General features: G+C 43.5%; 1 protein-coding gene and 1 long non-coding RNA gene across 2 annotated transcripts; one reads left to right on the top strand and one right to left on the bottom strand.

Moving 5' to 3' along the window:
• Window positions 1–16,341: 16,341 nt before the first annotated feature.
• Window positions 16,342–19,858, bottom strand: LOC118222458 (POU domain, class 3, transcription factor 3-B-like). Its single transcript, XM_035408071.1, is given in 3 exon segments — window positions 16,342–17,437; window positions 17,771–18,384; window positions 18,387–19,858. Coding segments are annotated over 3 exon segments (1,332 nt in total). The 5' UTR covers window positions 18,991–19,858; the 3' UTR covers window positions 16,342–17,323.
• Window positions 19,859–21,255: 1,397 nt separating this feature from the next.
• On the top strand, window positions 21,256–32,719 carry LOC118222718. The gene is made up of 2 exons (XR_004764312.1): window positions 21,256–21,933; window positions 32,205–32,719. It is a non-coding gene; the product is annotated as an uncharacterized LOC118222718 (long non-coding RNA).
• Window positions 32,720–71,800: the final 39,081 nt, after the last annotated feature.

Raw genomic sequence — 71,800 nt, 5'->3', positions numbered from 1 at the left:
GCCAAGCGTAGCCGCGTCACCGCACGCCGAGGAACCGGGACGGCAATTACAGGAAGTTCTGTTAATCAGTATTTGTTTCCTTTGTTATAAAAGGTATAAAACTGCATCATTAACACGTACGGAGAGGATGGGTTATCGCCGGAGGACAAGTGCACAAAAACATGTTACATTCGGCGGGGTGGGGGCTGGCTGGGGGGGGCGGGTATATATGCTTGTGTGTGAGCCCGCTTTCTCCCGATATACTGCTGCATTTATTCCACTGCTTTGATATGCAGGCCCTAATGACTGAGAATCAAACGTGGGATTAGTACACAATGCATAATAACTGTCTAGTGTACAACACTTCTGAACAAGGTTTGGAGAACAATTACCAGTAATTAAATATGTGCCAGTTTCCCAAAAGATAATTATGTCCTTTGTGTATTACACCAATTAATTACTTTTATTTCAGCGAGAAAACGCTCTTAAATGACTCAGGCTGCTATTTATAATGCAGCACATTTTACAAATCTGCACACAACATGTACAGTTCAGCTTGTGCTTAGTTCTCTCTTTCTCCCTCTCTCCCTCTCTTTCTCTCTTTCTTTCTCTCTCTCTCTCTTTCCCCGTGCCTCTCTCTGTTGTACAGTCCTTACTAGGTGTAATTACAGAGCTCACTGTAGTCTGTGGAGGGTTCTATTGTGCTACTAGTTTTCAGTACTCTACATTAAATTCAATGATCCCCACTAATATTGCCATATCTTGGAAAAGTCTCAAGATTTCACAAATGAAATGAGTATTTTTTGTCAGACATTTATAAGGGGTACAGCTTACTTTCTGCATGTTATCTTTGTGTTTCAGAATTTGGATGAAACCATTTGATCATACAAATATCATGCTATGTTTCATTGCTCGGTGAATTAAAATAGATAAATAATAAATAAATTTTAAAAATGTATTAATATCTGCATGTGAACATTGGTAGGTTGCTGTACAACTCTGCAGATCTGAAGACTCCCCCTCCCCCACACCCCAGATTCAGGAGCCCGCCGTCTGAGAGGATACTACGCGTCTTACGATGGAAACTTTAAATGCCTTCTATCTAGTCATTTACGGTTAACCTCCCTTATTTACAGTGCTAAGACCCAGGAAGGGTCTCGCTGTAATCTGCGGGGCTTCTCTTTCTCATTTTGCGATAAACAGAGGCGGCTTTGAAGGGGAACTAAACCGGGAGACCGCGATGATTAGAGATGGTGTACTTGACCTGGAACTCGGCAATCACCTGAGGTAAGAAGGCCGTGATTGCCAGGTGAGATTCATTCAGAAATGACCGGCTGTGGAGACGGGAGAGCCCCATCAAGGCCTATAATCAAACGGTCTGAAAAAGGCCGCTCCGCTTCCAACCTGATTTGATTGGCATTCGGGGGATGTTTACTGCGGGCACGCGCGAGACAGCCGACTGTATTTAACCTGCCCCGCGACGGGCGCCGGCCAAGCCCGCGCGAGGGGAAAAGCAAATGCAGCAAAGCATTTAAACTGGTGTTTTCCATAACAAGTACAGCAATGGCACAATGCAGCACACGCGATGGAAAAAAAAAAAAAAACCTTGTCTTTCGATGACACTCTTCAAAATAAATAAAAAAATGAATATGAGAAGGGCTGATATAGGACACTCAGAGTATGGAATGAGTCATTCAAATGGTTCACAAATTAGTGGATCTACGCAAACGCGACAGAAATAAGGGTTTGTGTTCATGATGCACCTCACAGTAGGGGTGCTGCTCTGGGACCAGGTTTTCCATTTCAATATGCAGACCTGAAACATTATGTGAAAGAGGACAAAGCTGATCCGAGATCAGCACTCCTCCTCGTTTTTAAATATGGGCCCAGATCTAAAAGCCTGCAGTCAATGTTCATGTCTAAAACAAATAGGTGTCCTCTTACAGAGAAGGATGTCTTGCCACTGAAATGTATGGTAGAATTTATAAGATACACTGTGGTAGTAGTAATAAAATATGAATTAAATCATTCATATAGCATTTCTTACAATGAAGACAATGATGGTTTTGTTACATGTTTACCAAATCAAATGTTTCAATACATCAATCCGTTCTCATATGACCAGACTTAGTTTCCCTAATTTTGCACTTCTGCAAAGTAGCCTTCTGCATAATTATTGACAACTGCCGAGACAAACAGAGAGTAGTTATTGCACCTGTTAATGTTTAAGGGTAATGGCCATCTAATATAACCAGAATGTTTATCATGTCTCACACATACACACACACACACACACACACGCACACACACAAACAACCACTTTAACTCCAAAACGGAAACACAATGAGTCAGAAAACATACAGGGTGAAGAGTGAACTGGAGGCCAGCGCCCTAGAATTCATGCATTTCTCACAATCACAGACTCCATCTAAAGACAGATGGAATTAGAGGAAGGGGAGAGGGAGCAAGTGGCTGTGTTTGTACGTGTCAAGGGATGGCTATTTGAATTCCAACAGTTTAAGAGGCATGCTGCTAGCAATTCGCAATGATCCATCCGTCTCTGGGCTTAAGGGATAATACCTAACTTCAGATGTGTCCAATTCTAAGTAATGTATTAAACCAAGTGAAAAAACATAAATGGTTAAACTGCAACCCTCTTTCCCCTCTCAGCGAACGGTAGTGATTTTCACTCCGCTTCAAATCCTTCTCTGTTTAATGAGATTCTAAGCCAGGGAGCCCAACCTTTTTCTCTTCTCTCTCTCCTCTCTCTCTCTCTCTCTCTCTCTTCTCTCTCTCTCTCTCTTCTCCTTCTCTGTCTGTCTGTCTGTCTGTTTCTTTCTTACTTCCTATCCTTTATGCTGTTTTGCAGGTAGTCTTCCCCTGTTGTGTTTTTACGCTTTCGGCTTAAAGTGTACAGTAATTCCGCCTGCCTGTGTGTGCGCTACCCTGCGGTTACCGCTGCTTAATCCACGCGTGTATGCAGACACACACGTCTCCTTAAACAATGAGATTAGCCTTCCAGCGTTTAGCTTGTGTGCGTGTGTGTGTGTGTGTGTGCGTGTGTGTGCGCATGTGTGTGTGTGTGTGTGTGGCTGTGTGCCTGTGCGTGAGCCCTGCTCCTCCCAGACTAAGTATTATTGACAAATCCATCAGAGGCAGTGATGCCTCGGCTTCCAAAGCTCCCTCCAGGACACGGGGGCCGCTCTGACATGCTGTCACCTTGGTAACTGCCGCTGAAGTGAATGGCCTGCTGGGATAGCTGACCTCTTGGCGGAGCGCCGCGGAGCTGCGGCGGGCGCGTGGCAGGAGATGTCACGGGGCCCCCCCGAGGACGGGCCCCAGGACAGCTTCGTCATTGATCCGTCAGCGTTCCCACCGGCCATCGATCGCCTCGGTCTGGGGGAATTTATTCTATGATATGGGAGGGGGTCCTTTTACATTTTGTGCCAGACGGGTAGGGTGGCAATGGGGGGGGCGGGGGGTGGGGGGGGGGTTGGGTCACAGATTGTAGTGATTAATTGAGCTTGGAGTTGACTCCCCTGGATTCAGAGGAACAGAGAAGCAACTCACGCCACCTTCTGCGAAATCGCCATAGTGATACTGGGTTGAAAACAGCGCTTACTTTTGCTTCCTGGAATTTTGGGGGGTGGGGGGTGTTGTGTTAGGCCTCCAACAAGACCCGTAACCCGAATGTGACCAAAAAGCACAATGGCTGCATGTCTGCCACTGATCTATACCACAGCATCTAAACTCACATCACAAAACCTCATGCCCAGACGACTGCACATGGTTTCCAGGCTTTTAGGAGCATGCATCATCCCTCTCAGGCATGTAGCAGGACAGTCAGGTACGTGCCAATGCTGAATCTGGCCAGTCGTTCACAAGGCAACTGACTCCCAGCGGTAGACTTGCAAGGACTTGCAATCACCGGATCCGTGTGGATCCATGTCAGTGCGGGGCAGCCACCAGAGCTGTTCTGAAGCAGTTACCCACATGAGCACTGAGCAGTCCATAATTGCAGCTTATAGTAATGCTAATGCACGGGCGACACGTCGCACGCCTGCTTAAATCTGTTTCCTCATCGCTGAGAGTCACAGGACACAAGGGACCAGAGAACAGGCCTAATAAAATGTAACTAATCTGCAACAGGGATCGTTTCCATTTGAAACTGACTTGGTTTTTGTCAGGAAATGTATTTTTTTTAAAAATGTATTATAGTCCACCAAATTAAAAAAAGAAATAGTAGAAATATAATGGTCTATTTGCTGTGCTGGGTCAGGTGGGCGGGGAAAGCGGGGGGGGGGGGGGGGGGTGGTATGTGTGCAGAGGTTTTAAAGAGGTTTGTTTGGGAGGATATTTACGTTTGCACGTCTGCTCTCCTCTCTCCTCTGTGAATTGTGAGTCGGATGATTGATCATTCGTGGATTAGGTTAAAGAGCAAACGTGTCAGGGACCCTTGTTACATTCGGGGCGGTGGTGGGGGGGGTTTCGCTCCCTCAGTGGAATGCTTATTCCTGTGATACCTGTCATCCTTCGGCTGAGGGCTAATGCGTTTGCCTGGCTTAGTGTCTGGCCTACACCGAGTCAGGGCTGCGTGCGGTCACAGGCGCCCGTCCAGGTAGCAGTGGTCTTACAGAGGAATCAGAGGTAGGGAAAAGGAGCTCACTTCAGGGCTAAAGGATGTGAAACTGAGGACAAAGCCACAGACAATTATTATTTTTTTATTTTTTTATTTTTTTATTAATAATAATAATAATAATAATAATAATAATAATAATAATAATAATAAGAAAAAGAAGAAGAAGAAGGAGAAGAAAAAGACTAAGAACAACAACAAAACTATTTCAACAACAACAACAACAACAACTTGTCTGGAGGTCATTTCTGCATATCAAGAGGTATCAAGGTGTTGTGGTAGCATTGCTGTCTCCATGGTAACTTATGAGCAGTCGTGAGCTTCCTGATGTTAGAGTTTCCACCTTCCTCAAGCAGGTGTAATCATACAGCACAGTAGTGAGAAGGCGACGCAGAACACTGAGACTGGGAGGCAGTGTCGAAACTGACAAGCACACAGACATCTGCGTAGCCGTACTCACAGGCAAATAGCATAGCACATGAGGCAAACGCGAACTAACTGCAGCACGCTCGGACAGAAGCTGAGGGCGAACAAAGTGTGCAATGCAAGTGTACCGGAAAAAAAAAGAAAACAAGGAAGCCATGCAGCACATGCAAACAGTAGCAAGCGAGTTGTACGGCGATGAGAATCGAGAGAGCGCATGCCTCACCCTGCATGAACAACGGAGATCTCTGACAGGAGCACAATTTATGCTGTAAGACCATCCAAGAGAACAGTATGCAGTATAACGCACATCCACACGACACAGGGGGGAATCTCTTTGCCTTCAGTCCTCATTAGATTTGATGCTGTGTGCATGTGGCTCTCATCCAATCAGCTGCTTGCGCTTAAAAGTCTGTTGCATGGGCCTTGCGGTATAGCTATGCACTTTGAAAATTGCATACATTTGTGTGGATTTGTGTCAGCAGTTTACAGACTCAGTAAAAATGAGCACTGATACGATTGAAAATAATAATTACCAGAAATAATTACTTTGGTATCTAGAGTATGTGGAACTGTTTTAAAAGTATTATGCAGTTTTCAGCATTGTCACATGAAATAATGTATTTTTAATGCCCAAAAGCTCCTACTGAAAGGTGAACGAAATGGAAATGTTTTTTTTTTTTTTTTTTTACAATGTTTTACAATATCCTTTTTTTTTAAAATCACAATGTTGCATCTATAAAAGGTTCATTATTATACAAAAAATGCTCAAATATACTCAAGCTAATGTAGCTTAAATAAGTATTGTATTCCAAAGGAAGTAATGTGTTTCCCAAAAAGTAATCTTTTTTGTTATTAATTTGAGAGACACGTCAATGGTTGTGTTTAAAGCTAGAATATAAGGGAATAGATTCGGACATGTCTTGATTGTGTTCAACAATAAAATGTAATATTAAGGATTCAACTCATAAGGTTGTAAAATATGTACCTAAACACCCCATTACGCACATTGGGCTGCGCCGGCATGAGGAAGGGTATCATGAAAACTTTAACACGCAACTTTTGTTTCAAGCGTCATGTTTTTTTTTTTTTTCCGCAAACAGGTAGTCGTTCTTTTAGCAGCTGAATAATTATGACGTATCGATCACGCGAACTTATCAGAATTATCAGAACATGCGAACATCAGTTAGAAATTATCTCACCGTACATTGTACTCCACTGTATGACTTCGTGGAAATTCAATAGTTGGTTTCCAAGTGTAAGTACGCCGGTACTAAAACGGCGGGCTGCTGTTTAAATCATTGTTTCCCACAATAATTTATTATTATTATTATTATTAGTAATAATAATAATAATAATAATAATAACAATAACAATGTCTAATTATTGGCCTAGTAGTAGGCTATTATTAATAGTTGGCCAATAACGACCAATTTAAGTTGCCCAGAATAATAAATCATTGCTGTGGAATCTAGGTCTTGAAAACTCAGTTATACAATGAAAATGTGGCCTCGATCGTGGATTCCACTAAGAGTTAATACTTTACGCGTCAGTGTTCCAACTTACCAATACTCTTCACCATCAAACAGACTTAGGCTTTTTGATCAAAGGTATCTAGCATCCCATGTGAAATGTGGTATTTTCATATGAACCCCTATAAAAGGAATGCGTTACACTGGTCCGTTTCATTGGGGCACCATGCATTTTCGCGCCAAAAAGAAAAGGATAAAAACAGAACCTACACGTTCCTAATATCATCGCTGCCAAAAAAATAAAAATAACAATAAATAAGTAAATAAATAAATAAATAAATAATTGCAGTTGCTCTGGATACAGACGTCTTGTGAAATTAAATAGAATAGGTCGCCAAAACTATTTAAATTATTCAATAATAATTTCAAAGATTAAGATTATATATCATATGGGATACAGCATACAGAAATCAGACAGACACGACGATATTTAGTTCTACTGGTGATTAAGTGGCTGAAATACACATACAGAGAGAGAGAGAGAGAGAGAGAGAGAGAGAGAGAGAGAGAGAAGAGAGTGTGTGTGTGTGTGTGTGTGTGCGTGCGCGCGCGCACTCACAATTTCAGATTTATATCATGACTGACAGACCGGGCCGTAATTGACATAACATAGACTGGTAGAAATACAGCCAAATGGATACTCATTTGACAAAAATGGAAGTTTCAGACAAAAAAAGTATGCTTCTTTCCAAAGCGCCAAATCCACTGGAACCAAACAATATGAAAGTAGCGTGGCGATAAATCAGCAGGTGAAATATAAAATACCGCAATGACTCTTGAACAAGCGGCGTTGTTGCACATTGTAAAATACTATTTTCTATTAAATAGAAGCAAGCGAGCTGGAAAATTAGGAGCCCACGACTTGTGGTCATCACCGTTCCTTCACAGACCTTCCCGATTCAACCCTGAGGAATTTTGAACGAATTGTAAAAAATATATAGGCTACATTTAATTTATTTTAGTCACGTAGAATAAAGTTTACTTCTTGTCCATTCATACGCAAGTGACCAAAAAAATGCAATTGTTAATGACGTGAATAGCTGTTAATTCGAGTTAATTATGTTACTTTTAGATATTAGGCTATTATTATTATTATTATTATTATTATTATTTATTATTATTGTTGTTGTTGTTGTTGTTGTTATAATTACTGCTATTGTTTTTATTACAACTGGTAGTACAGTATTAGTGGAGTGTGATGTAAATATGTTTGTGGAAATTAACGCTTGAGTCTTGCTTCTTACAGGAACTACAAAGCAAGAAAAACGGTATGTACTCTTTTTCAAATACACGCAATCATAGATTTTTCATCACTTGCTGAACAGTTCAAATTGAACATACCAAAAGAAAAGAATAATAATAAATAATTAAAAAATCATGTCGTGCGTGCTTCGTTATATTTTAGCAAACCAAAATGAATATCAGGTTTGGCCTTTCTTTCAAAAATCCGAAATAAAATAAACATTATAAATATCTTATCAATATGCATTACTCGTACTGTTTGTTTATTTATTTATTTACTTCCTAACTGTTGTTACAATTTTGCTAAGAATTTTCATTCCAGCAGATGGCGGTAAAGTGTCATTTAAATCGTGTACGTATTTGGGTACTTACTAGCCTACACATAAAATTACAATTGAAGTTAAACATTGATGCTTTATCCTTATTTATTCTGTATTTGCATACAATTGTAGATTCATGCTTAGTTGAAACACGGTGATTAATAGAAAATGTGCAGCAGAAGTTTTAAAAAACCCAGAGGGCTGATGCAAGGACCACCCCTATAGAGAACAGCACTAAACCCAATAATTGAAACAGAATTAGCAATAAACAATGCTTTACCAAGATAACATGCATATATATATATATGTGTGTATAAACCCATTGAAAATGATTCAATGCAGTTTATGCGTTTCCAAACAATTATTTTGTACAGCTTTTAAAACTCTCTCTAGTTAGTTCAGTTGTGTACAGATGCCCCACAACTGTATAAGAAGAAAAACTTCCACCCCCCCCCCCCCCCCCCTTCCCGAACCCCCACTACGACGTTTACATATTTTAACTTTTACTGGTGACGAAACAAACAAAAAAATACTTCTAAATAATCACTACTTCTATTACTGTCACTAACGTCCTGCTGTAAGTTTCTTCTTTTACACTTATATTATACTATACTATCACTATCGCCACTACGGCCTGCTGTTGTTGTGTCTGCAGATGATGATGACGATTGTTGAGATGATGATGCTAGACTTACTCCTTACTATTTGTCTCTGAAGTTGTTCAGACTTAATTAAGTAACACAAGTCCCAGAGATGTAAAAAGTAGCCTAACCAAAATTGTGTATGATTCATACATGAGACTCCGTTTTTAACGGCGAGACAGATAAATGTGAATTTTATTTTATCTTTAGTATTAAGCTTATTCTCCAAATTCCAAAAACTACATACCTGGATATGAGAGCGGCGAGTCTCCTTTAAGTAATAATTTCGTTTGAATATTAAGAACCGCATTGCTTCTGTAGCGATGACGTCTTCAGTGTTCACGTACGCCGGGAAGAATCTTCGGTGTAGGAGATAAGGCAGGATACACACGCTTGTAGTTTAACCGCGGTAGCCAAGTCGAGATGGATACCAGCGTAAAGTCAGCTGTGGTGGAGCTTGTATTCGTTGATTTTCGCAATGCAGGGCGCCACCTTGAAAGGGTTAATCACTTTTTTTTTATTTGAAGATTTCTCCAAGGAATAGGAAATCCCCATTCAGTGTTGGAAGCAGACGCTCCTCTGTGAGAGTGAGCCATAGCATCTTGAGTTGTTGCTGCCGGTTCTGCTCTTACAGTAGCAGGCTTTTGCCTCAGGATGGAGGGAAATTGGGAAGAAATTATGCAAGGGTAAACCATATGGAGAGTATCACCTGTCTCATTGAACCATTTATTAAGTTTTTATTTTGTAGGTGTTTACAAATGTACATGTTGCTTTTCTAGGTTTTCATTCATAATCATAATTTGATCAGAGTCGGCCACACACACACACACACACACACACGCACGCACGCACGCACCCTCACAAACACACTCGCACACACACACACACATGCTGCCTTTTCCTTGATTAAATATTATATACACGTATTGGGGCTACTATTCACTGTTTTTGAGCACATCTTCCATGCTTCCACAATATGCTTGCGTTCAAAGGCTGCTAATAGGCTTAATAATTCAATTATATTTGCAGACCCCAAATTACACGAACATACTTAACATCTACTCTTCCGACCGACTAAGGCACGAGACAGACCAGGTGATTAGACGTGCCCTAGAATCCATCCCCTGCTTTGTATAGACCTATCCATGAGAAGTTTGCACTGATACATTTCTTTCACTACAGAGAACGATGAATATGTAGTTTTCCCGTTCGTGATATTAAGTATCCAAATGTTACAGTATACACGGTGTACACGTTTCTATCCATGACATAATCGAACACAACCCCGGCTGAACGCTGTCACTTTACAAAGAAGACACTAGCTCCTGGAGACCAAGTTCTACTTTTTCGAAAGCACGGGGAGTAAACGATTGAGCACAACATACCGAATAATAATAATAATAATAATAATAATAATACATTATTATTATTATTATTATTATTATTATTATTATTATTATTATTATTATTATTATTATTATTATTACGTTGTTGTTGTTGTTGTAGCTGCTACTGCTGCTCCGGCTGCTGCTGCAGTTGCTGCTGCTCGAATTTGTAGGGCTTCTTATCGAATTTGCTTCAAAGGTAAATGTCCTCAAATGCTAGTGGGCTATGCCAGAACAGTGTTTATTCAATCTTACCAGTTGGCCCTCCACAGTTTATGTATAGCCCTTGACACAGGCCTACAGTACTCTATGTGCATTCAATACACATTTCATTGTTTTTCAGATGTTCATAGCTGGAGTGAATTCATCAAGACCCTAAACGCCAGAACAACCAGTCTTCTCATGGAAAACAGGAACACCTACAGGCGGTTAAATCCACAATGGAATTTCAAACCGTTTTAGAAGAACAGAGTTGAAAGTAACGTCTGAAAGTGCGGTTTCACTGAGGAATATTCGCAGAATTCTTGGCGGGGCTACGGTGAAACAACACACCATTCATTATTAATGTGTATTCGCCCACATTTTTGAGGCAAACCAAGACACATACAATATAACTTATTTTGACAGGGAAATGTAAACATAAAAAAGAAAATACAGCAGGACTGTGAACCACTTCTTGAGTTAGACAGTATCGATGAAAAGTGTCAATAATATAATAATAATAATAATAATATAATAATAATAATAATAATATAATAATATATTCAGGGAGACATTCCTTAAGTCGTCGACCGACCCCATCGATACTTTTGAAACGTTCTTGACCAAATGAATCTATTTACGTTCTACTCGTCCAGTACATACACAAATTCATATGAACTGCGGTATATATTATTGCTATAGTAGCCTATTACATCGACTATTTTAAACTAAAAATATCAATTTAACGTTCAGAAGAGAAAAGGAAACTGCATACGTATACATCGTAACCTTACTGAGAAAAACAAATCTGAAATAAAAATGTGAATGTGCATGTGATCTGAAATAACTTCAAAAAACATTAATGTGTATGTGACCACCGACACGCGGGACGTGGGACATCGGTGAACAAATTGATACAAATCAAAGAAGACGAAGAAGAGGAGGAAGAAGAAGTATCTAAAACAGTTGTAGTAACATCAGTAGTAGCAGTAGCTGTCTATCCACCTACAAATATATATGCCTACGTATAAAAATGAACACATCTGCAACAATGCGCTTTGCAGTGTTCATATGTGTGTCAAACGCATCTGCAACTTTTGATTATTAGCCTATCTTTATTTTTTAGTTTTTTTTGCCAGAAACGTACAACAATTCCAGAAAATGTGGATCCATAAAAACGACATACCCTTTTCTATTGTTTCATTATTTAACTAATTGGAGCCAGATCGCTAATGAACAACATATATATTATATTCATAAAACAAAATATGTTCAATACAATAATCCCTTCTAGATAGAATGAGCAAAATGCAGATGTTTTAGCTAACAAAGATATAGCACTACTACAACAACTAATAATAATAATAATAATAATAATCATCATCATCTGGGCACCGAATTTTGACACAAAAATGCACATTCGTTACAAAAATGCACTCTTTTTTTTCATTTTGCGGAAGTACGACTCATTTTCATAAATGGTTGTCAAAGCCTTGATATCCATTTAATAATATAATAATAATAATAATATAATAAAGCTACTGCACTAGTTGCATGGACTTAATAGTGACATTAATTTAACTGCAAACGTCCAAGTTTTTTGTCAACTCACATGAACTAACATCAACTGTCAACTGAAGTTTTTTTTTTTCCATGGAAAAACTGAAAACACACGTAAAAAAATATTTCAATTTTTTAAAAATTATATTCGATCTAACAATACCAAAACCTATAGGGTATCTCCATCTTCATTAATAAGCGTATATTTGCAGAGTTTCAGAGTTTCTCCTTACAATGCACCAAGAAATGTTATGATGCCCCGTGTCGCAAATGAAACAGTCAATACATAATTAACCTTACTCTTAACTGCTACGGCGCTGAATTCATATGTTATTAAGTATTGTTTACAAATAACATACATTCAGTTCAGCACTAAACATGCATCTGCTGTCACTGGGAAACACCTATAAAGGAGTAAACGCAAACACTTACACTTGGAATTGTGAAATATTCACTATAGTTCGTGAAGTGCCCCCAAAACGTTTTAAGTAGCATTCTGCTCACTTCCGTGTAGCGGAATCTCGGAATAAGGGGCATAATCCAAATTGGAATTCTCCCTTCAAAATCATGCTTTATGGAGCAGGGAGATAACGAAGATAAACCACGTAACACTCACTTCCTTCTATCAGGTATTAAAGTCATATTAAGTGGGTATGGCTACAAATCAAAACTTTCATGTTGAGAATAAGACGACGCTCTCTGGTGACAATGACAAGGCTCGTGCTAATGCTGTGGTCTAATTGCCCACGAAAGAGCGCTAAAATAGTCACAGCATAATGATGTAGCCTACAAAGGTAGGCTATGCACAATTTCGCTTACAATCAACGTGAAAGCCTACGTGGGGAAGAAAAAAAAACTTTTGTGAAAAAAGCCATTTTATCATTTAAAATAAAACAATTCGCACCTTAAAACATAAACCATTTACAAAATGTAGGACTTTGAGGTCGATGGAGAAAAATCACCAACAGACGCATTTCCTTTAAAAGTCGCATTGATGAGTTTACTTAATCTTTTCTCTAATTTTTCGAAGGCCGCGATTTGAAGTAGGCTACAGGCTACAATATTCTGAACTAGCGCCTGAAATGTGGGCTGGGCTACCTTTAATAGGGGGGGGGGGGGGGGGGGGGGGGGGGGGGGGGGGGGGGCACAACTGCATGTGTCTGTGTTTATGCTTCACGGTAGGGTCCACTGCTTTAGATTTATTAACAAGAATAAATCACCGACTTAAATACCTTGTCTTTCTGGGTACCACGTGAGTTAGTTAACAGGCCTATAGCTACAACTGAGAGGACAATGTGTTATTTGTGATTAAATATAGCAAAATATTATATTTTATTCTGGAATAGCATGCTATTTCGTTCATATTTCTAAATCTTTCACAATTAAGCACAGATCTTTCTATACTTTGCTATCATTATGCTTTGGCACTCGTTATACTCAATTGTTTTTCATAGAAGATATCTTTCATTCATGCAAGTTCATTCTGTTTGTTCAGAAGAATACGACTGGCCTTATAGAAAAGGCACAATAGCCTACACGCTTTATAGCAAAATGTTGGTAGAAGTAGGACTTTAATTTTAACATAGATGAATTGACATACTTTTGTTTTCCACCTGGAGTTTAGAGTAATACAAAACGTACTATATTTGGGTTGGAATTCCACTAATCAGAATGATTAAAAATGTGTGTGTGTGTGTGTGTGTGTGTGTGTGTGTGTGACCAGCATCTTTTATAATGAGAACCTAGAAACGCGATGCATATTCTTATAGAGCTGGTTGAATTCAGTTGCTTAGCAACCAGTGTATGGTAAATCATCCGCGAAATTTAAATCTTCGAGAAAAGGATTGTGCATTTTGCTGAATAGTCACCACTAGAGAAAGCGATTGGGTAAGCAACAACTCGCAAAAACCATGCGACCAGGGTATATCTTGACCCCCTAAAACGAAAAACAGAAAACAAAAACGAAAAATGTATGTATAGTCAACGAAAAATATTTACGCACGGCATGTACACTGCAGAACACAGAAGGAATACAAAATCACTTATGAATAGGCTACATCCCGCACGCGCCTCAGTATTGCACAAAAATCAAATAAAACAATAGTATTGACATCTGATCAATAATACATTAAAATAACATTATAAAGTAGCCTAGGTATTCCAGTGTGTTTAATGGTTATTGGCTAGACAGAAGCCTAGCTAGGTGACTTTCACAATGGAAATGTCAATGCCTAGGGTAGGTCTACAACGCTTTTATTGTGTTTTCTGATTTTTCCAGGTTTTATATAATATATATAATTAATGATTTATGTATCAATTCATCCCGATTGTAAACATACTCTAGAATCTTCTACGTATAAATTATTTAAACTTATATCGTGATTGCTCGTGGTCCAGCTCACGCATTGCCAGTGTCGACCAAATGCCTCAAGACAACCCTCCCTCTGACGTCACCCGTTTCTGTGAGGCATTCTGCGCTCAAACGCAGAATTGTCGATACAACGCAAGATCAATTTTATAAAATAAAAAATATATAGGCCTTTTTTTAAAGCTATTTCTCTATTTGGTATTTGGTTATTGATACAATAAAGAAGAAGACTATACTCTGAGCGTTAGTGCACACGAATGTGCATGATTAATGTAGCCAATGAACTTCCCAGACGCGGGCTAGGGTATGTTATATTAAGGAAAAAGCACGCACAGTAAAATGTCCAGCGTGAATTAAACTCTTAACAGAGTACATATGAGTCCAATAGGTTCCTTACACATGTATACTGTAAGAGTTCATTTAACACTTAGCATTTTACCGAGTGTATTTATTTCACAGCCAGAATGGAATAATAATAATAATAATAATAATAATAATAATAATAATAATAATAACAACAACAACAACAACAACAACAGCAGCAACAACAGCAACAACAATCCGAGTCTCATAATATTCCAGCAAAACCAAACAAATCGCTCTCTGCAGTTTTGCCCATGAGACGTCAGCTTGCCACGCCATAAACCGTGGCGCGCAGGTGTTTACAATAACAATGGCAGACCCGATCACAGCGTGAAGGTACCTAACACAGTAGGCTTACAGTCTAGTGCAAGAAAAGACAGAAAAAGAATTGAAGTCATAGATGATTTAAGTTTTGGAAAAAAATAATACTGACCGCGAAGGGGACAACGAATATTTAAACAGGTGAACGGAACAGTAGTAGGCTACAAATAACAATGGATAAAGAAAATAAGCCGGGGAGTAGGTAGACCAAGCTAGGGATTCTGTGTTGAAATAAAGCTATTGGGGTTCACATTATACGACGATTATCCGACAGAATATGTGGAAAGCTTTTCACAATAGCGGAGTTTTAGGAGGTGCGGAACTTTCATATAAAAACCTTTTGGAAAGGCTATCGTAGCCTATCCTGTAGCGCAACAAAATCATCACTAGTCTGTATAATCAGACAATAGTTCTGTTTCGTTGGTACACACATTAATGGTAACAGGCAAACAGTATATTAATACGTAAGAACTGGTAGATCAACACCTGGAGAAACATAATTTGTACTTTTTTTACCGCGCGCGCGCACACACACACGCGCGCGCACACACACAAACACAAAGAAAAAGTTTAAAGCAGACGAGACCATGATGGCAGCGATATAGTCCACTCTTAATGACACAGCGCAGTAATTTGATGCAAAACTCTCCTTCTTAGGACAACTCATACTTTATAGAAAGCAACACAACACTGGTTGTACTTTGTATGTAGGCTTAAGAAAACACTACGTGAAATAATTACCAGACTAACATCAAACAAAGGATGAACGGATGTGCAACCGAGGTAGGTATACGCTTATATTTGTTTAAAAATATATAGCGGCATTAGGCCTGTATCACTGTACTACAGACAAATAAATTAACAACAGCGAGAGTAGCCTTGTTTATGAAGAGAGAAAAAACTCACACAATTACGAAATTGGTCCAAACTAATAATGCAAATGTTTTCGAGTACATTACAGTTTTAGATCCTACATTACCATTTTTGATAGGCAACACTGGGCAGATGCTTCCAGACTATGAATATATATATGATCTTCTGCATACTATACTAAGCATAACATTATGGGGGAAAACAACCCGTTTATTGGTTGATTATTTTCCAGTGTATATTTAAACCATGTATTTCTACTAAAAAAAGGAAAAGAATCAAGTTCAATGAACAAAAAAAGAAAAAGAACATAAAGGTCACGAGGTCAAGATGAAAATCTTTAGCATATAACCGAGTCCAACTTCAAATGAAAACACTTGATAACATACGATGCGGTAGCCATTTAATAGAAATGGCATTAAACATATTCTTTGTGTAATTATGTCTTGAAAATATTAGATATAAATTTCAGCTACCACATGCAACACACGACCACGTTATTTCATTCTAACAAATTTATTGTTCTCAATCATCTCTGACGGAATCACTACTGAAATTAAATTACAATCAAATTATCACATCAAAATATACCCTTATTACCTAACAACTGTCCATGTCAGTTTCTGTTGATTTTGTGCTCCTTTTTAAAATAATAATAATACAAAATGAAACAAAACGAATAAGAACAACAACAAAAAACAGGAAAGAAAAAAAAAACAGCATACAAGGTCTTGGGAAAAATAAATTACCGTTCGCAACAGTCCAGAGTTATCCCCAATAAAATATTAAAACAAGTCATTTTGATGAAAAATATAAAGTAAATAATTCAGATCAGTATCTGATCTAAGGAATCTATATTGCCGACTTTACAGAGTCTGATTATTAAAACCTACCAAAGAACACTGCTTGGAAATGGCAGCGTTATCATAGTTACATCCAGAGCACCCATTCAGTCACGCTTGGCAACGGATTTCGAAGAGAATATTTCAGATAAGTGCAGTAGCAGATATTCAGTCATTTTTTGTTGTTTTTTTCTCACTTTTTTGTTGTCTTTAAAAAAATCCATTTTAGGGGGTCGGTCCACAAAATAAAAAATAAAAGACACTTTTCAAAAGATGCGATCTTTCAGATCAGACAGAGCAAAGAGTCATACGGAGATTTTTTTTCTTTTTTTTTCTTTTTTGAGGAGGGGGGGGGTCTCCAATTCCTTTTTGTTTGGAATATTAAACCATGCGGTCCTCTTGGTACAATATGTGCGAAGCTTCGTGGATTCCACTTTTCTTCGTTCTGTAGTCATAGCGTAGGCTACAATTTTGTCTTTGTATCGGCTTGGATTATAAGTCCCTTCTTGCCTTTTTAATGCGTAAATGTCTGCTTCTGTTGTCTCAAAACACATCAATTACACGGTAAATAGAAGGTGAATTTGAAATATAGTCATTTCTTACACTTGGTTGTGTTTTTTCTTTTTTTTTCGTGTTCATGTTAGTGCGCCAAAATTACCTGATGGAACGAACTTGTTGTTGTCACCCTCTGGTCGCATGGTTCGCTCGGCCCAGTTACACTCGCATCTTTTAAGTAATCTACTAAAAAGTGACCCTGAAAGAAAGAGCAGACAGAGTCTTTTAGTTAAGACATTTGAGGGCCTGGGGTGCAGGTTATCGCAGCGTTTCTGGGGTGGGGTTGGGGAGGGGTGTTCTTGATTTTCTGGTAAAAAATATAAAACAAATCTGCAGTCTTATTTATATTCCCTCACAATCACAGTATCAAAAAATTTTGTTTTGTTTTTTCTTTTCTTTTTTCTATCTTGGTGACAGTCTGGGTCCTATCAGATAATTCACATATAAAACATTTTTAGGCTTGTCTACTGTCCTATGTCTCACTGAACATTCGTTTGCAGTCCATGGCGGGGGGCGGCGTATCTGCACTCACATTGCCGACCTGAGAGTACACATCCTCCGGCGTCTGCGGCACTCCCGGGGGCGTCATCCTTTTCTCTTTCTGCCTCCGATTGCAAAACCAGACTCTGACAACTTCTTTCTCCAACTGCAAGCTGTCAGCCAGAGAAGTTATCTCCTGGGCAGAGGGTTTTGGACATTTCAAGAAGTGACTTTCCAAAGCCCCCTTCACACTCACTTCGATCGAGGTGCGCTTCTTTCGTTTCCTGCCTTGCGCCGCTATCTTGTCGATGCTAGTGGGACTCCCGGTGGACGAATCAGCTTCCTCCAGCCATTTATTCAATAACGGCTTCAGCTTGCACATGTTTTTGAAGCTCAATTGGAGCGCTTCGAACCTGCAGATTGTGGTCTGAGAGAAGACATTTCCGTACAGGGTCCCCAAAGCCAAGCCGACGTCCGCCTGGGTGAAGCCCAGTTTGATCCGGCGCTGTTTGAACTGCTTGGCGAACTGCTCCAGGTCGTCGGAAGTCGGCGTGTCCTCGTCTGAATGCGGGTCGTGGCTGCTAACTCCGCCGTGGTGCGGCTGCTGATGGTGCTGATGCTGGTGGTGGTGATGGTGGTGATGGCTTCCGTGGTCGAGCTCCGGGTGTCTCCTCGCACCAAACTCGGGTGCACCAAGCTCTGACTCCCCGGCGGACTCAGCATCCCGTTCACGGTGAAACCACCAGGCTGGGAATAAATCAGCGACTGTTGCTGCTGCTGTCCACCCGCTATCGAAGGGATGTGAGCCGCAGTGGTACCACCCCAAGCTCCTGGGTGTGTCTGGTGGGAACCAAGATGAGGGGGCCTGTGATGTAGCGCGGTGCCTGTGTGTAGATCGTCCCTGCCCGAATTATTTTTGACGTCCTGCTGCTGAGGGCTGCCCGTCATTCCAACGGGACTAGACGACCAAGGGGACCCGGCTTCTGCTGCTGCCACGGCGGCCGCAGCTGCAGCGGCGGCGGCGTGAGGCAGGGATGTCACCCACTGATGGGCATGGCTCAGCATATGACCCCCGTTGCTCGCCGCCATGGCACCCTGCATGAAGTCGCTCTGCACCATCTTTACTGTGGGATCTCCCCTGTACCCGCCGGACACCGAGGTTACGGCAGCGCTGCCCGGCTGCATACCACCTCCAGAGTCAGAATGGACGATCGAGCCTGACGATAGAATACTATTGCTGGGCAGATAGGGGTTGGAAGCCGCAGTGGCCATTCCGTTAACCCTTATGAATATGTCTCTTTATTATCCCCCCTCCCTCGTTTTATCTAACTTTCTTTTTTCAAGCAGGCAAATTCTAATCCATGAATTATTCACACTTTAAAAGTCTGGGTAGTATTCTGGCTCATACCATTGACTTGTTGTTGAAGACCAAAACGGAGGAGGACAGAAAACAAAGAATTTTGAGTTTCGTCAAATCCGCCCGGTTTTCTTTTCACAAAAATCATGTATTTAACAAACAATATGAATATGCATAAAATGGAAAGAAGAACTAGGATCCACGTTGATAAACGTTCAAGAAAGTCAGCACTTAGAAGCCCTTTGATACCCAGAACAGTCTTCAGAAAAGTTTGTTTTCAAATGTTAAATTAAAATAGATTTTTTTGTTGTTGTTTTGCCTGCAAACTTTTTGTGCCTGTGCAGCTTTTTGCACTCTCCACCCGAAAAAACTGAATCCTTTTTGAAGTTCCTCCTTGTTCAATGAAAAAAAATTTTTATATATATATATATAGAGATATATATATATATATATATCGACGAAGGATCCTTTGCTCTTTTGCGATTTTGCCGCCAAGATTTTTCCTTTTTGTTTCCCCCCTTTCTTTAGCGTGTTCTTTTATTGTGCCGCAGACGCGTTCTCTTTGTTCTGTTTTGATGTATTTAAAGCTGCAAACCCCACTAACTCCAGCTGAAGTACAATCCGGTATTGCAGTGCACGGTGATGGTTGCAAGCTTTCTCTCTCATTCGCTCGCTCGTTCTCCCCCTCTTCCTCTCTGACAGTTCTCTCCGTTCCCTCCCTCAAAGCTCAGGGACACACGAATGTTTACCCTTTGCCAAGCGTGCGCACACCGTCCACATCTTTCCCCCAAATAGGAGGAAGTCGAGTCCAAGACTCCCGTTGATTGGTTACCAGCCGCGCGATTGACAAGCCTAGAAAGCCCAGCTTCAGGCGCACAGACCCCCCCTTCCGGCCGTTCCAATTGGTTGGTTTTTAATTTAGTCATAAATAAATAAATATATAAAAGTGGAAAAATAAATAAATAAAAAAGAAGAAAAAAAATCAGTAGAGCAGGGGCAATATGTCCCGGATCCTTTAACTCTTCATGAACTGCGAGGGAAAGTCTGAGTAAACAACGGGATCATTAAAAGAATGCAACATATATGATTAACCAAAATCATTATATTTGTAATGTTTGAAGGAAATTATTTATTCACAAGTAAACATAACCTTGCCACTACCTCGCTAAATCACCAGAGACATAATATATAAATAACTACTTGTTATGGCATGATGACAAACGTGTTTGTAGTAGAAAGATAATGCACAAAGGGTAGTCTCCAAGCTTACTGGAAGAGGATAGAATGAGTGTCAATAAAGTGTGACTCTATTTAGTAAATTTTGACTAGCCCATGGATTTCACCTGTCTATACCTTAGGATTATATTATTTATTATTATTATTATTATTATTATTATTATTAGTTCATAAATCGTTCAATGAATGAATGAATTCACATTTATTGCAATTTCAAAGACAACTACGATGGCATTAATGGTGCATAATAAGACAAAGGTAAAATATGCAGACGTCCCCATTCACCGTATATAACGTTAATGCTCTGCATAAAAGCTCGGCTTCTGAGGAGTTAACAGAAAGCGAGGAGTTTGAGAGATGCTTCCAAGCGGAAACGCAGCACACAGGCAACATCGCTGAACCACGGAAAAAGAGAAAGTGGCAACCAAAACAAGGGCAAATTGAGCAGTCCTTTGGGGATTTACAAGGAAAAAGCCCCACTTTTATCTCCGAGTAACTGAACCTATGACTGTCACGCCAAAACCATGAAGTGAAACTTTTCTCTCTGTCTCTCTCAAATGTATCACTGGGAAGGAAAAAGTCCTGTCAGTATACCCCCGCAACTTATGGATTGATCCAAAGCTGTAAATGAACGCCAAATACGTTACGGGCTAGAACCATTCTTAGTTGAAGCACGCTGCATTTGCGTGATACACAGGCGAGCGAGAGGGTGCACAGAATTTACACTGGATGCAAGGATGGTATTTTTTGTGCGTCAGGGGACCATTCGCACTCTGTGTGTACAGAGTAAAATGACAGTAAACCAAAGCTTTAAGGCTTTAGGATGGATAATGGCATGGTTATCCTGAGACATTTTTATTCCAGAATGTCCATGCTTGTCTAATGAGGATGAAACACACAGTTAACTGAATAAAACGTGTATTAATAAAGGCAAAATCGTATTTCAGTACTCGCTGTAATCTCATGATTTCATTTCCAGCATATTTTATTTGAATCAGTCTGTAAAACGGAGTGAGTCTCGTATGCATAAAATACAGAGGATAGGGCCGGTGCCACTGGGCCATCTTTTCATTAATATCGAGTGAGGGTTTTGTCTAAATTACCGCTATGCATTTCACAGTGCGCCCTTTCAAAGGACGTCTCAAGCGGTCCCCTGAAACGTGAGCGAGACTGTGAAAAAGAAGTCACTTTTCTTCCAAAACAGTGAAGAGAGGGAGAAAAAATATATATTTTTCAGATCTTCCGTTTCGAGTTCTGCCTTTCAGATTTTTCTTCATTAAAGTGATGCAATACTACTTATTTATTTGTTTATTTTGTGAGGTCTCCGCGTTCCCTGCTGTGGGGTTCATTTGTTTTGTCTGCAGAAACGAAAGGGGAAAAAATCTCCAAGTATAACAAGAGACGAACAGTTAGTGCTGATTTTCATTTGCATAAATTTTCATATATTTTAGTGAAAATAATAGCGGAGCCAAGGAGAGCTCCGCTCAGTTGTGTCAGAGGATAGGAAAATCTTAGGACGGACCGTTTCGAAGGAGGGCAGGCACAGGACTCCAGTCGTTAATTAAAGCTAAATAGAAAATGAATACTTGCCGTTTTCCTGAGCATTCGTGGATTTACAGATGGTAAGTACGCACATTACTTTGGTTTTGATGTATTGTCCTTAAAGGCTATGGGCTGTAGCCTACGTTGTAAAACATGAACACAGAAACGTTTTGAGCAAGGATATTTTGTTGGTAACAACATTTAATATAAAATTGTCATACGTACCATAGTTATATTGAGCAATACTCAAACATTTGTAAACAGTGATACTCATCAACTATGTATGTGTGTATGTATGTAAGTATGTAGCTATGTATGAGTGCGTATGTGTGCATGTGTGCGCGCACACACACACACACACACACACACACACATACATGCTTACACACACACACACATACATACATACATACATACACACACAAACTAAAAATCAATATGTAGGCATATAGGCTACTTTATGCTGGCTTTCGCATGGAGCCTCCGGTATATAAATAGCGAACAGACGGTTGAGCAGCGCAGTTTTGTAGTGAATGTCCACTGGAGAAAGCGCAATCAATCACGTCTTCGCAGGGCACCCTTCGTTTGAATTCTCCGGAGGAGTCGCTTACAAGTGGATTTCAAGTTGTTAACATATATCGATCCCTAACTGCTGTTCTTCGACTTTGTTAATGAAGTTTCATAACTAAATCAACCAAAAAAAAAAAAAAAAAAAAAAAAAACATTTTCGTGCCAAAACTACCAAACTATATGCTTTCTAATACTGGCCAGCAGGCCTCATTAAAATGGGCGCTACACTAATTTATCACGTGCAGGATTTATACTCTCAGTATGTGCATTCAGTAGCCTAAATACATTAATGCATGGAATATTATAAATGATCTACATATAGTATAACCTCACTACATTGTATAATCGTTATAAGCTTTTGTATATTAGCTACAGAGTTACAGGACACTAACAGAGCCACGAGGGACTTACCTACACTACAAGAGATAAGGAGGGCGTTCGCTCTGATTGTGCTTCTTTCTCGGTGAACAAAATTTAAACGATGAATAATCATCTCTACCAAAGAAGCCCATTCTGTGTAGCCTACCTAGCGACACTACACTTACAGACGATGATCCCAGAAGGTGTCATATTTTAGCTTGCATGCGTGTGAGCCGAGCGGACACTTTGTAGTTGATTTTAAGTTTGTTCACTTTCTCGGTTTTTTTCTCACGGGTTAACTTTGTGTGCCCTCTTTGGCGCAGATGCCACCTCGCGCAGCCCCGCGAAGATCGTTTGTTTCATTGATGAGGAAACATTTCTGAACCCAGCATTACGGTTGCCATGGTGAGCCGAATAAAAGAGGGAACACTAGTCGCATTAAGCTATATGTTTGTGCACTGGAGTCGAGATGAAAGAACTCCCGGAGAAGCCAAGATGATCTTGCAGACATCCAAACTATCAAACCAAACTCGTTGCTATCTATTAGAAGTGCATTTATCCAAAATGTCTTGGCCTATTTCAGCTAGAAATCAATTATTATTGATGCAGGTGTAATAATGACACATTTCAGCAAACTTTAAAAAAAGGGAGAAAAAAGAGAAAACCTTATATTCATTGTTGTTAGAGTAGAGCATGGGAATATGACCAGCAGGGGTCGCGCTTTGTTGTGATCCCAACAGTGGTAAGTAGTAATGGTAGTATTGTGCAGTTTATGACATTTTTTTATTTGCTTTTTGAAAGAGACAACTTGGTAAACATGAGAGAGAAAAATGAAGGGAATATAAACCATCTACAGTAATATTAGATATTTATCAAATAAATCCAAATTATAGCAATGTGATTTGCCCTTCCCAGTATAATATAGGAGCACCAAATGAGAATGTTTACAGAGACCTAGTTAACATAATCAAATGCTTTAAACGTACGTTCACTTCGGTAAATTATTATTTCGAAGTTAAATACTATTTTAAATCAATATAGTTTTTAAAATGCATTTGGCAAGGCCAACAGCATGAAGGATAGCCAACATTGATGTGCAAATGTAGTTATAATAAATTATAATAAAGCTAGGATAAAGCAAACTATCAAATTATTTTACCGAAATTAAAATAAATAAAAAACACACGAGAAAAGAAAAGTTGGTTTAATTAGGCCAAGTTTTCATGAAGGCTATTTGTGCACAACGGACTCCGAGGTTGGTCTTGCATCTGAGCTAAATTAGGAATAATACAAATAGATAGTATGCACAAAAAGCTAGGCATATCTCGAAAAAGAGCAAAGATTAAATCATCATGGAAATAAACACTTAAACATGTCTGCAGGTTCATTCATTTCCAACCACCACAATGTATCATATGAAAATGTAGGATACCTAACAATGTAATAATTATGAAATGTAAGAAAATTAATGCTAATAATTTATGTTTTCCGTGAAAGTGCCTTAGCTGAGAAGTCGTGCAGTGCTGTACCACATTTTAGATAGGCTAACGTTATTCGGCTATTAACAGACGTGCATTGATTTTATATCATACATGCAGTGGCTTTTTATGTTTAATAGAAAGCATTTGAATGAAAGTCATTATTAGTGATGAATGTTCTGTTCAATTTTCTTCTTGAAGTTGCAATGTTAACCGTATCAAAACCAAGTGTGAACTCCCTAAGAAATGCTAATCTCACGCGGATAGTAGACTATTCACTATCCACGCTCGAGCAGTTATTTAAATTATTTACAGAAAATGCGCTGCAGCCTACTCTTCCAATAATGCAAATAAAACCGTCGCTCCAAATGCTGTTGGCCACTGCCAGTTAGGCCGACTCCTAGATAGGCCTGTTTGCCACGGCTAGTTGCCGCTGCTAGTAGTAACCGTGGTAGTTGTAGAATTAGTGATAGCTTCGTAGCTAATAGCTAACTATACCAATAACGATAGCACAAACAGCAACGTCAACAATGAAGAATGATGATGGTGGTGACAGGAAATATTTTAGCAGTTATAATTGTATGCATTTTATTATTTATTTTAGCCGTAATTAAACGCACCTTGTGCATAGTAATGCTCCCCCTTAGTTCATAACCGCAATGAATGATGCCCCACATCTTTCATTCAGTGTTTTTTTAAATGTATTATTATTATTATTATTATTATTATTATTATTATTATTATTATTGTTGTTGTTGTTGTTGTTGTTGTTGTTGTTGTTGTTTGCATTTAAAAAATGTCTCTATACACGGAATAATTGAAATACTGTGGTCTACTAATGGAAGTCAGTGTTTACAGTTATCTCACGCAACTTCACTTACTACTTTTTTCACATTTTGGTAGCCCCTTCAATCTAGAATCCAACAATCCAAATCCACGTCAAAGTTCTTACGCGGAGGCCTACAATCTACTGTATAATATCGGCGTTACTAATCACAATCAGTGCTTCCACAATTATAAAAGGAACATGTTATAAATACTAATTTTAGAATAGATATTGGTATTTTTATATGTCAGATAATTACTAACGATAACTCACTTGCACAAAGGGCGATTAGTAGAAGAGGATCAAAGAGAAGAGTAATGACAATTGAAGCAGGACTTGCCTCGTGTCTTGCCGTCAGGGCATCATTGTTGAGCAGGAATGTCGGGACACAATTCTCGCCTGCACTTCCTCCATAACCTCGCATTAAATTAAAATGCATTGTATACAATATATACGCAAGGCGCAATTGTTTCCATTTTTCTTAGTTGTTCCGCATGCGTTGTCGTGTATTATTATGATTGAAGCCTGCCGTTGAGATTACGTGACTATGGCCTACCTAGGTAAAATAAAATTAATTAAGCGGAATCTCTGATAAAGTTAGCCTGTTATTACATTTTTTTTAAATTTAATTACTCGCACACAAGTTTTAATTACACTTACAGAACGTGTAATTCATCCTGTTCACTTGCTCCACATATATGCTAATCAGAAAGCACGTTAATAACATGTGTTCTGTGTTCACGGCTGGCCTAATGAAATTGATTTAGATTATAACTTCGAACGTTTTAAGGGTAATGTACTCTATTAATGAAATGACATATAAGGAATATTGCATGCATAATCAGGAATCTCAATTTTGACAATGCGTATAGCATATCAACACATCGTAATTCAAACCAGTGCACAACACAGTAGTAGCACACACGTTTACGTGTGTGAGAGAGAGAGAGAGAGAGAGAGAGAGAGATCACTTGCAGAGTCTTTGAGTCTGAATTTAAAGTTAAAGCCTCTCATTTTTGACAGTGTGCATCTCCTGGCCCATCCTTCTCTCTGAACAGAGAGGTTCAAAGCAGGATGTGAAGTACAGCACATCATTTACTTAGAAAAATGCCTGTGTGTGAGATCTGCTATGGCATGAAGTTAAATCCTCCATTATTCATAAACATATGAGCTGCCGCATATTGATTGCTTTTCTTTCTTGTTTTATTCTTCTTCTTTCTATTGGAAATCAATGTAAATATCATAATTTGCTTTTAATGGATGTCCAGATAGGTGGGGAAAGATAAAAGTGTCTCTGTGAAGGATGCAGCTTGCACTGCAGAGGTGGACATTTCACAGATATTTTGGTTTCTAGAGAATGTGACAGCCTAGCGACGCTGTAACGAATGGCAGCGGTGCAGATGTGGTAAAGTTCTCAAATAATGTGGGACAGGTATGTAGGGGCTGCTTCATCTTCCAAACCGACCTGTCACAGCAGAGAGACCTGCTGTAGACTGTCCTCTCTGCGTAGCCCCGAAACCCTCACAGTCATACTCTCGATGACTGCTCGTTTCGGGGATCCTCACAGCAAAACAAGTTCATTCCACTCCAATAGTTTACACGAGTCCAGAAAGTGAAACACTCTATCAGAATACAATGTGCTGTATCAGAGGTGGTTAGTTTCATGCGTGGAAATATACTAGATGAATGGATACATGTTGGTTTTCAGCACCTAATGTGTACGCTATACATTGGGAATGAGCAGAACTTAAAAAACATAATTTTTTGAATATACATATATATATATGTTTATTTATTTTATTTGTAAAATAATAATTCCTTTCAGTGAATTCACAAAGTTAAGATTCTGCCTTTTGCAGACTTGAACTAGAATGCTGAAATCTGGCGAGGGATAGGAAGGGTCTCTGGGACCCTCTCTTTTCTACAAGATTTAGCCGTGGTGTGGGTGGAGGGGAGGGTGTGCAGATTGCAATAGTCGCTGCTGTGTTTTTGTTTGTCAAACAGGGCCGATTCCCCCAGGAGCACGGCTGCTGGCCCTCCCTGCCCAGGATTACATTAATCAAAGTATTTATTTCCCCCGAGAATCACGGCACAAATCACGCCAAATCCCAATAAAATTGGATCACAGAGGAACCGAACACTTTAAGTAACCCTGCTCCTATTTTTTTAGTTTATTTATTTATTTTTCTTTGATTCCCATGCTAAGAAAGGAGGAGCATCCACACCCTCTACTTCTCGCAACATTGCCACTGTACAGCGTGGCACTCAGAATAGTCTATTCGACACAGAAAGTAAGGATTGGAACAGACAAAGGTGTCCCAGAGAAGCCACTCGACAGTAGGTACTGGGTTCACATTTGAAACACCCACAATCACCTCTGCTGGGTATTTGTTTCAAACAGAGAGAGGTACACACACACACACACACACACACACACACTCGCACACGCACATATAAACCCACACAACACATGCGTGCGTACACACATACGTGCATACACGCACATATACATCAATCCAACACAAATGTACACACGCACACATAGGCGTAGATTTCGGGGGGGACACAGGGGATACGTCCCCCTCAATATTTAGAACACGTGCATTTGTCCCCCCCCCCAATAAAAACATGAAAGAAGCATTTCCACCATAAATTGATGCAGAAAAGGCACAATTTGGTGCATAAAAATTCACCAGAATGCAGGAAATGAAATATTTGAGGCTCAAAATTTCCTGGGGGAGGAACCCCAGACCCCCCGCTTAATGTGTCCCCCCTAATGTTCAAACGAAACCTACGTCACTGCACGCACACATACAGTATACACACTCAACGTACCGTGCACAACACACACACACTCACACACATATACACTCATCCAGCGTACATACACACACGCACACACACACACACACACACATATACACTCATCCAGCGTACATACACACACGCACACACACACACACACACACACACACACACACACATATACACTCATCCAGCATACATACACACACGCACACACACACACACACACAAAAGTACCCTCCAATGTCCATTGGGTTCAGATGGAAAGACAATCACAAGGTGACTCGCTGATATGCACACACAGTCACTCTTCAGACCGAGCTGGATTCAGATGCAAGCTTGTCCTCGTACCTCTCTCTTTCTCTCTCTCGAAACGTGAACAGAAATAATTGGCCGGAATGATTTGTGTCCAATAGTTTTATTTTAAACAAAGGCAAGTCTTGTACCGTGATGAAGTGGGGGAAACAAAACTATATATTTTTTTATAACTTGCGCGGAACAATTGCGCGTGATTTAGTGGGAGTAAAACGCAACGCGAGCGGCCTGCTCCATAAATCAGAGCTATGTTTACAGCGAAGCAGGCTGTGACGCTGCAATAAATACTGCGCGCAATACGCTGCCCATTACAGGTAATGCAAATACAATAATAGAGCTGTAATTTTTCTTATGTGTTTCTTTGGCATAGCGGCCTCTCCTGTTTGATATTCATGAAGGAAATGGGAGGGTGTTACAGTCCTTATAGTGCCGCGTTCGAACACAAATTCCCTCTACCTGCTTTCGTTCCAATCAGGGAGAAATGATGGCCCGGCTGCTCTGTGAGAATGGAGAAAAAAAATATCCTTTATTTCCGGCACGTTGAGGTATCAGAGACAATGCGGAGGGCTGCACCTAGCCACACCATTGTGAGAGGAATCCTATCGCGAGCGCATGTGGTCAAATGTTTCGACACTGCATGCACTACAAACACATACTTTATTATGACCTATACTTCAACTTTTATGTGCCGTGGGATCGCACATTAAAGCAAAAGAACAAGCTCTGAATGTGAGCTCCTCACTGGATCAAACGCGTACAGAACATTGTTGCGCTGCGCTAGGGAGCTTATGTATCTAATATCATTTTCCTGAGTATCGTGCACAAAAAACTCCAGCTTCATATATGGTAATGAAGAGCACAATTACTACCAAGGCTGATTGGATGTTGCAATAAGAAGTCAATACGTGGCAGAGGTTGACAAAATTGATGTCTCCACAGTTGCGTGGGGTACGTGCGGCATTAGAGACGGTGGTATTGCCTTCATGTCTGTGTTTATGTTTTGTGGGGGGGGGGGAGGGCATTAGAGTAATTTGTGGTTTATGTGTGTGGGCAGGCACCTATGATTCTATTAGACGCGGGCTGATTTGCTAGCCGCTAATGCACCGAACGCTTTAGCGCACGTTATTTGTTTTTTTTTCCGTGTTCGCTCGCCCCGGCCGCCGCGTCTCGGGGCTTTTGTGTTTCTCCCTTTCAGGGCCCGCCCCCGGCCCCCGTCCCCGTCCCCTTGCCAACGGACGGTGGCGTTACCGCGCCTCCGGAGCGGGGTCCGTGCGTTTCGGACCCCCGAGCTCCCTCTCGCCCAATCTCACGCTCCTCTCCCCGGTGACAGGAAGCGGCCTTTTTTCACCTTCCAACCCCCCCCCCCCCATCCCTCGGCGACAAGTAGCGCCCTTTTTCCATCTATACCAACCCAATCCACAGAGAATGTGTGAGAAAGAGAGAGAGAGAGAGAGAGGATGTGCAGCGGTTTGATTTGCATGATGGCAGCGTGTGAGGTCACCCGACGTGCGTGTGCGCGGGGCCGTGCTTTAGACTTTAATGCCGCGCCGCGTCGCCGAGCGCGGACAGCAGTGAAGGTCACGCAGGAAGCGGGTTTTTTAACGAAGGAAAAAACGCTCACCGTATTCGTCGGGTATAAACTCAAACACACGCATAACAGTCTACTTGGATCTCTAAGCAGAGACACCAGAGGAGAGCATTGAATAACCTCATGCATTTGTATTCATATCAAATTAAGGGTTCCTCCCTCATTGTAGAAATGCTCCCCGGCTTGAGATCCAGAGCGTGGATCCTATTTTAGAGGTTTTCGGTAGAAGCGCTGAGAGTTGACCATCACCGAAACTCTGTTCCTGCTGCTCTGAATGAGTCTTTTTTGATCGGAGAAGAAGCAGGGGGAAGACTTCATGAGATGAACACCTCGCACACGCACATTCATACACAGCAGCCAACGTACGCATTACAAGTGTGCACCGGTGACCTACCCCACAGGCCCAGAGAGTGTACCATATTCTGGCCATTTTGCTTCAAATTAAACCACGCAGAGTATATTTCCATAGAGAAATGGGAAGTTCACTACCTTTTCAGATTTTTAAACTCCTACCATCGCAAAATCCAATGCATTTTTTTTTTGTTTTTACTGATTGCATCTATCATACGCCACAGCAAAAGGTATTATACAAGCAGAATGCAACAGATCCAGTGTGCTTGAACAGAACCAAGGTTATTTGCTCTGTTTCCAGAGGACAAATCCAAAATGACACAGCCTTTCACGATGACAGGAGCCATTTTACTGCACATTAGGCAAACAACACCTCCGATAACTGATAAGAACACACACAAGTTGATACATTATTCATTTGTTTAGCAGATTCTAGGGTGACTTGCGTAGCTTCTGTTTTACATATTATTTATTTCTACACCTGCATATTTACAGTTCAGGAGCCTCAATGGAAAACAATATAGCTGGGATTTGAACCCAAGACCTGTGGTACAGAAGTTTGCATCCCATCCCGTAACATAACTAGCGCTGAAATGTTAGCTTTTGCCGGTGCGTGTGAAACAGGCTTTGCTGCGTGGGTCATGCAGTGGTGGGAGGGGGCGCGGCTTGGCTTCCTCCAGGTTGAGAAATACGCTCTCTCTCCGCTCCCATCGCCTCCTCATCTTAAGTTATGGAAATAGGGCCGGCGATGATTCACACAGATTAAGCGAAAAGCGATGAGGTTACGGGAACGCTTTGGACAAGCGGCGTCCCGTCGGCGTCCCGCAGGAATCCATCACGGGCAGAACGCAGGGAGAGGAAGGGCCTCTTCATCATTCACGTCTGACTGATAGAGCAAGGGAAGGCGCAACATTATTAAAAAAAAAAAGCACAGTTCGATGCAAACTAACGCCGTGTTATTCACTGGAACTTTTTAAATGGAATCGCGCAGATAAAATTCCGGACGAGTGCGCGCGCGGTAAGGTCCCCACTAAATGGCAGGAGCGTCGCCGTTCCCGCCGCCCTTATCTGCATCGGTAACGCAGCGCCGAGAAAAACGCGGCCTTCAATTAAAATAAAAAAAGGGCTCAAAGCAGACGCGGGCGGGGTCGTGTCCGCCGCGGTCCGCGCGTTGTTTCGCCCGTTCTGCCTACCCCCGCTGCTCTCAGCCGGCCCGAAATGGCCTCGCTGTGACAGCGCGTGAATGCAGCCCACGTCGACTGCGGTTCATCCGCGCTTGTAATGCGGAGCTGCGAGGGTTTTCTGTCTTTGTTGGGCTAGTTCTCTACGAGTGGTTCAGTCAGACGGTGGGAAAGGACCCCCTGATCAGGACCACAGCTCAGACCTGCGCTCTTCCACAAAACCTTGAATAGTTCCCTCTTTAATATAGTTTCTAGCCTCATTGCTTCTGGTTGTTAAACATACTTAAATTTCTCCTTCATTTGACGTTGTACTGTATGTATTATTAGTGGGACTTCATTTATAGACATTGCTTTGATCATAGGTCTTGGTAAATTGGTACAAAATCCTATGTTGCTGATGGTATTGTTTCAAAAGCCCATTTTAAATGTTAGGCTACTTACAGCCTTTTTCCCGCCTTTTTTTTCTTCCAGCATTATGATGTATGGCAAATGAAAAAAAGATTGAGTTTGTCTCATCAGGGGACAGATTCTGAGTTCCTCTGCCGCCTCTTTTCTCCTTCTTACTGTCTTTGAATATCGCACCTGTGTACTGCAGTTCAATGAAGAACACATACAGAGAGAGCATAGTCTTTGTTGTGGTGCTTCTGTGGAGTTTTGACGAACGGGCATCGGATCCGGTGGATTGGCCAAGGGCGAGGTAACGCAACCTCGATGTGATTTCTGGTGGTGCCGTATAAGACCTGAAAATGATGGGTTTTTAAAAAAAAATTAAAGCTTCATGAACAAGTGATTTTGATGTGTACCTCTCTTTCCACCCCCACCCTCTCCCCCCCCCCCCCCCCCCCCCCCCCCCCCCCTCGCACACCCAAACCTGCAGATGCAGCACGGTCCCCTGATCTCCCTCTCGCCCGAAGCAAGGCCTCCTGGGTAAGGCGGACTCAGCCACCGAGGCGGAGAGTGACCACGGCTCCCCCGCTCCCGCTTCTTCTTCGTCAGTGGAGAAATATGCAGTTCTTCTGGAGCATCGCTGCTGCAGGCTGTTTTCTTTGGGAGACTATAAAGATATGCAAATGCAGCAGTTAAAATGAAGGGAAAAGTAGAAAGAAAAAGACTTGCACATTTTGTATTTGTCTTCCTGGTAGTGGTGAGAGTTCATTCTGCAGGAGATTGCAAGAGTTTACCGTTGACTTAGTTTTAGAGGGTGAGAGAGAGAGAAAGAGAGCGATAGAGAGAGAGAGACAGAGAGAGACAGAGGCAGAGAGAGAGAACAGCCCAGGTAGAACAGCAGGAAATTAAAGATATTTTCAAAGCCTCAGTTTGCCTCAGCCCCAGATTTTCTATTTTTGTTGTGGCCTAGCTCCAAAAGGGGAATAAATAAATAAATAAAATAGACAGACAAGGATATGAAATTTCTCTTCCATCACCGGTAACAGGCCTGTACATACATGACATTGGGTGTTTAAGACGGAGTGAGATTGATGTGCACGAGCTCGGCACGATTGGTACATGTTTGGAGGTGGTTATCGTGAGAGCCCAGGGTGTAAGGGGTGTGCTGAAGTCAAAGCTGCAGTAAACAGATCCATCTCAATGCAACACAGAAAACGTCCTTTCCCCAGCTGTGACTCCAAACCACAAGGAGATTTACTCAGAGAAAACAAAAATAATTTGTTTTCTCTGCATTTGTTTAATTGAATAAAGAGTAAGCATTAGCTCCAGATAATAATAATAATAATAATAATAATAATAATAATAATAATAATAATAATAATGCAAACTTTCTAATTGTGAAAAGCCATTCCATCCAATTGGTCTTGTATAAATAAATAAATGTATTCTTCGTATACGTGTAGTACTTTGTGTATTTCTGAGGTTAATGGCTGATACTCATTTTAAATTTGCAACAACTAAAAACCAATATGTTTCTGGAATTGAAGCTCAGGAATGATGTGCTTCTTGTGCATTATGTTAGATTTTATTGATTGATCATGATCTTGGTTTTTCTAAACCCGTCTGCCTGGGTTTTTTTCTTATTTTTTTCTTCTTCTCAAAACGAAAAACAAACAAAAAAAAAGTTTAAAAATAGTGTCAAATAAAATGTTACTCTATGTACCTTATGCAGTCCATTAAATCTGCTATACTCCGGATTTTTATTCATTAGCATTAGTAGAAAGAACACCATGTGACTTTTGTGATCTCATCTGGGCCCATACGCGGGCTGGAAATGAATGGAGAAGGCAGTGTCAGTGGAGACAGAACATACCGTACTACTGCTAAACTGCAGACATTCATAAACGCCATGAACTGGCAGGACTTTAGCCACCTGTGGTGCCTCCAGTTACTCACTCAATTCAGCAGGACTGTTTGGCCTGTGCTGCTGGTAATTCAGTGACTGTGCAAATTTTGACTTGTACTATTTGTCTCTGAATATTTCTAAATAACTATATATAATTATATATCCACTTACATACATGCACTCCAGGCATGCACACATGCACAGAAACAAACGCACACATACATATGAACTTGATGAACTTGCACACTTTTAAAAGTTTTTTTCAATATTTAACTTGGTGGAGGAGAGTATTTCGTGCTGACAAATATTTGCGTGCCGTTTGTATTTTTCTCCGAAAGGATGAAGGGGAGACGTGCATAAAGAGGGCCCATCTGCTTGTGCACCGCTCCGTCCGTCACGCGTTTCTGGTGACGCCCCGAGAGGCCCGCCCCTCGCGCCTTTAATTGTCCAGTTAGATCGCGCCTGGAAAGGGTGACACCCCGGGCCCTCGGGCTCAGAAGGGGTTCAGTATCTGAAGGGCTTCCAACAAACGGGCCTTTCAGCGCCGACGACAGCCGGAACGGGCCCTGGACAAACACTGAGGGCCTCCTTGTGTCGCCAGACACCACGGATGAATTCCCTTTTATCTCCCAGAGTTCAGTTATAAAAAAAAAAAGAAAAAATTGAAAAAAAAAAAAAACTAGCCCTTTCCTGCAGTCCTCAAACGGTGCTCCGTGTAGCGGAGCAAGAAGAAGAGAGGAAGAGAAAGAAAGAGAAAGAGGAGAGAGGGGAGAGTAAGAAAGGCAAATTCTCTCTTTCTCAAATGGAGAGAGGTTGACTGTTATTACTATTGTTATTGTTGTTGTTGTTATTGTTGTTTATATTGTAAACAATAGGCTTAGCTAATATGTACATAAAAAATGTCACGCCAATAAATAATGTTTGAAATTGAATTGAGAGAGAAAGAGAGGGGTAAATTCTCACTCGTCAGAAATGGGAAGCACACAGAGAGGAAGATGTGTGGTATTCTCCTGACTGCTCGGCTTCACCTCTGTGTGTCCTTGATCTCCTTGCTGCTCAGGGTGCCAGGACAAAGCCAGCCAATCCCTGCTCTGCGTGGATCCTGCTAACGCCTCCAAAATGCTCCCTAGTGAATGAGGGCGCACGGCATATCGTCGTTCATTTATTAATTTTATTTATTTTAAAACACATTTCACCGTAGTTTGGGCTTCCCGCCATGTTCATCGTTTCGTTCCATCGTGTGTTATTTATGCACCATTTTCAGGTAATTTCCTTCTATGGAAAAAATAAAATCCTATTCCATGGCCAACAATAAAATCAAGCCTCATTCGGAATTTGTACCCACAATGCATCAGCAACATGTCCGCTGTTTTAACTTGCACCTCCTACACAGCTACCTACATCCCTGCACTGTCATGCAGCTGCCTAATTAATGCCCTGTGTTAATATCATACTGATATTCACATTTGCATTTATTGATCACTGATGTTCTTGTGAGGCCCTGGCTTGCATTCAATCGACATTTAGTTAACTTTGAATAAAAAATACATGGAATTTCGATGTGTTTCTACACAAACACAGTTTTGTGAGTCAATTTTTATAACCACCAAACTCCCCAAAGCATTTGTGTGGAGAGAAACACTAAAACTTGAGTGTATTTGTGATTTAAAATTAAGAACAGACATTATTTGAATCCAGGCCTATGTACATTAGATCAAAATGTAGAAACATACTCTACCCACATGTGCACAGCAATTCATTTCAAACAAGTTTTGGCTTAATCAGGGAGCAATGCGATTTATAGGCAGCCAGTAAAGCCCATACCTGTTTTCTCCAATATAAACTGTTTCCCTAGACCTCCTTGCTCCCTCTTTAAAAGCTCTGAAGTGCCCGCGATAAATACGCATAAATGTTTATTTTTAAAAAAGGTGCTTGGCTTCTTTGTGGGTTGACATAAATGTTTGTCTGCTTTGAGTCTGCTGTAGACCATGCATTCTTCTATCATGGCAGCATAGAGTCTAAAACACCACAACTCTCAATAACTCCACCCTCCTAACCACTGAGGTAAACCACACAAGGCAAAGCTAGTAAGTCAATACGTAAGTGAGTAAGAAAGCAAGTAAGCAATTAAGCAAGCAAGAAAACAATCAAGTATGCAAGCAAGCAAGAAAGCATACAAGAAAACAAATACTCCTACTACTACTACTACTACTAATAATAACAATAATAATAATAATAATAATAATAATAGTTGTAGTAGTAGTAGCACTTTTTTGTACGTCGCTTTGGATAAAAGCGTCTGCCAAATGAATGTAATGTAATGTAATGTAGTAGTAGTATAAGTACTAGAAGTAGTAGTAGTACACCGGTACAAACAAGCAGAAACAAGGCAAGAAAGCCAAACATCCTTATTAAGAAGCAGCTCAGGGTGGATGACAGCCTGTAGGCGTCTCCGATTAACCAGAACAACAGCCAGAGTGTGGTCATGTACCGCTGGTGAGATGCACTGTGGTGGTGCTGAGATCAGTGAATGAATGGGGATTTTAAGCAAGTCCTTGGCTCTTCACTGGCCGAGATGGGGGGGGGGGGGGGGGGGGGGGGGGATTCTGGAAAACTGGCCCAGGCTAGGAATGTGGGAATCTCCATCCCATCCTGAGAAAGAGAGAAAGAGAGAGAGAGATTGGGAAGAAACGGAAAGGGGGGGGGGGGGGGGGGGGGGTCATGGCAGTGTGATCTAACGATCTAATTGTGTTAATGCTGTTGCTTCCGGAGACTTCTACCCGATAATCCTGCAAATCCCGTAAATGGCCCAGCGCTAAAAGATTCATCGCCGTTAAACAGCTGTCAAAGTTCACCCGTGCCAGTTTCTTATTTATTTATTTATTTTTTTAATGGTGGCTTTTGATTGCAGCGTTGCGTTTCCTGATCCGGAACTCCAGGATTGCACGGCACACACTCTTGTTAAGTCCCTAATTGCCTAATGCTTCAACAAAAATTACATCAAGCCATGCCATAGCACACAAGGGAGAAGGTCACGAGGAGATAACACGGGCATTGTAGAATACCGTGCTGACTAATGGAAGATGCATTAGGTGTAAGACTCAATACATTAGACCTAGGAATATGGCAACGAAAGTGTGTTCACATTTAAACGGGACAAGTGAGGGCACAAGATACACATTTTCTGTCACTGACATTAAACTCTCCCTGCTCACTTGTTAATGCTTCTACTGTGAATCTACTGTGATCACCCCTCACAGTGATATTCTCTCACGGAAAACTTTTATCAGCTCAGACCATCCACAGACTCATTACATACAGAAAGACTTTTGCTTTATGGATCATTCTTGACATAAAATTTCCTCTAGACTCAATCGCACAAATAATCTGCTTCTGATGCTCAGAACTCTGTGTCTATTTAAATTAATGTTTTCATCAATTAAGATTTTCTGTTAAAATTTCTCAAACTGGGGCATTTTTTTTTTCAAGATGAAATAAACACACACATGCACACACACGCATATAAATTCATTATATGAGTGGACTCAATTATAAATGAACCTTTCAACCCGAACCACTGATAAATAAGGGCATATCTCGTGTTAGCTTTCAGCAAATTACATGCTTATAAATCAGGAACCACCTGTATCTGATGTCCCCCAGGGGAATTCTCACCAGTGCATTTTGGGGAACGTTTTAGTCGGAGCTAGGACTCTCTGGTGATGCACTCCGAAGGCAAGGGATGCAGAGGTGTACTTCGGGTCTCGGCGGAAGGTTCCGGGAAGAAGAGGTGCAGAGTGGCGCAGTGCGCTGTGAATTAGGGAGGGAGAGCAGGCTGCAGCAGAACCGCACAAGCCTTTGATGGTGGCAGGTAGCGGGTTTCTCTTTGCACACTCTCTCTCTCTCTCTCTCACTTGCTCTCTCTCTCTCCCTCTCTCGCTCTCTCTCGCTTGCTCTCTCTCTCTCTCTGCTTTCTCTCTCTCTCTCTCTTTCTCTTGGGCATGCTGAGGAGAAGCCAGGAAAGGGCTCCACCAGCACAGGTGGTATTGCTCACTCCAATTTGCCTCAAAACCCAACTTGAAATAGGGAGGCTGTCACAGCCAATCTGCGTGCCTGACAGGAAAGGAGGGAGGGGGGAGGGGGGGGGGCACCAGAGCAGACAGAGACAGGAGCCGGGGCTGGAGAGTGTTAAAGGCGGAGTGTGCATGTGGAGGATGGGGGGGGGGGGGGTGTAGGGGGGGGGGGGTGGAGGCTGTTCAAAAAAGACACACAGAGCTGCTGCTATGTTCTGCCTCTCCCGCTGCCTGTTCCCCTTTAGGTAGGTACCCCTGCAGGTAACCCCTCACAGAGCAGTGCGGGGGGAAGGCACATCTGTCAACAAGTCGTTTTCTGGCGAGACGTCGAGGTGTTGCTGTCGCTTGCCCGAGACTCGTGGCATGTCGCGGAACGGAACAGAATGAACAGACCACAAAAGATGAAGATTTCACCTGGAGACAATTTTTTGGTTTCAATATCATTGAACATTCCCAAGGTCCCAATTTTCCTTGATGTCCCTGAAGCAGCATCGTATATTTTTATAAGTTACATTGCAGGATGGCCTCAGGTCTTATTCATGTTATTCCCATTAAATCCCATTGAATCGGAATTCTGGATGGTCATTCATTTTTTTTTTATACTGAAAAAGATAACTATCTTTGATGTATCTGGGATTTTAATACGCTTGGACATTCCAAAAATATTATTGGCACGTATCCTCTGTGACAAAAAAAATAACCATATAAGGATGTATCTGGTAAGCTCAATATGACCAGCTGAAACCATATTTCTTTTACAGAGCTTTTTTGAAACATTGAAAATAATTTAAGACCATTTCCAAAACATTCTGATCACATGATTCGAATGATTCAAATCATATCATATTCAAACCTGTGTTTTGCAGTTGTTCCAATGACCTTGATATGCACTTTTGTATGTCGCTTTGGATAAAAGCGTCTGCTAAATAAATGTAACGTAATGATGTTATCTTGCAATGAAGCAACGACCTAACTGAAATGTTCTCCAATGTTCTTTGAACGTTTTGTGAATGTTGGGGTGCATCATTGAAGTCAGCTCACCCAAGGCAGTTCTGGTTAAACCTTTTAAACCAAGAGAAAGCGCTTGTCCCTGTGGTCACAGGCTGGCATGTTCCTGAATAAAGACCATGAGCAGACCCAATAAAGAACATGCGGAAAGGATGGAACAAATTGCTTCGAATGAGACAGGCTTGGCTGTGCCATCAGAGGGCTCTCCAAACCACTTTACTAAAGCTAACAATCACAAAAACGTTTTTGGGAAACAACTCTCTCAAGGTTATTTTGAGTCATTACTCAAAAGGCACACTAAAAATGCTTAACATTTTAAACTCTTCAACCTGTCTTGCGCACTGTGAGGATAAACCTCATCATTTGAATACCTTTCCTGTAATGTGTCGCATTTTTTTTTTACACCACAGTTTGTTTTATCCACTTTTCCAAACAAGACTTCTGAACCCCAAAAGCATTACCGCAAACAAGAGCAGCGGTACTTACGTGAGAAGAAAAACAGGCAAACATTCAAAGCGCTGACTGTAGGCTGTGATTCAGCTCAGCTCTGTGAAACACAAACTCCTCCACCCTCCTTCCTTCTCAAATGAAAAAAAAAAGAATTATATGAGGGCCGACACTAAATATAGTACATAGTACATTAGTTGTAAAACTTCTTTTATGAATCTGTTTTCTACAGACCTACAGAACCTCTGGGGGAAGCCATTGTGGCTCCGAAGAGTTTCTCTGGACTCTGACTCGAGACTACTTGAAGGACTTTTCTCAGCTATGATACATTTTCAGCCTTATAGGTGTAGCCCCTGGCTATGGCAACTGTGGAACTACAGGTACATCGATATCATTATTCCTTAAGAAATGCTGTATCTGAGCTAGATGTCAGTGCATACAATGCACAGACAGCCCCATTTTATCCACATCCATTATTAAATATCAGTATCCATCTTAAACAGTGCAATTCATGAGAAAAGTGAAAAAGATATTTTCATGTTCAGATCTCAGATGAGGCACTTTAGCAATTTACAGTCGCCGTCTCACCTCCATGAAAAATGGTTTTTAGCATTGATTTTCTCTCAGAAGAGTGGTTTTACTTAATGACTCTCCTCCACGAGTCGAAACACAGAATTCAAACGCAATGACACGCGACAGCAGCGTTTCACACAGCCTCTTTAGCTATTGCGTGGACATATACCTGCCGTCCATCTACAGGGTTTCATGCCACTGTCAGGCTGGGAATTTGGCATAGAGAGACAAAACTAATATAACAGCTATATCAGGCTAAGATTTACCAGTGCATTTTAATGTGGTCCTCTAGCCAAAAAACATTGTAACAAACAACAACAAAAATTTGGGTGTCGCAATGGTAACTTGAGGGTGACACCTGACCGTTCTGAATTTGTGGTCGCGCTGTACCTCCAGGAGGAAACGCAGGGCCCCATCGCCCCTGCTCCAGGCTTCTGAAGCGCCTTTCCCGCTAAAGCTGCGCATCATTACCGCGGCGCTCGAGCCCGCGCGGGGGAGGAGCTTGGCTTTCATCCACGCGCTTCAAACGACGCCGGAAAAAAACCGGAGCTAGGCCTCCTCCTCCGTCCCGTGCCGGGGCGGCGTGGGCCACGCGCGGTGGCTCCGTGGCCCCGGCGCCAGCGGGGTGGCGTTTCAAAGGCACGGGCGGGGCACGCCCCCCCTCGCTCCGCTAACTCCCGCGCGGCTCCGGTCCGGGCCGGCGGACGTGCAGCTGAAGCAGTGGCTTCCACGCGTGTTTAGGGGAACAGAGAGAGCTGGAGAGCTTGCTCTCAAGTCCTTGGAACATGAAAGTCTTAAGGCTGTTTGTTCTCTCTCTCTCTCTATCTCCAGCTCTATTTCTCTTTTGCTCTTTCTCGCTGCATATGCACATATGTGTGTGAGTGTACGTGCGTGTGTGTTTTTGGTGTGTGCGCGCACGTGTGTGTGCGTGCACAAAAGGACATCATTGTCTCTTTATGTGCCAATTTTACAAACATTCAATATAATTTAAGTCAAGAACTCGTATTACTCGCATTACAGCCTCAGCACTGAAACTGAACTGCATTGGGAGGAACACACTGAGTGACGACAGCCTCTCCAGTGAGCTAATCCAGCATTTTTTTAATTTAATTTGGGATAAATAATCTCTTTTTCCATAAAAATAAAACCTGGCCCAAAATGGGGTAAAAACCAATGACTGTAACCTCACCATTGAACCAGAAGCACAGACTCAGTCATCACATCCTTACCACTGAAACAAGCCTTCATAACGAGGACCATCTCTGGGAGAAAAGGCAGCTTGATTACCCAGACATTGGGGTATTGCACCATGGGAACCCCTACCATAGGGGATGTACCATGCTACATGTAAAAGAAATACATGTTTTACCTGCCCAGATTCCCCAGTCAGGTGACCCTGTTTTCCACACCTGCCTGAACCGAAGACATGCTGACAGGAAGAGAGAATGGGACTGAAGAGCTGCCGGCACTGTCTGCCTGTCACTAGACCTGCATTGTTTCCCCTTTAAATTGCTCGGTGACAAGGTGCTAAATTGCTTATATGTTGTCCTGAATGGAGAAGTGGTGTGTTTGATCTTCTGTTATATCGTTATATTTTATGCTCCTGTATTATGCAACGTGTACCCTGTCACCTCGTCTGACGTGCTTCTAGTTAGATAGCTAAGGTAAAGGCTAGGTAGCTATCTAGTTATAGCTGTTGACAGTTTTCTACAGAAGGTAAAAAAAAAAGTGTGAAAAAATCTCTCTTGGTGCTCTGAAGCGATGATAATGGTAGCTTTCAGCAGCTGACCTTTGACTGAAATGCGCAAAGAAGAACAAAACTACCTTGTGAACTCACAAGGTATCCTCACAGTCATTCAATTGTTAAAACAATACGTCTATTTAAAAAAAAAGAATTAAAAAAACATCCTTTTTGAAACTGCAGCATCAGACTCTGAGGCACAGGCCAAGAAAGTCAATGTGCTCAGACCTCGTCAAGCACACCATTAACAAAAAACAATTTGGTCCCCTTATTTTGACCCAATTTTGAGTACCCAGCCATAATTGTAGGCCCATATAATTGTTGAAACATCCTCAGTCAGTTTGGACACATGCAGACTGGTGGAAAAACAGGTTAAACACGTACTGTAGATATTCGCTCACAGATCACGCACAGCAAAATGCTCAGTGATAATTCCACACAAACACTGTTTTTAAATCCACAGGGGATAAAAATGTATTCTCTCAGAGTACAATTTACTCTATCAGAGTTATTTTCACGCTAATCACTTTTGTCTTTGTGAGACTGGCAGAGAGTCTCGCTGGGTGACTCCTCAGCCAATTGAGTGCCGCCCCATGAGACTCCTTGGCTTGGACAGTACTGGCCTGGTCAAGATTCAGTTTTGGACAGCGGCGGGTCACTGCATCAGACAGGCTTCAACTGGTGGTTCCAAATGTCATTGTTTCCTGAGCTGTTTCACCTGTAGCCAAGCATGGCCAATGGGAACATATGTCCACACAGGCTTGTTCAAAGCATGTCTGCCAAACAAAGAGCCAATGGGCTTTGTACGAGCATTGGCGGCGGCCAGTAAGAGTGAGCCGCATGCTTTGATTAACATGCCAATTGCAATGCTTTGATAAAGGATATTCTTCTAGATCTCAAGGGTGTGTTTCGATATTGTGGACAATGCAAGGATTACAGGAGGACAGATTGTTATAAATACCTCTGATAAAATCAGAAGGAATGTAATAGGAAGGCTATTTTCTACTTATCTAATATTCATGTTCTTTCAATTGCTCTAATTATGCTGATTGCATTCAAATTGAATAGCGAAAAGTCTTTGGAAAAAAAACACATGCGTACATGCAGACACACGTGTTTGTGCGTGCATGTGTGTGTGTGCACGTGTGCGTTTCAGTGAAGCACTGTATTTTATTGAAGCACAAAATATAACTTGCTCTCAGCCGTGTACATTTCAGAAATGATAGACAGGGGCAATATCAAACTCACTAATCACAATGGAACAGATAATTACCTGGAGCGCTGTACTGTTTTGCTGCCTGGAGATATGGCTTCCCCATCTTTGAAGGCCATTGTTCTGATCTCTTATGACGAGAAGAGGCAGTGCAAATGAAAGAAAGATGAAAAGACTGGTGTCTGTGTTTCAGCTTCTGCATTTCTGTCTTTATTATTCATGTTTGCGCGGATATGTTTATCGTGGGTTTTTAAGCAGACGTAGTGTCTTCGTTTATGCAAATTTCTCTGAGGACAGGGGTGTGGAGATTTTGAGAGCAGGCTCTCCCATGATGGCACTGTTTGCTTGGTTAAAATACAGTAATCTGTGTTTAAAATCCTATAATCATCGCAGAGGCCCTTCTATGTCCAGTAATTCCTCTGCTCTGGTGGTATCCAAGGTTCTGTCCACAAATTGCATTTTGCAATTTGAAAAAAGAAAATGAACAAATATAAAATATAAATAATATATATTTAAATAAATAAACACTCTGGAGAAACATTGCATTCATGTCTGTGTTCGTATATATTTGTGTGTGTGTGTGTAGGTGGGGATATGATGTGTGTGTGTGTGGTTGTGTGTGCATGTGTGCATGCATGTGCATCTTAGAAGGGGAAGTCTGAAGTGTCTTAAAGCAGAGATATGCTGTACAGCAACCAAGGAAACCGGTAGCTTGCTTTGCACTCCGAGTGAGAAAAAAAAACCGTCTCTCTTTCAAAGTCATTCCAGTAATCCATCTTGACGAGACTGAGGGGCCATCAAATCCACTCTAGTACCCCCCCCCCTTCCTCCCCCACCCACACCCACATCCCTAGAGCAGAGCAGAGCAGAGCACTGAAAAGAATCTCTTCACACAGGCTGCTGATCTGAGGGATCTCATTCTGCTCGCCCTTGCTTTGGGCTTCTGTTGCCTGTGCACAGACTCTGCGTAGTTAAGTTATCTGTGCACAGACTGAGTAGTTCAGTCCTCTGTGCACAGACTCTGCATAGTTCAGTTCTCTGTGCATAGACTCTGCGTAGTTAAGTTCTCTGTGCACAGACTGTGTAGTTCAGTTCTCTGTGCACAGACTCTGCATAGTTCAGTTCTCTGTGCATAGACTCAGTGTAGTTCAGTTCTCTGTGCACAGACTCTGCGTAGTTCAGTTCTCTGTGCACAGACTGTGTAGTTCAGTTCTCTGTGCACAGACTCTGCATAGTTCAGTTCTCTGTGCACAGACTCTGCGTAGTTCAGTTCTCTGTGCACAGACTCTGTTTAGTTCTGGTCCCTGTGCAGACTGTAGCATGTCAAGGTCTGTGTATCAGCGCTCACCTGCTAGGAGCAGAGAGACAGCAGATATGGGGCTCCTGCTGAATGTATCTGGTAGCAGGTGTCTGTGCCCAGGTGCCTCTGTGCAGGGTGTAATTAACAGTCCCTCTGCCTCCAGTTTACCTGCCCCTGTCACTGCGTGTCATATGGTGTACTGGCCACTGCCCTCCCTACTCCATCATACAATGCCTGTGGCTATATCAGGGCAAGGCAATGATAAATAATTCTCTCTCACTCCCTCCCTCCCTCTGCTCCCTCTGTACTTTCTCTCCTCTCTCAGAGACCCGAAAAGCAAAATAAGCACCCTTTGCTTTTCTTCTTCCTCCTTTAACGCACCGTGCACTGGAATTTAAAGGTGCAGCTGAGGGTCCATTTCAAAATCCGTGTCACTGAGCTTCAGCTTGTGCGGGATAATCGCACATATTACAAAGCCACGCTGCTTCAATACTGAAGCTGAGTGAACATTCGCCCCCTTCAGCCTGATCCTGGCCCGAAGGTAACCAATCCCGTTGTGCGTATAAGTTGGCCCTGCTGGGTGAGAACACGGCGCCAACCGGTGACGGTACCGCAGGGGTCACCATTGGGGTCAACTTGTATTCTCAACCCGAGCTGGCCCGGGGTGGGATGGAGCGGGGTGTGTGTGTATTGGGGTGGGGGGGGGTTGGTGGTTGGTGACAGAGGGATCTTAAAGGGATTAGCAGCTGGGGAAAAGAGGACACAGAGAGAAGCGTGTCAGACAGCGTGGCTGCAGGAGGGAGCGTTGGACATGCTGGGCGTGGCGAAGCGTGCAGAGGGAGCCGCGGTCTTCATCCCAAACATCCTTCGGCGCCACGCACCAGCTCCAGAGAATTCTGGGAAATAGGTTTAAGCGAAGGACGACCCTAGAAAACCGCCTCCCAGTATTGCCCCACGGCAAAACCTACAGTTCCAAGTCGGCTCTAACAGCACATTTCACTCTGACGGGGTACAATTTATCACTTTCCGATTTTATTATGCTTGTGGCAATGCGACATTCTCACTTTCTATCTTCTGTTGACATCAGGAAAACTGTACCTCAGAATACAGGAAGAAACAGAAAAAAAGAAAATGCAAATGAATGTTAAAAACACAAGAGAAGTGAATTGACACCGAATGAAACAGACAGTTGCTTATTTCACATTTAGCTTCATCCTGTGAGACCCAAACGCATTATAGCCCAGTATAAACAAAGCCGAGTGATGGCCGGTGGCAGAGAACACAACAGTGAATGCTTTGACCGGAGCCAGCTCGTTGGTTTGACTCCAGAGCCCTCCTGTGGCACTGCAAGGCTTGCCAAACGGAGTGGTAATCTGCTGCTCGGCCCCTCCCACCTGGGTGACTCTGGGTTGGGAGTACCCACTGAACAGCAGAGCCTCACTGGTGAGGAGGAAACGCTCAGCGCATTACAGCAAGGCCGGCAATTATCCTACGCCGCTAATTCAATGAAGCTGCTTGCGAATTCTGTCTGTTTACACGAGGTCAGACGGTACAGAAGTCAATATTTTCTAAGGGCTGCAAGTCTGTGGTCGTCGTGGATATTTATGTAGGGAACCGTGAGAAGTGCCAAACTCCAGGCGCTGTGTAGGCATGGGTCATACTGCCCCAGCAAGCTGTAACTTGGCAATAAGTCACGCAGGGCAGAGGCTAATGTAACAGCACCTGAAGCAAGACTTGATGATCGTAGCAGCATCCTTTTCCACGGTCGGGACGAGTTGGTCAGTAATGCAGGTTGGGCTGGTATGAACAGAACAAATTTAACATGAAGGGATATTCTAATAAGGAGGGAAGTTTGAGCGCGTAACAAGCGAAGCGACAGTCCGCGACACTGCAGAGGCCACATTGTGTCCGCATTCACACGCATGGGGAGAGGGGCAGCCTCTCTATCTCTCGCTCTGTGGTGGTGCGACACGCCCCTGTTCCTGTGAAACAGGCCCCTGCTGGAGAGAGAGAGGCGAGGCGAGGAGCTGCCAGCTGGCTTCGGAAGGGAGGAGGGGCCAAAGACTCCGGCGGGGGGTGGGGGGGGGGTGGGAGGGAGGGCGGGAGGGAGGGCAGGGATGTGAGGTGCGGGCCCTGTGAGGGGGGAGAGGGTCTCTCCTCAGGTTAGCCCGGGCTCCGGTGAGATTCGGATGGACTGACAGGCCGTGTGCCGGGAGACCTGTGCGGCTCCATCACTCCGGCCCCCACAACGCTCCTCACACATCACCTGTTGACCCAGCAAACCCTCTGCAGGCGCTGGCATTCTGCCACGCAGTAATGGCTGTGGAAGCACAAGGGAGAGAGGTCTCTGCTCTGTGTGTGTGCTTGTGTGTTTCATTGTGTGTGTGTGTGTGTGTGTGTACGTGTATGTGTGAGTGTGTGCGTGTGTGTGTTTTATGTGTGTGTCTGTGAGCGTGTGTGTCTGTGTTTGTGTGTGTGCTTGTATGTGTGTGTGTGTGTGTGTGTGTGTGTGCCTGAAGAGAGGCAACGTTGTCACTCAGCCCAGAACTGCTCAGACTCTCCCGCTGAGTTGCCACTACAACTTGTGGAGTCTCAGAAATAGAAAAAATAGAAGCCGGCTAGAACACAATAAACAAATATAGAAAGAAAGACGCTGCAGCGCAAAATGCAGAGGTGTAATGTTAAGGTGTAGCGTTTGCACGCATACGCCGAAGCAGAAATACTGGAAGAAAGAGGGGTTTGACTGTAAAATAAATCGAAGCGCGGCACCTGCCGTAAACCGAACGCCGATCCCCCCGCCCGCTCACGCTGGCCGCGCCTCTGCTGCTTGAACGGGCAGCAATCACAAATTCAATCAATCGGAGGTAAAATACTCTGGGAAAAAGGGGGCAAAAAACGCGGAACGTCTCAAGGTGTCCCCGATCCGAGTGTCCTTGATTGCTTTTCCGAGGAGTTTTCCCCCCTCTCCGTCTCTCATGGAATTAGCGGGAGATAAAGTGTGGAAGCCGAGGGCTTTGGAAGCTGGCCCGCAGGCCTGGGTCTCTGGAATATTCCCGAGTTCGTCCCTCGGAGTGAATGGGGCGGATTGTCCTTCACACGGACTCTCACCCGGCTCAGACCCCTTGGGACTCTCAGCAGAAATAAAAAGCCCCATTTTCCCGCCTCTGTTTTAACAGTGCACGCAAAGGGCACTGGGATTTACTGCTTTATAAGTGTAGGGCAAGTTTTGCAATTCATTTTGCACACAGCCTGAATAAAAATCAAGTGTTCGTTTCAATGACCTTTTCCCTCCACCCCCTGCATGAAAACCTTCGCTAACAAATGCTCAGAATCTAAAAGTCGTTATACGATTAGCTCTGAAAATCACCTGGCTCTCTTTATCACAGTAAGTGTGCAAGTGTGTGTGTGTGTGTTTGTATGCGTTAGAGCATACATGCGTGTACATGTATGTGCATGCGTGCATGCGTATGTGTGCGTGAGTGTGTTTGTGTGTGCACGCACTTGTGTGTGTGTGCGTGTGTGAGTGTGTGCATGTGTGTGTGCATGTGTCATACAGAAGCTTAAAAGATGGGGACTGGCGGCCTAAAACAAGCCCAATGACTGCTGATCATGAACCTCTCCTTTCATATCCCCTGTTTCAGGTTTTCCACTTCACTGGTTTCTCAAAACTCAAACACACATTCAGATCTAAAATGGCCTTTATTGTCTTGACATAATTGCATTGCTGAAGCACTTATGAACTAATAGGCCCAGTGAAAGTACTTCTTTTTCTCCCTGCTCTTCCACCTCATCCTTTCATCGCTCTCTCTTTCTCTCTCCCTCTCTCCCTCTCTCTCTCTCTCTCTCTGTCTGCGCGTCTGGGTCTTTCTCCACACCCCAGGGGACTCGGGGTGATCCCCATTCCAGTCACATCCCGCTCCGGAGCGTGGCTAAGAGCGTCACACACCTCCATCCGTCACATTTGCATTTCAAACTGCCAACCGCTGTCCATTAATTATTTACCAGCCCCCGGCTACTGCTGAGGACGTCTAATCTGGCCTCCCAAGGTGCACCCCCATCACCCCATCTTCTCATTCCCCAGCCCCCTCTCTTTTCCCTCTTTCCTCCTCTCTCCTCTCCTCTCCTCTCCTTTCTCTCATCACCTCTCCTCCTCTCTGCTTTTCCTCTCCATTCCTCTCCTCAGGACATGGAGGAGGTCACCCTGTCTTTCTCTTCAAACAAAAGGAAAAATGAAATAATAAATTGAATGTTTTATATAAGGGGGGAAAGGTGCGTGTGTGTGTGTGTTCATGATGATGGTGGTGGTGATGCACTGATGATGATGATGATGACAATGATTTATCATCAGCATTTATCATCAGCAGGCTTAACCCTGAATGGTTCTCTGGAGTGATGAAATCTGTAATGTTTTGGAGGAAATGGTGTATAAATACATTTGACCCCGGATTATCCTGTGTAAGTGGTAAAGCATGCAAAGGAAGCCAGATATGACAGCACTGGCCTCTTTAAAGATTGAGGGAAACACGTTATATAATCTGTGCGGATTTCTACCTCCTTTCATTCAACATTCTCCACACTGATGTAAAGGAGGATTAGCTCCTTCCTCTTTTCAGAGCTATCAGTCTGGACGAGGAGTGAATAATCAGCATCATCACTGTACATACCTGTGCTTAAAAAGAGCATAAATACCAAAGCTTATCATAGCCCTCTGCATAGACCACCTGACAATCCAGCTCACTGGAACTGAAAAAAAATAAATAAAATAAGACACAGACACACACACACACACACACACACACAGATGTGTGTCTCATTCATATCTCGTAATGCCTATCTATGGCATTGGGTGTGGTCATCGGAGAACCTGCTGACCATCTACATTTCCTCCAGTCATATCCTCTTCATCATCAGTCTGGTCCAGATTGGTACATAAAGTCATATCCTCTTCATCATCGGTCTCCTCTGTCCCATGCCAGTCCTGTGCCAGCTCATCAAAGAGCATGGTGTGAGGATAAAAGTATGGATTAGAGATCAAGGAAGGGGAGAGAGAGTGACAGAGAGAGAGAGAGAGAGAGAGAAACGAAAGATAGAGAGTGACAGAGAGAGAGAGAGAGAGAGAGAAATGAAAGAGAGAGACAGACTGAAAGAGAGAAAGATAGGGCTTTTGTTCCTCCCTGTTTGACACTCGGCTCTATCCTTACATGAGCTCATCAGAGTAGGTGTGGAGACACCGGAGGTGTGGAGGCGCTGATCAGCTGTGCACTTGGAGTCCCACGTTCGCACCCCGAATCAGGCCAAACCGAGCCCGCTGGTGCTGGAGCTAAGCTGAGCCTCAGTGGTTAAAACCTTAAAGCCCAAATGGCCATGAAATTAGATGCTGGTGTCAAACATTCACATTCTCATAAATTGTTTATTTTATCTGTCATTGATTCAAGGTACTGTGCTCTAAGACATACACTGCTGTAAAGGTTAGGCTCTTCCCACTTTGATGCAAAACTCCCCATCTCGATTGGTAAAACCACTATAAATAAAAAATAAATAACAAAGCAGTCCCCTTCCCCAGGTTAATGATTATAGTATTTTATAATCCAAGAACTGCCACAACATGCAAACACCTGATAATACCACAGTGATGGCATTGAAATCATCAATTAATACACTCTTTGTACATAGGCTAGGAAAAGTCAATGCATTATTTTGTTTTAAAACTGTTCTCAGGCACATTTGATAACAAGTATTTCTATGTATGTAAAAAAAAATCTACTTTTTACCTTACGAACAGTGAAAAAATCATCTCAATTAGAAAATCTTGTGCCAAGTAACTGACCTGAAAGCAAGCCACTACCAAAATGCTTGCATAAATAATACTGAGGTGAGCACAGGTCTAAGCTCACAGTAAGGTAGAACCAAGTAGTTTGATTGTCCCTAAGTGAATTCAGTGTGATTGATATGTTTTGTACATAGAACGCTTTCCAAAAGAACACCATCTGACTGAAATACAGGGCTTAGCCAAAAAGAGGAAATGGGTAAATAAAGAATATTTGTCTTGTGTGGTTCCAGAGGGAACCACTCTCAATAGAATATGGCTGGGAAAAAAAGGTACACACAATATTCCAGTTCGGAGAGGTTTTTGGGACACTTGGGCCCACCTTAGGAAAAACACATCAAATTTTACTGCTTATTTCAATCCACTCCAAACTTTTATCCAGGGGTCTAATACATGCTGGGATATGATTGGAAAAATAAATCTGGTTTCATCCAGTATCAGACGTACATGTAATCACTATAGAATAAGATACAAAAGGAATTTCTTAGTTGTTTTTCAGAATAATTATCTTTTTCAGAATCTATTCTCTTGTTGGATCAGATTTGGTCATTTGGGTACAAATGTGCTCTTTATTTCAAGCTTCGAACCATGTCTGTACTGTATATAGTTTTAGAGATAATGGGGTTTATTTAAGAGAGGGGGGATTTTTACAAAAAGCCCTGGGGTTTTAAGCAGTTTTTAAGAGGTTAAAGAAACCTCCTCACCTGTCACAGGATATAAAAACAAACAATTTTTTTGTTTATGATATCATTAATAGCCTAAGTGCACTGACATAAATAAAATTCAACTGCTGCTCTATTATTAGGCACAAAACATTATATCACCGCATTAGTATAGTGATACTCCAGCGACAAGTCAAACACAAATGCGAACGGAGGGAACTACAGTTCCTAGAAGTCCAGGGCGCAAATGCTGCGGACCCTTAATGGAGCTTACTGCGCAGCTAAAGTCTCTTCTGACCTTATAGCAAAGACCATTCACTTTAGTGTCACGTAAATGGACTAATAAATGGACTGAGAGGTTGTGAACGGTGTACGGTGTGCAGACGTGCTCATTCACTTAATGGAAGTGTAGTCCATGATCACTGAGATGCAGTCAGAGGCATGGGAGATGTCTATGCTGCTTAACCTGCATTTGATTCTATCATGCAGATTTTGTTGCACAATAGAAACACATTCTTATTGAAATATTAACCTGTGGTAATAGCTAAATTATTCTTTTTCAGTTTTCTTACTTCAGTGAATAGATGCTTGGCTCATAGATGATATGGCTCCAACACTGTCCTCACACAAATTGCTCTATTTACAGTGCAAACATCATCACATTGTCAACATCTTACCAAAGTAAGCATGCAAATTTGGATATTAATGTTCCCATTTAAATTGGGTTTAAAAAAAGATATTATTCATATACCTGATGCTGAGTATGTTCCCTGTTGATGCTCTGCCAGTTGACAGTTCCTGTTTGTTTTGGGGGCTTTTTGTCTTCACTCTTGTCTCAGCAAGTGAAATGTATGCATATTTGAATTCAAGAGAGGTGATTGACTTGGCCAGTCAATAGCATTCCACTTTTTGACCCAGAAAAACTCCTTGGTGGGATTAAACAGGAAGTTCTGTCTGCAAAGTTACAGCAAATTGAAAACCAAACAATGTTCCGTTTTCGCATTAGAATGAATTCTAAAAATAAATTAACTTCTAAACCTGCACTTAAACCCAAAATTCAGTTTCCTTGCTCTAACTTTCTATAACAATTCTACAGTGTCATTCGAAAGACACATTTTCAACATTTTCAGGCACCACAAGTTAAAAAAGAAAACAGCATATGCACCGCAACAATAACTGTCAATTCCCCTAAGTTGCTCTACATCTGTGTCAGAAACAGCTTCCCAAAACTATGAGTCTCTTGCCACTGTGACGCAAACATTCTAATTACCTCTACAATATCCTGTTCTTTAGACACTGCACTCTTGTAGTGTGTTCAGTTCCAAGGTGCAAGAAGACCTTCTGAACCACCTCAGGTGTACTTTAGGTCCTTGCAATAGTCAATGTTTAGTGTGGAAAGCAGACTGAAGAGGACACTGATGGGGTTGGAGAAGCCATCCTAGTTATACATAACTACCTTCTCTTCAAGGATAACAGCAACATTGACCACATTGGGCAGCGAAGCACAAAGAAAAATTACAAACAGGTCATGCAGAGATAAAGCCAAAAAAATGACTATCACTCTGTAATAGATAAATTAGGAATCCACTGGTGCATCTAGCTGCTTCAGTAGATCTTCCATTTCATTTTCCTCTGCTTGTCCAGCTTTGGCTCTGTACATCACCCCTGATATTTTTGTCCAACAGTGAGTGTTGACTTCATGTTAACATGGTTGATGTGTAGAAATTCTGCATCAACCTGTGGGTGAGTGAGACAGAGGGAGAGAGATTTATGTTAAGCAAACAAACAATAAAAAATAAATTGTTTTCAAGACTTCAACTTTCAGTGGCGTTGTCCATTGTTTACCAGTTTCTCGACAAAGTGCCTTTACCTTGTTGACACCAGTGGCTTGTCCTGTATGATCTCCTTTCTTCTCCAGGAAAAAGTCATCTCCATCTTGGAGTTCTAGACATTCAAGCTCACGTCTCTCTTTTTCACCACCTCCTCCTCTTTAGGGACTCTCTGGACAAATCTTTTCTCAAATGACTATTCTCTGTTCATTTGGTGTGCCCGGCATAGCAGAGTTTCTGGAAGTAATTAGCCTTTTTAAACTTAAAATTAATCTGCCATCCAATGTGTGATGCTGGGCCTTTAAGAGTGGGACAAAGGGTGTTTGATTTGGAGATTGACAGAATGTCATTTACACCATCAATTATCTCCTGTGATACGCTTTGGGACACAGGCAACTGTGTCCGCATGCACAAAAACAAGGCTGCAAGCTTGTGTTCAAGTACCTGCCCAGGGTTTAGCAGGATTTACAGGGCCTACAAGGTTTAAGTCTGAACCGCGCCTGTATTTCACCCGTTCCACTTAGTACACTTTGTGATGCACGTGTACAGTCTGCTGCGGACTCATCATCTACAGCATTTCCGGCATAAACAGATGTTCTGAAGTCATGCAACATGTGGTGTTTGTGCTTCTTAGTCCCGTAAGCTCTGAATGTGGCGTAGCTGGTACTGCTAAAATCACAATTTGAAAGTGGACACTGAACCCACTCATGGTTTTGAAGATGTTTTCCTAAATGCACAGTTTTCATAAAATAGCACTGCAAAAAAGATAGGCTGAAGTTGTAAAAAACAAACAAAAAAAACAAACAAAAACATTGTGACCACAGAACAGGTAAGTATGGAGGGTCATTTCTCCATTTATGCTGCATGTATATAAATTATTGTGATTTAACTTAAAATGAGAAAAAGTGGATATGGAATTTGTCGTTATTGGAATTTGTCATTGTTGACACAAACCGTTATGCAACAGGAGATTTGTTAAATCAGAGATAATTATTGTTTTTATACATCTATTTGTATGTAATTAAAGAAAACATAAAAATACAGTAAAAAATATACAGTTTATTCCTGGTAAATTAGGATTTTTTTTATCAGTGTACAGAGCCAAAACAACAAAAATTGTGAAATTTGTTACTGTCCGAATAACCTACAGTCTACTGCATTTCTATTTTGAAAATTCCATGCCAGTATTGCATGGTGACGGAGTGCTCTTTGACATTGAATTCACACTACATGTTTCTTCCAGCCTATTTGCATGTCGGTCCTATTAACTGTAAAACACGCTTCACACGGGGACCAAACGGGTGTCGGAATGCGAATTTAAAAAGTCTCCTTCTTCTGGAGGAATGCGCTGCAGCCATGTGGAATTGTGGGATTGCTGGACGGGGCTCTTGGCGGTAGCTGCTGTGTCTGGCGCGCGTGGCGGTAATGAAGCGGTCTGATGTTCTCTCCAGCAGTCCTATCTCAGCGGTGGTGCGCGAACCTGACAACGCGCCTTGGCACGGCCCGGCGCCACATCTCCTGGCACGGGCTCAGCCTCGCCATGTGCGGCGGCCATTTTCCCGCGAGGAGGCACCACTCCTACGCCGGGGCCCCCGCCGGTCGCTGTCGGCTACTTAAAGCTGGCGGGGCGAGCCAAGCGGCGAGCCTCGAGCTGGGCCTGGCAACCTGGAACCGGCGACGCTCCCCGTTCCTTCTCGCAAAAAATTAAAAACCCTCCTTGAAACACGTCTGGGAGCGTTCCGCCGACTTCATCGGCGGGTAAACACATTTCGCCGGGCTTGGGCGGGGGGGGGGGGGGGGGCGGGCTGCTTGTGATCCGGTGGGCCGCGCGCACTTCCCCGCTAACTCACCGTTCTGCGGCTCGCGACGCGAGGACAGACTCCCTCCAACCAAACCCAGCGGAATCTTGGCAGGCTCTCGTCGCGCAACAGAACAGCAGTTTTCCACACCAGTAACAGGTGTTGTTTTCAAATATATTTCTGTATTTTTTATGAGTATAGCCTTGCAGAAGAGTGTGAAATATCACACATTCATATTCATATGCCCTTCTCCCCAACCTGGATTACCATTTTTAAATGCATTAAAAAAATGACCAATCATTAAGCAACCCTTCAAAGTCCATCATCTAAGCTTTTTAATGGTCCTTGCCAATTGGTTTATATAAGATGAATTCTGCTTCAAATAAAAAAGGATTTGGGGGAAGGATAGGGTGGAGTGGGCTTTCCTAAAGCATATGACATTTATTAAAGATATATTTTTCCATCCCCCTCCTGTGGTTAAAATATTATGTTTTGCTCCTCAGAACTCAAAATTTAGAGTGAATTTTTGCTTTTCGCAGTTGTGTCCAAAGGCATGTACGTGGTGCGTGCAAATTCCCGCACGCAGACAGAACGTCTGCCAGCATCTCGATGAAGCTCCTGCAGGAGTCGCATGTCCTGCCAAATTCCCTTAGCACCTGTAGGACCTGGGCAGCGATCATCAGTTTCTCCTGGAGGATGGGGAGGCCTGTGTGCCTCACTGGCACATGGAATGGATTCCTCGCAGCTCAGTGTAGGGTAGAACTTAAAGGAGCTGGGCTTAAAACTCAGTGGTTATAAGCTGAACTCCCAGGTGGGAAACTGCTGTTGTGCTCTTGAGCGAGGTACTTAACACTGATTGTTTCAGTGGAACGTTGTGCTGTATGGACGGATAGCTGTGTAAATTGTGTAGGTTAATGTGTGCCGTGTGCCTGTGCTGGACCTCAAACCCCCAGCTGTGGATCCATTTCTCAACGCCTGAAACAGTCAAGACTAGATTTTTTTTTCTGGCGGATCAATGGAAGTGAATTTACAGATCTCTGAGACGTTTAGAGGCGTGGTTTTAGATGATGCTGTGTCCCCTGGTCAGACAGCAACAACAACAATAATAGTAATAATAATGTGTTGATTTCTGCTCTTTTTGTTGATGCTGGTGTATAGAAGCAGATGCCTTTTTATAGAATATAAAAACTCAGACTGGGATATGATAACTATAATATAAAACACAAATCGGAAAACATTGCTGTATGAAATTATATGATTGCAAAATATAAACTGGAATGAATTTTAGAGCAAGTAAGGTGTTTGGTGTCAGTACTCACCGATGAAGAAAGGACACCTGTGTCCTCTTTGATGACATGGGATGAGGCGCTCCCTATTCTTTGTTTTCAAATGATGACTGGTTCTTTTTTCTTTAATCAAATGCCACGATCATGCTTAAAGGCCAAATGGTGACTGAAGACACATCAGAACTTGGGGCCTGCCACTCCTCGTGTGTCTTCGACATCAATGAGAGCAAAGCGGGGGGAGATAATCTACTCTGAGAGTAATGAACACAGATCTTCTTTTGAAGTTCTGAAAATCGCCCCTCTCAGTTTCCATCATACGGAAGAGGGAGGCATCAGCCACACTTCACTGTATTAGAGGGTTAAATAAGTAACGTTTGATTGGTTGTATTAAAGACAGTGAACACCAGCCGCCCCCCGATTCCCCCACCCCCCCCCACCTCCCTGCCTGTGCCCCCCCCCCCCCACCCCCCCCCCCCCCCCCCCCCCCCCCAGTGAGCAGCTGTTCTCTCCCCATCCCCCCGCCCTCGAGCTGGTTTAAAGCTCAATTGTGCATTTTGCAGATAAAGTGGCAAAACTACTGGAGGCTGTGTTGTGAGCAACCGTTGCCTTGGAAACCGCGATTTCGAGCCCAGGTTCTCCATTACCACTTAATTTAGGCTTCCTAATTGCATTCCATAGAATCTGTGGTGACAATATCTGCAGAGAGAGAAAAAAGCAACCCCCAACCCCCTAAAAAAGGAGGAAAAATACACAAATGCATGCCCAGTCTAACAATCCTCTTTGAAATTGTTCTTTTTTTTGAGTAGCTTTAAAATCTCAGCATGACATAGAACACATAAGAAAATGTACTGCAGTTCAAAGGCAGTGCGTTTAGTTTATTTTCACCGCTTTAAAAATCTATGGAGATTTCAGCGTGCGCATCTCAAAGTTCATTCTTTGTTTAATGGTCTTTAAAATATATGCATGAGTGAATATATATATATATACATATATGTTCATTTATGTGTGTGTGTGTGTGTGTGTACATGTGTGCGCGCATGTGTGTACATTTGTGTTTGTGTGTGTATGTGTGTATGCCTGCATGTGTACGCAAGTGTTAGGTGTTAGGAGTGTGTGTCACATGTGGCGTGTGCATGTTTGTGTGTTTGCGAGTGTTTGCGTGTGTGTCTGTGTGTCTGTGTGTCTGTGTGTATGTCAGCAGGCCAGTAAAACAGCTCTAATTGTACAGGACCCTGGCCTCGCTGGGCTATTATTCGGGCCCGTAGCAGAAGGCTACGCCTGTGAAGCGTCCGTCCCTTTGATCCGCGGCGGGCCCCAGCGCTAAGAGAAAGCCCGCCCCACAATGCCTTTCTTCTGCCTCCTTTTTTTTTTTTTCCCGGCGGGTTTGAAATGATTGGTAACTGTTGAGCGAGCGTTCTCTCACCGGCTCTCCGGCCCGTGACCCCCGCTCTGCCGTGTCAGAGGCGCCGGATAAAAGAGCGGCCCAATTATCGACCCCGCCGCCGCCGCCGCCGCCGCGCCGGGGCCCACGGATAGCGCCGCCCCGCGCGTAAGTGATTCTGCCGGGGAAGTCTCTCTGTCACTGCCGCGTTAACACCGCCGTTTCACACCGCCGTTTCACACCGGAGTGAAGCGCACGCCGCCGGAGCGCTCTCACGCGCCCGCAAACGCACAGATACACGCAGGCGTGCAGACGCGTGTCCGACGCGTTCAAGCACGCGTGCGTGTGATCACGTATGTGAGGGCACGCACACGCGATTGAACACATGCGCAGAACACGCATATGGAGGACACAGATGTGTCAGAACGCACACATGCACACACAATTCTAATTTATTTCCGTTATCTCAGTTTGTATCTTTGGAAGTACAGCTCACCTAAAAGCCACTCCTGCACTCCATGTATCTGTACTGTATATGTGTGAAATTATCTAATAGAGAACATCTTTTCACATTTGATTTGGACATACAGTATGTCTGATAAAAAGAAAAAGAAAACATAAATACTGTAGCTTTCCTTTCCTAATGACAAATGCTAATGCACCCTTTCAGTATGGCCACGGAAGAATGACTATATATTTTAAAGCAGTGGGTGAAAGTGCCGGAGACACAATAAGTCTCTGTCTTTGAAACGATCGGTAAACTTGCTACTTTCATTTAGGGTGTGCTTTTTCAGTTTCCTCTCTTCCAGTGTGGGTCCTGAGATCTGTAAACGTGTGAAACATTTGTTTTTCTGAGAGATAACCAGGGGAGCTCCACTCCTGACCTTTTGCCCTTTCTCTCCTAGGCGACCATTAGAGCTCAGCTGACCTCCAGAGCTGGGGCGGCCTCCGCGCCCCCCCATCTCCCCGCTCCTCCCCCAGCAGAGGTGCTGGGGGGTCACAAAGTCTTTTATGACTTTGTGCCATTTTTCTCCCCTTCTTTTTTTGTTTCCAACCCCCCCACCCCCCACCCCCTCCCTTTCCCCTCTCCCATCTCGCATCACGATTTATGTTGGTTGTTGGGGACTTAAGACCCCCCCGACCCCATTGTGGAGGGTTTGCATGCTCGCGACCCCCCCGACTGGGCCGTGTTCCCCATTGTTCCCTCATTAGACCGGGCGCTGCAGAGGAGAAAGGGGGTCCGGAGTTCCCAGAGACCCGCGCTGATCCGGGGAGCTCAGGCCGGCTCGGAGGAGAGCAGAGCGGTGATGTAATGTTTACCCAGGCACCCTTCGCGGGGAGCCAAGCAGCCGCTAATTAAAACGCTGGGAATTAAGTGCAAGGTTGCGCGCGGGGGCCGCACGCCCGGCAAACACTCGCCAGCGCCTGCCGTCGCGGAGCAAGGGAATGGCGGGCTGGAGGGGGGAGGAGGGAGGGCGGGTTTGGGTGGAGGTGGGGGAGGTGGATGAATTCACTGGCATATATTTAAGGGGGGGGGGGGGTTGGTGCATAAAAAAATGCTGATAAATTGGGGCCACTGAGTGCACATACTGGTGTGTACTTAGTGGTGTGAGCAGACATTATTCAGTGATTAAACAGTTAGATCAGACTTCTTTATCCTGGTGCTTATTAGATAGATTCACATGGAATGTAGGAGAGTGTGTTTGGGCATAAGAGGTCAGTGTGGCTTACTTCTGTCACACACGCACACACACACACACACCTACATAAATTCAAACATACTCACTAAAAATAAATGGACTCGGACACACACACCCACTCTCTCTCTCTCTCTCTCTCTCTCTCTCTCTCTCTCTCTCCCCTTGGGGACCGACTGAAAGGGAAGCAGGCTTCTCTCCTTCTTCAGATCATCTGAGAGGAGAGAGAGAGTGGACCGCTAGACAGCAAAGGGAGGGCGAGCAAGAGAGAGAAAGAGTGGAAGAGAGAAGCGACTTGTGCCATTATTCACATCCCCCCACGGACGGTATTTTTAAATGCTGCCGCCTGCAGCTGTGACGTATCCGGCAGTTCACCGGGAGTTTCCAGAGGTACAGAGTCAGTGTCTGAGAGCCTCACAACAAAGATGCATCCCACACCGGCTGTGTCACTCCCTTACCACGGGCACCTAAACACCTCTGTCTGTCCCCTGCTTTCACACCCTCTCCCCACTGTTTATTTACTGTACATAATAACTGCGTAGCTACACTCCTCTCACCGGAGCTTAATATACCTAATAGACCTGCTGCAGTTTACCAGGTGCTTGTTCCTTCCTCGTTCGCCCCACAAACTCCCTCCCACCTCCCTACATCCCTCTTACAGCACACAGGCCCCATATGCTCCACCCCTTTATTCAGTCTGGCACACCCACCTCCAGCCCGTGAATTATATTGAGAGAGAGACAGAGAGAGTGTGTGTGTGTGAGAGAGAGAGAGAGAGAGAGATACTGGGAGAGGATCAGAGAAGGGCAGAGTGGGAGAGAAAGTGGAGGAGGGGGGGTTACATTAATCCCCTTGTAGCCCACCTCTGAACCTAGTCCCTGGCTGGCTCCATCTCTGGTCCGGGGGTCTGGTGCTCTTCCATGGGTCCTGGCGATCAATGGCCGGAGCCAGGGGAGGAGTGATTTATCTGGGCCGCTACAGGCGCTGTCGCCCAGAGAAACGGTGAGAGATCAATTTACACAGCCCCGGCGTAGGAAAGGTATTGACATAACATGGGTGATCAGCTCCTGCCCATCGCTGCAACCACCTTCCCCCCACTCCCAAATACACACACATATACAGACACACAAATATGCAAACACACATACAGACACACACATGCACACACAGAGACACAAATGCACAACCACACACACAGACACACACACACACATCTACACACACACACACACATGCACACACATAAACATACAGGCTCACACACATACACATGTACAGGTACACACATGCACATGCACATGCATGCAAACATACACACAAGCACACACACATAGACCTCAAATGCACACACACACACACACACACACATAGAGGCACACACACGTACACATATACAGGCACACACACACACATTCAAACATACACACACACACACATACACACCTCTAGCCCTAAAGTCAGGTAGAGCTGGAGGGCAGCGATTGGTTGGTGCTTCTGGCTGACACCACCCTGCTGCTAGGAGGGCATTGGGGGGTGGGTGAGGGGGGTTGTGTGCCTGGGTAGACGCCCATCCCAGTTTGGCTGGGGGCCAGGGGCTGTAGGTACTGTGTCAGTGTCCCTACATGCTGATACCGCGTGCATGTGACTTTTTTTTTCTTTCTGTTTTGGAACAAATTACTTTTTAATTGATGTTTTTGCTTACATTTTCCTCATGGGAAGATTATTCATATGAAAATGATAAATGATGTTCGGAAAATGTTTCTTTAAGGAAAAGAGATTAAAACTGGGATGAGGTTTAGGGGGAAAAAACCCTTTTAAATTCCAAGTCATGCTGGAATATGCATCATCTAATATGTACTCCACATATAAGATCAAACAATATAACGTGACCACAGCGATGTCTTCTGCTCCCTTCCTAATACTGTGGAAATGCTGGAGTGGATCTAGGTTTGCTCAGGTTGTTCTTATTGATTCTATTGAACTACTGACTTATTTTTTCCAGATAAGTGCACATGATGTGATTTCAGACCTCTGCCCTTTTGGATGGCTATACCTGAGACCTCAGAATTCCTCCAAAACTGACACACACGCACACACACACACACACACACACGGATATGTGCACAGACAAACATACACACATGCGCATACACCCACACACACGGACACGCACACATACTCACACACACAGAGAGACGCACGCAAACACACACACACACACACCCTGGTATACACACACACAGACAGATTGAAATTGAACTTCAATGCGGCATTTAAGATTTTTTTAAATGATAGATTCATTATAAATTCATACTCTATCATATCCTTAAAAAACCTGTGCACACTCAAATGTAAATAAGCAAGTGAAAAAAAAAAAAGCACAATGTTTCATCCCAGTCAGCGCGACCTCTGACCCAGGATCTCAGCCAGTAGGAAAGGAGTTCCTCGTAGTGAAACAGCAGACTGGGTCCAGGGGGGTTTGTTCTGGCAGCGTTCTCATCAGCTGGATGATGGCCACGCTCTCCCTCCATCCCTCCTCTCAGCTCTCAGCAGGAATCTGTGGGAGGCCTGGACTCCTTTTACAAAATAAAAGCATATGGGAAGAACAATAATGTGCCTATGTGTGACTGCTGATTGCCTAACCTCTCCCACATTCTTATTCTGTCATTTCTCCCTGTTTTTTTATTTATATATATATATATATATATATATATATATATATATATATATATATATATATATATATATATATATATATATATATATATATATATATATTTCTTGAAACACGGGACTGTAAGAACACGGGAATACATGATGATGAGAACAGGCCTTTAAGCCCTTCTAGCTTGGCATTTTATTTATTTATTTTCTCGAGATGCCGCATTTTCCCACGTCAACGTCTGATCTGGTGCAGGTGGTGTACCACATTGTTACCTCACATTGCCTGTCTTTCTTATTAGGTAAGCTGCATCATTCACATTACCTGTAACCATGGATATATTTGGCCTGATATCACAAGACTAGTGTCAAATTGTATCCATTTTTCTCAATGATCAAAAGGCCAAGATTACATCTATGGTACTCCACGTGGTTTCTGGGCCACCGGTTGAACAGCCTTGTAATACACCAATGAACCAGTGACCGTGATGGCCTTCCAAAAACAGAACAAGCCCTGACCAGACCCCACACAGCGACTTTTATTGTTGTTACAGAAAAACGCGGACATTGGCTCATGAATCACCATTAAAAAAATATGACTCTTTTTTTTCTTTTTTTTCTTTTTTTCCTTGATGAGGTTATCGTTGCCGAGGCGAAGTTACCGGGGAGCGGAGCCCAACGCCGCCACCCAGCTAATAATGTAATCTTAAATTACAGTTTAATTACAGCCTCTTAGTCACTGTGAATGCCCTGTAATTCAATCACGGTCTCTTGAATATTGAATACTATACAACAAAAAAAAAAAAAAAGGGGGAGGAAAAAAGGAAGCTTTATCTCTGCATTTTCCTCAAACTCCCTCTATGGAGAATTAATTGCCTGCTCCTGGTGGCTTAATTAGGCTGTAGTCTGCGGTCTGGGGGTTGACACCTGGAGTTATGACGGAGAGCTCGTATCCATCACGGCGCACTTTGGCGGCCCGCGGGACGTGACATCACGCGGGAGAGCGGGAGGGATAAGGAACCCTTTCAGACTTTTATCAGACGTTCCCCGGCGGAAGGAGAAGCCTTCCCGGGCGGAGCGGAGGGGGGAAAGGGCTGACTGCGATCAGTGGAATTAGTTTTTCCCTCCCATTATCCGGGTCAGAGGGCGCACAAATAAACCCCATTCACCATTTATTTCAGAGCCGGTTCCTTCCCAGGTGACAGTTCGCAGATATTCTTCGGCAGGGAGGGGTGGGGGGGAGGGGGGGGGGGGGGGGACTCAATGTTCCTCATGCGCCTGGGCTGGCCGCCTCTTATTCATAAATTTCCCTTGGAAAAATAAATAAATAAATAAATAAATAAATAAATAAATAAAATTTACGGAGGAAACTTAATTTTCTCCCGCCGCCCGGGAGCGGCAGCGGGGAACTGGGAGGGGGGCCGTGGGGGAGGGGAGTGGCGGAGGCTGGTGAGTCCCAGAGAGAAAGAAGATGAAGAAGAAGAGGAGGAGGAGTAAGAGGAGGAGGAGGAGGAGGAAGCGTAAGGAAATAAGATGCGCACAGAAAATGCTGATTCAGCATCTCCCCCCTGCGTTCACGGCTGAGGAGCGGAAACCGTGCGAAAGCGTCTTCAACAGCACCAGACATCTGAAGAGCGATATGAAGCACGAGAGCATCTCTGTTCTTCTTTTTTCCCCCCTTCTCCTCCCCAAATAAGAAGTCAGATCTGGGCTGGGTACCCCAGGGGCACAGAGAACAGTAAATATACTCCTGTCAAAACTTGAGACGGAGAAAAACAAGAGGTGCACCCCGACTCCCCTCTCCCTGAGACGCGGAGGAGGTGAGGGGGATGAAAGCCCCCCAGGAGTGGTCCTGGGACAAACTCCACTCCGGGAAAAAAAAACATGCTGACATCACGAGCTCTATTCAGAACACATCTGCATCCCCAAAATACTGCCTCATAACCACTAACTCCACCAACACACCTCATTCACACTCTTTCACGCACACACTTACACACACACACCTACACTCTCTCACACACATGCTTACACACACACACGCCCCACTCACGCTCTCTCTCACAGACACACACACCACCCTCACTCGCTCTCACACACACACGCACACACAGAGGCACCAACACATGTGACAACACATCATATCAGACTTATGAGACATGTTTTTGCCCGTTTAGTTATCGCTGGACTTCTGAAATGTACATCAGAGCAATAGATAGACCCATTTTGCTTCCTCTCTGCTTAGTCTCTACAACCAGGTTCAGAGCTGGTTAAAGATGCTAATAAAGTGGCTAAAAGAGGAACGGGAGGCAGGAGGCAGGGGTAAGCAGCTGCCGTTCGTGCCGTCCTGCCGGCCCCACACTCAGGCCAGGAGGACGCTGAGAGACGGCTCATTCCCCTGAACTTCCAGGGGAAGAGCGGGCCCGGCTGTTTCCCGCTGGAAGCTGTCAGGATAATGTGCCGCTCGCATCGGAGCAGCAGTCGGTGCCCTTCTGTGATCGACAAGTTTCCCCTGTCTGCCCAGACGTTTCCTGCATCTCACGGAAGATCTGTGAGCGTTTAGCATTGCCTGACACTGGATGGGATTCGAAAACCCAGAAGGAAAATTCTCTGATGAATGTGTGCACACAGACAGGCACACGCACATGCAAAGATACATGCACACACAAACATGCAAGCGCACATATGCGTTTGTACACAGTTCAGTGTACAAACACACACACCTGTTGCACACAGGCTCACACACACACACACACACACACACACACAGTTTTCTGTCACCACTCAGGGACGGCACACCTGCCACCTGTGTCACAGCAGGTAGCACCGGTGGAGGCAGTTCAAACAGTCAGATTAACCCCAGCTACAAAAGGCAGGTGATGGAGGAGTGAGAGAATGCCAGTGTGTCTGTCTCTAGCAGCTCAACCTGCCCTGGCATAATGCTGCAGAACTGCTCGACACAATCCTGGCATTAACTGTGCATACTGTAGGCTAATACAATACAGCAGCAGACCTGCCAACGCTGAATTAGGCACTGTGGACCTGCTGCATGGGGATTTCTCCTGTTCGCAGATACAAACACGGGGATAACAAGGTGGAATTCATTATCAGAGCGGTCCGTGTGGTGTTTAAAAAAAAATCAGACAAGGACAGTGTTTTTGTTGTCTGCTAACGCCCTGTCTAAAATAAGGAGGAGAGCAGGAGAAAGGGACTGGGAAGCATGCTTCAAGGAGATAAATATTTTGTTTATTGCGCACTGGGAGATGAATAACATGATCATTAGAACTTTTTGTTTTTGCTTTGCCTACACCTTTGGCAGGAAGACTTGTATTGCTCACTACTGCCTTAGACCACGTAGGATATTTACAACTGGGCACTGTGCCGTGTAGGGTTCAACCCCGCAACCTCCCAGGACCTCAGGCAGCGTGATCCCATACTAAGAACACCCGGCATAGTCAGAGTTCACTGGCTCTAAAAGGGGCGTCCCCTCTGGCCAGCCGGGGGGCGGGGGGGGCTCGTAAAGCATCCAAATCAATTAGTTTTAAAAAACAAGTTTTCCAGAAAATTATCATGCGCCTCAGAGACGCCATTATACGCCGTCAGCGCGGCGCGGCGGCCCGTTCCCGCAGCCGAGCGCGGGCGGCGGCGAGGCCTCGTCGCCGGGGAGCAGCGCGGAGTGCACCTCATCGGGCCCGCGGAGAAGCCGCCGCGCGGAGCGCACCTCATCGGGCCCGCGGAGAAGCCGCGGCGCTCGCTTCGCCGTCAGACATAAATCAAGATAATTCTCAGCACGCCTTGAACTGCGACCCCTCCTACACTTCATCACCACGTCAGCGGCAGCGAGGGGGAGGGGGGAGGGGCAAAAAGGGAAAAGGGTACATTAAAAAAGTCGGTCGGCAGAATTTCGGCTTCAGCGGGGGGGGATGGGGCGACGGGGGTTGGGAGGGATGGAACAGGGACGCGATTAGTCACCATCCAGATTGAGGCCCCATTGCATCTAAATGGTCCACTTTATGAGCCATTCATCTTCAGCTTGGGTCATTTTCATTACACCAAAAACTGATTCTGAGCCACCAGCTGGATGATACTGCCTGGTGGAAATTAATAACCCCCCCCCCCCCCACACACACACACACACACACACACACACACACACTCTTTTCCTCTTATGTTTGCCCCCGCCTCCTCCGACCCCTCCTAGCTGACCCGCCCCTACCCCCACCTCCCGCCCCCTTCAGAGAGACCTGCATATGCAATGCACTGCCTTTCTTCCTGTTTTGGTAGTTTGCATCCCAGGATCTTGACACTCTTCCAATTTTCTTGAGTCTCTTAGCCTTTAACCCTACTCCTACCCGCACCCCCACACCCCCTTCCATCTCCCCACACCTTCCCCCTTCTCCAAAATACCCTGCACCCACGACAATTCATACTGAGCATGTAAATTCTCCCAGCTCCAGCATCCAGCGGCCAACAGTGGGCTTCTGAGCCAGCCGCCGTCTGCACAAGGAGGGGGAGAAAAAAACAAAAAAAACCTCTCTATTCTAATCTTAATTCCTCTGTCCTGACCCCTCAGATAACAAAAGTTAACTGGAAGTTACCCCCCCCCCCCCCGAGTCCCTTAAAGATCCCTCCGAGCCTCGCGCTTTTGAGACCCAGAGCGTTATCATATTAACGCGTGTGCAGGTGAGCGGAGTCGTGGCGCGGGGGGGCTGGGAGGAGGCGGTAGGCAAAGCGGGAAAACGGTCCCTCTGAGCGGCGGTGTCACGATGGGCCCGCTCAGCCGCTCTGTCGCAGCCCGTATGATAACAATGACACGCAATAAAGCGGGCCGGCATTAGCCGGCCTGTTAATGAAGCTCATCCATCGGCTGGAATTAGAGGGAATTAGCAGGACTCCGCGCCGGCGAGTCGCCACGGCGGTTTGATGGGACCGATTAAAAACCACGCCGTTTAAAGGAAACTCATTTGAGTATTAATTAAAGTACAACGGAAGTCGCCACCTCTAACAGCACCCCCCATCTGTATCGCTGGCCGACCCTCCCCCTCGCTAATCGATAACCTCCAGTGCTGGAATCAGTTCCCTCCTTAAACGAGGTTCTTTGGGAAACACACTTTTTTATTTTTGTGTTGGCACAATAAAAAGCCACTGCGGTCCTTCCGGTTCATTTTATTCTAAGCAGCGCTGGAGCTGACCGCAAAAAAAATAAAATAATAAAAGATTTTCAAAATGAGGAATAAAGTTGAGACCTTTGGATAGACTTTTCATCCCCCAAGCGTGCAATTTGAGGGGAATTTCGAACCCGAGACATGTCCCGTCGAACGTTGCAGTGCATCGTGGGTCAGACAGAGCGCTGTGAGCAGTATAACCTGAGGTCACATCCATGGACCTTCTATCAAGACAACTGGGGTTAATTTGAGCAGAGATGGAACAGCTGGTATACTGGATAACCTGGGCAGAAAGAGAGAAAGAAAGAGAGAAAAAAGAGAGAGAGACCGATGAGGAGAAGGTCAGGGAGAATGGTGCAGAGGCAGAAAAAGGGGAGGGAGGGAAGCAGACAGACAGATAGGGCCAGAGACAGACAGAAATGGTGAGAAAGAAGAAAAGAAGAGAAGAGGGACCGGAGGGACTGTGGAAATCTGTCACTTCACTTTGCGCATAACTGACCACGTCCAGTCAGCAGGCAGAGGTTTTTTATCAGCCACCTTATTACTGGGGTTTAAATAACAAAAATGACCATTCAGTTATTGTGTTTAAAATATATAAGACTCCCCAGTTTTTATCCAGATTTACCAATGCTTCTGCTTCAGCACTAAAGCAAACAGAGCTACTTTGGATGTTGATAGTCAGCGGTCAGTGGTCCCTGCAAACTGGGGTTAGTCACAAGTGCAGACTCTCCTACAGCTTACTGCAGCCATTAATCACGCATTATAAAGCTGTTTGGGTCAGTCAATCTTATTTTACGTTTCGAAGGAACAGCACAACATAAACCGTTATATACAATGGCACAGTCGTTTTGATAAGTGAGTGTTGATGCAGTCTGGTTCCTCTATCAAAGCCTAAGCTGTCCTAGTCAACAAGTCCTCTGAGCTATCACTGTCCAGCAAGAGCCAATGGCTGCCATCCCAGGCCTTTGACCACGCCCTCATGCATTCCATTGAGTGAGGTCACTGTAGGAGATAAGACTTTTCAAACGTTTGCCCACCTAAATGACCTCATCACGGAAAGTGTCCTGACATGGCAGTCTGTGAATGTGAACCCATCAATTTAGTGTAATTTTAACATTTTAAAAAAATCTAAGCAAGCAACTAATCCCCTTTAAAACTAAGCTATGTTGTGGAGTGCTGACACTTCCTTTGCCCAAGGGCATAGGAGGGTTTGATTCGAGCCAGCAACCCCTGCAGCCACAGGGCTGCCACCTTTCATCATCTCTGATTGGCTCAGCGGTGCCCGACAGCAGAATGGCCCAGGGGTCAGCGGGCCTGACGAGGCCCCCTGAGCCAGCAGGGGTTCGGGTTGGGGTCCTGCCACATGCTCACCGTGAGCTAGCATCACTGTTCCAGCCCAGCTATATTTCACAACAGCAAAACACTGGGAGTAAGTATTTTTCGCAAAATAACCGAGGTAGAAGAAAACAAAATGTCCTTCACGGAGCCCCAGAAAAAGAGAAAAAAGATTCCTGCAGCCCCCCCCCCTTCCTACCCCTGTTCTCTAATGCCCAGGTCAGATGAAAACTGCATGAGTGGGCAAGACGTGACTGGAAAGTAAAAAAAAAAAACAATTTTACTGAGTGTAGACTAAACAGAGTAAACAAAAAACAATTCGCAAATAATATTTCCATGACAACAAGTTATGAGTTAGTTGAGTGGATCCTCCTTGTCTTTAAACTCTCGACCCAAACTTTGACACGTCAAAACTTTAGAGACTTAATCGGTAGCAGTTCCTTACTCTACTGGTCGCTCACATTAAATAAGAAAGTCTTCTTAAAACTTCTGAAACCAGTTGGCTGAGGACTTTTTGATCCAAACTGGCCTTTAGGTATCGGCGCTGGAGTGTGGCCTCGACACGGGACCTTCCGTTCCTTCCAGGAAAGAGAAGCCACGGGGAGCATCTCGGATCGATACCCCGATTTCGCCGTTTCTCTCCCCCCGCACCAGGCCCGCGAAACCGCCAGGACTTTCGCTTTCATGACAGGAGCCGCGGGAGGGAGAAGGAGGAAGAGAAGGAAGAAGGAACGCGGGGTCCCAAGGCGATGAGGCACAAGGCTTTGAGAAGACAGAGGAGCTTTCAGCACAAACTTTCCCCAGGCAAACATTAAATATGAATCCCACCTGTCTGCATGGAGCCGCACACTCCCATGGATTTCTACTGAAAACCTCTATGTGGTGAAAGTAGTCCTTTTAGTTGAGGGTTTACCCCTGTAAGCCGGCAAAGCAGAGGCCATAACAACGAATGTTTGATACGGCCATTTTCTTTCTCCCCTGTCGTCAGTACTTTATGACGTGGCTCCTGCCTGTAATGTTAATGTGTAATGGGGGTAATGACGATTAGTGAACTGTTTTTGGTGGTGTGCGCTTATGGTAACTAAATCCTCTTTTGGTCTGACCCTTTCATGGGGCACTGAGGTGTCTTGGGTAGGAACAGCAGCCTCATTGAGTAAAATGGTGGACAGGGCCACCACCTGGGGCTCATTGAAGGGACTTCCTTGTGGAAAGAACTCACCCACAAAGCCAGCTGGTCACTACGAAAGTCATCAGCTCACACAATAGTGGGGCGAATAGCTATGTACCCACACCACCAACACGTTTCATTACAGTGGAAAGAACACAGCCATGGAATTGTGTGTGTGTGTGTGTGTGTGTGTTGGTGTGTGGCGGGGAAAGGGGAACAATTTATTTAACTTTTTATTGTTTTATAATTCTTATGTGAGAGGCTGTAAAATCCTAATGGAAGGGGGTAAAAAAAGAAAACATGAGGAAACATGTATGAGTAAAAAGAACCAAGAGACATCATCTTCTCCCTCCGCCCCTATTTTCAGCGAAGAAAGCAATTCTATTTAAAGAAAGTGCTGCCGAGGGATCGTTAAGTCTTATCACCCTTTCTCATTGTGATCATAGGATCATTTAGAATATTGTTGCTCCAGACTCTAGCACTTGTCTGGCTTTCTGTGGGCAGAGTACACTAAACTCAACTAGTCCTTTTAGCTGCGGCTTGGACAAGGCCTGACGCCCCTACCAGGACAGGTGAATTATCACAACTCCCCCCTCCTCCCCTCTCCCTCCCTCCCTCTCTCTCTCTCTCTCTCTCTCTCTCTCTCTCTCTGGGAGGTCGCCTGCAGCAGAGTGAGGTCTTCAGCACAGCAGGTGTTGTGCGATTTTAATTTCTGATTCACTTGACACTTTTCACAGGTGCTTGTATGTTATTTATTATTTTGTTAGAGAAAAAAAATAATGATTCAAAAGTATTTTTGCTCAACAGTTGAAGGATTATCTTAACAAAAAATTCATTGTTTGAGTACATTATTTGGAATATATTATTCAGTTTTTAAATAGTCAATACAAATCTCTAAAATGACACAGTTCATGAGCAAAAGGCACTAGGACTCTCAAAATGTGAAAGACACTGAAATAATAATTTTTAAAAATCCACTGAAACAGTGTATCGTGTCATTGACTGAAAATACATTTTTCTCAGCCTTTTCATAACAGCATAATAAATACTAACCGGATCCATTACTATAACATCGCATATGTTCTTTTCCACGGACCACTCTGTACGTGTATGCTGTAATCATAAATGGTAAGCAAACCTTTTACCCCAGCATGTAGCCATGTTATCCAGGTTTATTTACTCAAGACCAGAGGCAGAACCTCCTGTACTATATTACAGCAGTGTTCCCGACACATGGAAATTGATTTTAAATATCTACTTAACAGTAATCATAAAAGCGTCAAGTCCATCAAAGATACTCCGGTTAGGACAAATTTTATAGCTTACCATACCTGGCGCTGCTGTTCATATTAATCAGGTACAAATGTACTTCTGTTTCTCCTGCATTGTAAGACACTCTGGATTGGAGCATCTGCTAAATGAACGTAATGCCATGTAATGTATCACATATGTATGGTTGCTACACACCTTCCATCATCAGGTTAAGAATAGCCACTGATTAACTCCACAATGTGGTTAAGAATAGCTGAATATGGTGGGAGGAGTTACACATAATACTTCCAGCAGAGCTGAAAACTTCCCCTTACCAGTTGAATGGCGGAAAAACGAATTGTCCCACACAATCACAATCACAGTTTTGAGAACGGGACTTTAGGCGAGTCATTCTGTCCAGTCCAACAGCAGGCATGTGGGAAAGAACACCTTGTCTTGACTGCGTGCATAGTTACATTTTGACCTTTTTGGCCTGCCAAATTAGACACAGCTCTTTGGTTGACAATGGTCCTCTCGCCTCCTCACTTTGAACAAACTGAATCCTGCTTCGTACATTTCCCTCTAGGTTTTGTTGCCTCAAAAATTGTCCCATGATGAGAAATAATATAAACACGGTTGGCCATTCCAACAGTCTTTAATGGCATATGTATCGGGTAAGCATTACAGTGATGAACCTTCACCCAGCCACCCTGGAGCCTAACTCCATCACTCCTTCAGTGCTCTTTTCAAAAGGCTCCTATTTGAACTTCTCCACCACTGATATGATCCCTCTTCCTTTTTAGGCTAGTGGTCACCTCTCTTACGTGTAACTGTCGACAGATTGCCGATTGAGCAATAAGGATTTGCACTTGTGCAGGATGTAAGATTCACACTTGCTATTTGATGTGAATCAACATTTTTTGTGGAAGATGAGATTACTGTTATGTAGTGCTGGCTGTTTTGCAAGGATGTATTTTTACATTTGCATTCTGTGCGAAAGCAATCATAAATGTCTTATTGTTTTACAAAAAACATATTCTGTACTTGCTCATTTGCGATATGGTTTTGTGTACCAGTTTGCTTGCATTGACTTTGCAATCGAGGAACAACTGTAACAAGGTTATGTAAATTTGAAATAAAGTCTAATCCATGGTAGGTAAAAACTGAACAGCTGTATAGAGCATAAGGCCATACAGCACGTTTCTACATACCGTGGAAATAAAATTCACAGCCTTTCTATATTCTATCAACTGCTTCTTGTGATTCATGAATTGTCCTATATGTCTTCCAGGCTGGTCTATCAGAACTTTATTTTTAAATTTATTTTCTGATTATCTGGTCTATATACATGTTATACCATATGTTCTGTTGTGCATTAGTCCACAAAATAAATACATGGATTTCACTATGTTCCTTGTTCCGTAAATCCGGCTGTTTTGGTTGAAGTCAGAAAGCTATAAAGGTTGTCATTACATGTGAATTTGAGAGGGCTATATTAGTCGTGTTATGTGAAGGCTCTTGCTGTGTTTTTGTGGCCTGCTGGAACTGTAGAAGGGAAAACAGATTCAAATCTATTCATCAAATCTGCTGATCAGAGAACTACAGCAATCTACCAATACGTGTGTATCTGTGTGTGTGCATATGTGTTTGTGTTTGTGTGCGTGAGTGTGTGTGCATGTGTGTGTGTGCCTGAGCGCATGTGTGCGTGTGTGTGCATGTTTGTGTGCGTGAGCGTGTGTGTGTGTGCGTGCATGAGCGTGTGTG

Source organism: Anguilla anguilla, chromosome 3 (assembly GCF_013347855.1).
Source record: "Anguilla anguilla isolate fAngAng1 chromosome 3, fAngAng1.pri, whole genome shotgun sequence".
In the NCBI taxonomy this organism is placed as follows: domain Eukaryota; kingdom Metazoa; phylum Chordata; class Actinopteri; order Anguilliformes; family Anguillidae; genus Anguilla; species Anguilla anguilla.
This window is presented reverse-complemented; position numbering and strand designations above follow the sequence as displayed.